This window comes from Parasteatoda tepidariorum, chromosome 10, assembly GCF_043381705.1.
Source record: "Parasteatoda tepidariorum isolate YZ-2023 chromosome 10, CAS_Ptep_4.0, whole genome shotgun sequence".
Lineage (NCBI taxonomy): Eukaryota > Metazoa > Arthropoda > Arachnida > Araneae > Theridiidae > Parasteatoda > Parasteatoda tepidariorum.
The window spans coordinates 68,249,222-68,302,932 of record NC_092213.1 but is presented as its reverse complement, the minus strand read 5'-3'; the positions used below and the strand labels follow the sequence as shown (position 1 = coordinate 68,302,932).

The following is a 53,711-nucleotide window of genomic DNA, read 5'->3' as shown; positions in this document are numbered from 1 at the left end:
AAACGCGATGCATATATTCTTGAGGGAATTGATTTACCATGTCTATTTTTAAATATTCCAATGGCGACGTTCTTATATGATGTTCAACTTGCTGTTTTGCGGGAAAAGACTTGTCTGTCCTCAACGGGGAATTTTTTTTTTTTTTTGAAAAACCAATGAATTTTTTCCCGCCTTGTTGAATGCATCTATCGCACCCATAGTATCCGCAATGGCCCTTTATGCATTTAATGTAGGCCCTTGCCGGAGCATCACAAGTGAAACATCTAATTTTCAAAGCCAGTTATTTGCCCTGAAATTCTATGCCTTCTTCCAAGAAGCATACTACTTCATCTATGAATTCGGAAGGAAAAAAAATGTTAATGGGAGGTTTCGATTCCCCGTAAAACAAAGCAACAGTAAAAGGCATTTGGTTGGAATCCTCTTGAATGCAAAATGGCAATAAGATAAGGTTGGAAGACAAGGAACATAGTTTATATGAAATATAATGAAGAAGCGAAAAGATATTTTAAAAAAGTATTTAATAAAAAGTAATAAACAGCGACAAATATGTTAAAGCGAAGCGTTCTATTTACGTATCAAATCTGTTGCCACCTTTAATTATTAAAAAGTTAAACTTTTCTCCGCTGTGATAAAATTTAACTTATGCGAACCTTACACAATGGCCTCAAGCTCATGTTTCTACTTGAATGCAGAGGAATTCCATCAACATGAAAATTTGAAGACAGCTGCTTAATTTCTTTTAAATCTAACGTTTGGATACGTGATTTGTCTTTTCTAGACCGAAGTTATAAAAATTTTCCGATCCGATTTTTCTGTTAAAATATTTCCCTTGGAGTTTTTAGAAGAGTTCTCGCATTGGAAGGTAAAGAAGGATGCCAAGTACGCAACTCCTTAAACAGTTTTTTTGAAGCTTCTCGAGGAATTGATGGAGAATCGAAGTACCATTTTTTTATAACGTCTCTAATATCCGATGGAACCTCTAACGGCCTTTAATCGCAATTAATTTCGTCAATGGAAGTATCAGACATTGTCGTATTAACCGATGAATCACTGGAACTATCAGAAATCAACTTTTGTGTCACGCTTTCCTGGCGGTTAAATGGGGTTGAAGGGTCCTCAAGTGAAACTTCCGATTTTTGTTCTAATTTCTTTTGGTGAGTTTTTTCTGTTTGAAATGCTGCATTCATTTTTTCAGCTAAAGCAATTTCCTTGTCCATGTCCTCTAAAGCCTTGGCTACCTTTCGTATTTCCTTCCTTTTTTTCTGATGATGGAATGTTTTAAGAATTTCAAATACGGAAATTCAATTTCTCCATTTAAGAAACTTGCTTTAGTAGCGTTTTTAATACAGTAAGAACTCGATTATCCGAGCTAATTGAGACCGCTAGTGCCTCGGATATCGGAAATCTCGGTTAATAGAAACCATGTATAAACCTTCGAACTTCTTGCGAATTTAACTACTTTTAAAATAAAAAACAATTGAACTTTTTTTAAATGATAAAAATAAACATATAAGAACTTTTGCTTCATAGGTTAAGAGATTTAAAAGGGAAATCAACTCTAGTACTATATTTTAAAAAGTAAAATGGAATTTCTTTTAAGTATACTTATTTTTGAAAATGCGTCTTTTGATATTTAACTAACACAAATCTCAAGAAAATATTGCATTTTTAACATTAATTTGTTAAATTTACATTCTGTTAAAAAAAGTCTATTACCTTTCGTTGCAAAAGTCCAGAATTTCTATCATGGGCTGCCCTATCGCGCCAATTTTTGAACAACAGGAGATCCATCGGTGTAGCATCGTTTCTTTGCTCCAAATATTATAGGGCAGTTGTCAGTGCTTGAACACCTTCACTATGACTTATAGTCGTGGAATCTTCAAAGACCTCGTCTTCAGTTTCAACGTCATTAATATCCGATGAAGGATTAACGGCTTATATGTTTTCTTCGTCATTGAGAATTTCAAAATTTGGATGTTGATTTTCAGTGTCTAGCCACTCGCAAATCTCCACTTCCAAAACTTCTTCACATCCTTTAATTCTATTGGTGTTCTCAAGAAGTTCCCCGTCTGTCGGTGTGTTTTCCGTCTGCTGGGATTCACCCTGTCTCCTCTTTTAAACAATTATTTTGTTGAATGACTTACGAATTGTAGCCGGATTCTCTAATTGCCATGCCTGGGCAACCATGCAGATAACGTCTTTCACATTAATTTTTTCTCTGCGCCTCATTAAGATTTTCTTCGCATTCAAGAATATGTGTGATGAGTCTCTTCGTTGTTTCAATTACCCCTTGATCCATTGGTTGTATTACCGATGTCACGTTTGGGAGAATAAAAATCGCTCGTATTTCTCCTGAAAGGAGCATTTCTCTTTCCCGTTCAAGTACTTGGATGGTTGCTTAGATGATCCAAGCTCAAAGCAAAACAAGTTTCCATCAATATCAATCAATCTTCGTCCAAGAAATTGGACCGTGTAAACAGACCTTCATACGCTTGCTACCTAAAAGTCTGTTATTATCCTTCACCTTCCTGTACACTATTGGTATTTTAAACAGTATATAAGAGATTTATCATGCTAAACATTTTTATCAAGTTTTATCCGCATATAAAAATACTTGCATTTACACTGTTTTAGAATTCTCATCATTTTTACTATACTTATTGATTGTGTAATTGTACTCTATTCTACCTTTTAATATGTTTTAAAACCGTGTGTCTGGAGCAGCATGTCCTCTCTGGACCTTGAGCCATTAAAACTTACATTCAATTCAATTCAATTCACCTTCCTGTAACTCGACAACAGTCCCTCTATTTTGTTGTAACTTTAGCAATAACTTATAGCAGAAAGTTTCTTATAAAACAAGTTGTAGGTGCGGTATGGCCAAAAATGGCTTTTGCGCCAATAATACTTAATTAACTAACTAACTAACAAATTATTTTGTTATCACACTGGATGTGAGTCAATTGATAGCCGTGTTTGGCCATAGCTGAAGCTATTTCAGTCCATATAATTCTTTTTTTTTATTGAATTTGAAACGCTCCAGCTTTTCCTTGTAGATAGTGAGCAAAAGCAGGGTAGCAGAATTGCTCCATGTGAACACAGTTTTTGCTTGTAACAGTTCGCTTGACACAGTTTCTTCTTCTGATAGGTTACCAGACTGTCCACACAATGGCTCTTCAGTGTTCGCCCAAGAGTCTGTAAAAAAATTTTAAAATTAATAACAAAACTATTTAAAAGTCTCAAAGATTTTAAGACTAGACTATAATTGATATATATAGGACAAAAACGTAATTATTTGTGATTAAAAAAAAGGCTCTGTATTGTAAAACCCCTGTCCTGTAGTATAATTCCTCTCACTACGTCCCGAACGAGCACACAAAGCTTAAACAAAGGCACCCTGTCACAAAAAGGTTAATTTGATTTTCACTACCACTACATGCACTGAATTTAAGAATATATATAAATGTTTGTCAGGCATACGATGTTGTGTATTAGATACAGTAAAATAAGAAATATAATTTCGTCTCAAATTATATTTCAACTATCTTTCTATTACCCCTCAGAAAAATTATCCTGGAAAAAAAGTAACTATTAGCAAGTGCAGTGTTGCCAGATCTTAACATTAAAAAGTAGCGGATTCGAACATTTTGTAGCCCAAAAAATAAAGGAATAAATAAAAAACATATGGAACTATATATATATATATTTATAAATATTAACAAATCAAATTTAACAAAATTAATACCACAGGATAAATAAAGTGTAAAGTTTGCCCTGTTTTGAGTGTTCTAATTTATTTGGCTATATTTCTGTAAAACAGCGCCGTCTGCTATATTTTGGGTAGCATCATAGCAAGCTTGCGGAGTCTCCCGAATTCATTTGTGGTTTGTTTTGCTGAAAGTGTTAAATTGAAAGAACGCGTAATATGAAAAACACTAATATTATAATAATATTGGATAGCGCGTTTTTTCAAGCTTTTTTATGTGTAAAAATCAGTCGGGAAAAGTAACCCCACTTTCCAATCTTCTATCAAAATTAATATCCTGGTTGTGAATCAAAATATGTTTTTTTTTTGCATAAGAAATATTATTTTTTCATAATCTTTTTTTAATACGTAGAAAGCTAGGTAGTTCTGTAGAAAAAGATACTATTAATAAAAATATATTTTTAAATTTTGTAATTAATTATTTAAAATAAAATAATTTTCAGCAATATTTAATTTAGAAAAGAAGGAAAAAATTGCAGAAATTTTTGAAATATTCGTCTTAACACATTAGCTTATTCTTTTGACTAAGTTAACCCACTAAAAATGCTAAATTATTGTAGTACAAGATATTAGAATTGCATAACCGAAAATATGTGATCTACCTCTTCATTTTCCTCTGTAGATGATTCCCCATGATAAATCGATGAATTAAATTTGAGCATTTTAGCTGATGGTATAAAATCATAGCAACATATATTTCTATCTTCAAACATCATTTTAACTCGAAGAATTCATGATAAAAGTTCAAGTCCCATCCTGTTACAAAGTTTGGTTTTTGTTGATGTTACTCTTGAAAACACTCTCTCAACTGTGGCATTGCTAATCGATAAACTATACATATTTAATCCAAACTGAGACAATTCCTTAAAAGCAAGATCACCACCTGCATTTTTAATTGTTGTGACCTTGCACCAGAAATCTATCCCATTTGTAGGAATGCCATCAGGAAAAAAATTGTCCCACTTTGTTAAGAGAAAGCGCCACTGATTTTACATCTCTACAATTTGGGATTTTTGCGGTAATAATTCTATTGGCAAATCGGAAAATAGTGAACATGTATGCGATAAGCAAATGTTCAGAGAGAAGTTTTCAATTTAACTTAAAATTTCCATATTTCCTGGAATGCTATTTTTCGTGCAACTGTAAATATATGGTAATTTATAAAAGTAATGAATTCACTAAAAAGCATTTAAAAGTACGATATCTTTTGGAAACTCATTGTCATTCACTACTATTTTCATTCAGCAGGTTTAATGACTCTAGATTTAATTTTTCTGAGTTTCAAAGCGAGTTACGTGATTTATTTTTCCAGAAGATAAACGATTAATAATAGTTGGAGTTAAAGATTTTTTCCCCATCATACTCTCTGTGATTTTTCCATATATATCTTAGCGATTTCACGAGTCTACGATTTGAAACATAGATAGACTCCATCAGCAAAACAAATCAAGAATGCAAAGTTAAAGCGTTTTCAACAACAACAAAAAATGTCCTTTTTAAAAAGGGTAAAGAAACTGCAAACTTTCAGAATCATTTATAATGGGAAGAGGAAAAATTGCAAAATACATATACATTTCTGTGAGGAAAAAAAGTAGTGCATTTTAAAGATTTGTAGCGTTAGAAAAATAATAAGTAGCCCAAAAGGTAGCGGGTAGCCCAAATTCGATTTTCAGTAGCAGGGACTTCTAAAAGTAACCCAATCCGCTACTTGTAGCCCAATCTGGATACACTGGGCAAGTGTGATGTTAATAAAACATAATTTAATGACTTTTCTTTTAAAAAAAATTAAAAATTTACTCGAAAAACTTATGATTATGAAACATCGAATAAATCGTGGAAATTATTTGCTACAATTACTGATGTGCTTGTACAAAAAAAATTTTTTTTTTCAGAATAACAAAATGCTGAAAGAATTTACCTTCAAGATCTAATGTAATTGGTAAAAACAATGCCAACAGAATCGATAATATAAAATAACAATTTCAAACATTAATATACAAAACGGTTTGATGATAATATCAATGCAGTTATATCAAATCAATATGCTTAATTCATTAAATAGTGTTTTTTTTTAAAAAAGAGTTTAATATTATTGTTTGGAACAAATTTAACATTCTAAGTAATTAATTTTCCTATAAAATTTTCATAAATCATACTTATTTATATATTTATCATTAACGTAAAGAATTCACAGAAGGAAACGAGCGAATAACACGTGCCTAAAAATTTCTTATTAATAAGAATGAAAAGAAATTAACTTACTAATTTCATTTAATAATTATATATACTAAAAAATACGTAAACACTTTTCAATAGAGTATCATACGTGTAGATATATACATTAATAAACATTGGAAGTTAATATTTATTATCTATTCCATGATCTATACTTAACTTTTAGTACGTAATTTACCTTATCATTAACATATAATTCTTTTATATAACGTACCAAAAGTAAGTGAATCATTAATTGATTCACTTTTTCTAGTGCAATTCTTCACATCGCCGCTTTGAAACTAAACCGTAGTAACTCAAGAAAATCGAAAGATGAGATATTTGGGTCATTTTGTGTAAAAAAAAGTACCCTTTTAGAGAAACACGTGTTATCTTCATAGTTCCATAAAATTAATTTAGAGAGCTGATAAATCGTTATCGCATTGGCGCGATTTGCAATCTTGGTTTTAGGGAATAGTGTAGCAGTGTGCCAGTTGCAACAAAACCTTAGAGGAGATAACGTCGCTTTGAAACTAAGCCGTGGTAACTCAAAAAAGCAAGTTTTTCAGGAGAGCGATTTTTTTCCTACACTGTTGTATGTCAAAATTTGAAATGAAACATGTAATATTCGGGAGAATATTTTGAAGAACATCGTTGTATTTTGAAATAATTCTCCACTTTTAATAAAAGTTTTAGAGAAAAGTGTTGCAACTCAAAATACCTTAACTTATTTCGAAATTACCACAAAATTAGAAATGCTACAAGAATCAAGCCTGGTTCATTAAAAATTTAACGAAACAGGCTTTTTTAAATGTAAACTATTTTGCAATAGTCACCATAGCCTCGAGTCAACCTGCGGTGGAAGTTCCTGAAAAGTTAGAAATCGCTCTCCTGAGAAACTTGCTTTTTTTGAGTTACCACCTTTTTGTTTCAAAGCGACGACATGTTCTCTTATTTTCTCTTCTCGGCCGAAAAGCTTGCAATTTCCACACTGATGGTAAAAATCCATTTCTCCAATACCACTGCCGGCCATTTTTAATTTGTTATCTCAACAAGCACACCTACTTTTAAACTAGTGCACTTCGTGCGACACTAACCAATTTCAGTTCGAATAAAAAAACCATCAGTTTCGCACTGGTTCAAAACTCGTTTCATTTTGGAACGACTGGAGTGGACCTAAACTCGCAGCCTTCGAACGAGCTAGGAAGAGGAAAGTGACGTCATTTTTCTACAGTGAACGAATATCTCTAATTTCAAAATTTTAGCAGACGGATTGTATTCGATCACTAGTTTCTACGAATTCATCAGTCAAATCGCTCGTGAATCCTATTCGAAATTGAAACAATGGCGGCCCTTTTAAGTTCCCCGCAGAATTTTTTGCGATAGGGAAGATGCCTTTAGTTTCAGTGATACCCTATTTATTAGATTCTTTCGGCTAGATAAATCTACAACAATTTATGTTGTTGAAAAGATTAAACATCTCTTGCCGCAAGAAGGTCTACCACCACACCTTAAAGTAAATAAACATTATTTCTCTTGAATTATAGCTATATTTTTCTTTAAATATAATACCTGTATCACATTTAATTAATTAAATTTATTCTAAACTATCAAATTATTAATTCTAAAGCAGACTATTGTGTTATTATTCTAACGACTGTTCCATAATTATTCTTTTGCTTGTTAATTCTAAGAATTTGTATCTTGATTTATTCAATTTTCAGCAACTTTTTTTTAGTTATTACCAATAAAAGTTATAATCTTACTTTTTCATTTATCAGAACTGCATCTAAATAATGCAAATTAGTTAATTGTGTACCAAGCTACTATGTCGTCATCCATCTTTTATTTCATTTGTAATGCTTAAAAATTCATGAATTTTATTTTCTTATTTTGATTCTAACGTAGAAGAAATATTTATGATAAACTATGATTAATTTAGGACATGGAAATTCTAGAAAGATCTGTATATTTTGCTGCATTATGGTTATTTCTAAGTTGAAATATCTATCAAAAATTTTTATGTTTTGTAAAATATTTTTAAATTGGGTAAAGAAATTGGGCTTTTCTTAAACACACACAATACATAATAACACAAAGAAAACAAGAAAATAATACGGAAAACAAAACATATAAGGATAATACATTGTTTAAGAATTCCCCTGATAATATAAGTTTTAAAAATTTATATTAAATTAGTTTTTTGTTGTGTATTATGGAAAACAAAGCATATTGTTGATAGAGAAGTATTTAATGTGGCTCATGAACAAAAGGGAATAAATGTATAAATAATAATGATGAAACAATGTCATATTAATTTTATTTTGTCAGTTGTAGATAAATTTTACTTTAAAGTTCAAAGTTTATTAAATTAAACTACAAAAAAATGTGTCATTTTATTATCATCTTTAAAATATAGTGTATAGTTTGAGAAATTTAAAAATCAAAAAATATCCTAGTATTGATTTTTAGCTAAATTTAGAATACTGATTTCTTTTCGGGTATTGATTGCTCTAAGGTTTAATGCTGCTGGTGGTTACCAGCAAACAGTGACGAATGACTTTTGTTTGGCTGTCAGTCAAGTAGCTGTCAGTCGTTGCCTTGCTGCTGTGAGCCAGGCATTGTGTGAAAGTTTCTTGAAAGGGGAAGTAAGATTTTCTGTGATGGAGATAGAGCAGCACGCACTGAAAAGAAACTTCTATCCAGCATTTGGAATACCGGGTGTGATCGGTGCTCTTGATTTCACCCATGTTGCAATCAAACAACCAATAGAGGATGGCTCCAACATCAGGAGCAATAGTTATTTTGATAGAAAACAACAGTTTTCAATAAATGTTCAACTGGTTGGTGAAAATAGTATTAGTACCAATTGATATAAGATTACATGTATCGAATTTTCATTTGCAAAGATTTTTCTTTTCATCATTCAGTAAAAATTTTTAATGAAGTAACTGTGGCAGTTTAATGACTTATAACCTTTCCTTGTTTGCACAAATAATATAATAATTGAAGAATTTTATCTAACAAAAAAATAACAAATGAAAGTGATGACTTAGCTGCAACGATAATAAATTCAAACATTTTATAAATGAATTTTAATTTAATATCTTTTAATATAGAATTATATTTTATAGAGAAGTTTTTTCTTTCATTTATTGCATTTCGTAGAAGAGTTAAAAAAATAAGTTTTATTATTATTATAATATTGTATTCATCTTATTAAATAGTTACAAAATAAATCAATTTCATTTTTACTGTATTAGGTTTTTCTAGATTTGTGATGACAAGCTCCTGATTAGGTCCATTAATGCCAAATTTCCTGGGAGTGTCCATGATGCTTTCATCTGGCAGCAAACTGTAATTAGAGATTTTCTGCAGCAAAAGTTTGAGACTGGAGCAAATAGTGGTTGTCTTCTTGGTAAGTAAATTATTATAATTAATTTTGCAGAAGCAAAATAACATTTTATAACGAATTATTTTTAACAGACGGTTCGAGACAAACTAAGTTTCCCTAAGTTTAAATTCCAAATGTAGTATTCTGAGAAAATATTTCTACTTTTACAAACATCGTGTGCGCATTCTTTTAATGTTAAATCATATATATTTTTTTTTTGTCAATAAATAATTGTTCAATTTATATTTATTTATAAAATTAATTAATTGAATATTATGTAAATAAAAATTAATTTGTGGCAATTTTTTTAATTAAATTACTATAAATTTGAGAATTGTGTTTACTTAATGCGTAACACATTAAAAGTTTTACGTAACTAAATTGTGTTATTTAAAATATGTCAATTGAAATTATTAAAAAAGTGAGTGATTTTGTCTCCATTATTCGTTTGAAATGAATATTCTGTGTTGAGCAATATAGGCTAAATATCAAATATTTGTATGCTGCATCTCTAATTTAGTAGCATCAATTGTTGAGCAGAATCTTGTATCTATGTACATTTTAAAAACTTCTTGAAAAGGTTTTTAGCAATTATTGCAATAACAGGACCCTATTTGCACTTATTCACAAAAGCAGAACCCTGGTTGAAAGAATGTGACTTAGCGCTTATAAATTTATTATGAATAGTTTATTCACAAATTATAAATAGTTTTCACAATTTTACAAAAACAGGACCTTTCACAAAATGTCTGGACAGACCCCTGGTCAAGCACGCACCATGCTCATTAAAGACTAAAATAGCTATGAATCATACTCCTGACATAAATCATACTTCTAGGTAGGCAATTTTCTTGTCTAGTAACAATCTTGTGTTTGAAAAAAAAAAAAAAAAGACTATGCTGTTAACTCTATGAAGGACTATGGTTTCAATTCTAACCACATATTTTGTGGCAATAATGTAAAAAAATCATTTAAATAAATCATTCTACTGGTTCCAAACTAAAATAATTTTATTGATTCTAGTGTTTTATTTTGAAAAAAATCTTAACCTCAAAGAAAGAGATATCTTTCTATATTTAACCTCAAAGAAAGAGATATCTTTCTATATTTTGATTTCTCGTTTATTTTTTTTTTCAAGCGATAGTGGCTATCCCTTGGAGCCCTGGCTTATAACTCCTTACCATGATCCAAATCCAAATAGTCATTCAACAGCTAGAAACTGTGTTGAACGGTGCCAATGGGTTATTGAAATCACTGTTTCGATGTCTTTAAGCACAGGGTGCTACACTTTGAACCCACAACAACAAGTAAAATCATCAACGCCTGTGCCATTTTGCACAATCTATGTGTTTAGAAAAATATAGCATATGACCAAAGTTTTGATGAGGAGAGGAAAGTGAAGATGAATTTGATATTACAATGCATCCACTATTTTCCTTGGGAAATACATCTCTGCGAAATGAAGGTTTGCGTGTAAGAGAGACCATAAAAAATTCTTTAATTTAAATCCCTATTTTTACTATGATTCTTTTTTAATTATATTTGTTTACTTTTTATCATATTTGTATCTTATGTATTTTCATCATTTGTTTATTTTGTATTAATGAATTCAATAGAAAATTTTTTTCAATTTTAGTATGTCTTTTTTCTTCTATGTAATTATTCTAACATAAATGAAATTACTTTTAGCTACCTTAATTTACGATAAATTTATTAATGAACTTCTGAACAAAATCCATAATGTAAAATGTATCATCAGCATTAATAATAATAAAACTTACGAAAGGTAAACAAAAGAGTGAATATCTTATTAGGGGAGCTAGCTTCTCCTTAAATAAGCTAGCACAATGAATAATGTAAAGTCAACGAATATTAAATTTCAAAGTATTGATATAAGGAAATACAATTTTGAGTGTGTGAAACAAAATGTAGTCTTAACAGATATATCATTCAAAATTTATCAACTTAATTATTTTTTCTTATATAATTCCTTGTTCAGTGTTCATGCCTTGTGATATGATAAAGTATATAACACTTAAAAAAATTTGTTTTTTTTTATTGGGTGAAGATTTTAATTCCAATCTACAATGGAACGCGCCCAAAATTGAGCTAACAAAATGATCATTCCCATCTATATCGCTGGGCCACCGACTACTCGAAATTCCCTTTTCCTTACATAGTAAGTCAGGTAAAAGCGTAAGTATGTGACATTAACTAATTTTATTGACGCTCCTTTTTCACTGATCGCTGAAGCAGCTATTGTTGTCATAGTTACAAGAGCCAAAATCCACTTCCAGTCTTATGATGCGGATTGTGGAGTGCCAAGAAGATAAAATTTCGATTGATTGGTTTCAGGCGTATTGAAAAAGAAAAACTAATGTTTACATGGGAACTGTAATTTCCAGCATGTTCAATTTTCAACAACCTCTCCTTGAACTAGCGGCGGTTGATTTCGCTATTCAGTTTGCTGTTTTCGCTGTTTCTTCTTTTCTAAAGACTGAAAAGTTTTACGATATAACAGGTAATAAGATTACCTATACAATGTTTTTGGTGCTAATACATTTACAATTTGCAAGAGCCTTGCTAGCTGCTTTACTTGATTTGTTCCACTCTGTTAAATTGAATTATCTGATTATAAAAACTACTTTGGCTTACTTCAAAGTGATAAAAAAAAATAGTGATTGAAATTTAGATCTTTTTAAATAGTGTTAATTTGAATTGGATCAGATCTACAAAAAATTTAATATTGCCAATTTGTGAGAATAAAATTCTTTAGTACACCTAGTGTTTTCACCTAGACATTTAATTTTTTCAACAAGTTTATAATTTTAATAAGTGTTTGCAAAAGGAATTTATCATTATTTTTTTTAATTTAGTGTATAGCCGGTGGTCGAGAGTAACATGTTACATGTAGCAAGTATTTTTGTAGATTTTTTTAAAGCAAAGACTTATAACTATCATTTCATATTTTATCAGTTTCTACAAAAAAAAAAAATTTAAATCTTATATAAAGCTGTAAGAAGAAATGTTTTGGTTAATGTAGTCTGTTTGTAATAGTAAAAATGTTTAATATAAATAATAAGATTTAAATCATTTAAAAAAGCTATTGTGTTTTTTGTAGAGTACATGTATATGGCAAAATTTTAGGTATAACCATGTACTTCTAATTTTGTTTGATGGAGTATTTTGGCTTTTGTACATATTTAGCTGCTGATTATCTATTTTAAAGCTTCATACATAAAGTTCTTATCGAAAAGTTACTGAAGTGTTATTAAAAGTATGCTTCACAGTGAAAGGAATTAAATTGATTCGTACTTAAAAAGGTTATAGTGTTTATGAACTATCATGATTGTCACCATTGCTTTCGTTAAGATGGATTTATTTAACAATAACCTTTTTCTCTTAACATATTTAGATAAACTTTTTTTCAAGATTAAATTATCTCTTATAATGTGAAATAACTATCACTGTCGGTAAAGTTTTTTTAAGTTAATGTATTTTTCCACGTGTCTGCATACCCTCCAACTTATGAGGATTTTGAAAATAATTCTTTCTAGTGGTAGCGAACCANTAATTCCAATCTACAATGGAACGCGCCCAAAATTGAGCTAACAAAATGATCATTCCCATCTATATCGCTGGGCCACCGACTACTCGAAATTCCCTTTTCCTTACATAGTAAGTCAGGTAAAAGCGTAAGTATGTGACATTAACTAATTTTATTGACGCTCCTTTTTCACTGATCGCTGAAGCAGCTATTGTTGTCATAGTTACAAGAGCCAAAATCCACTTCCAGTCTTATGATGCGGATTGTGGAGTGCCAAGAAGATAAAATTTCGATTGATTGGTTTCAGGCGTATTGAAAAAGAAAAACTAATGTTTACATGGGAACTGTAATTTCCAGCATGTTCAATTTTCAACAACCTCTTCTTGAACTAGCGGCGGTTGATTTCGCTATTCAGTTTGCTGTTTTCGCTGTTTCTTCTTTTCTAAAGACTGAAAAGTTTTACGATATAACAGGTAATAAGAGTATCTATACAATGTTTTTGGTGCTAATACATTTACAATTTGCAAGAGCCTGGCAAGCTGCTTTATTTGATTTGATCCACTCTGCTAAATTGAATTATCTGATTATAAAAACTACATTGGCTTACTTCCACGTGAAAGTGATAAAAAAAAAAATAGTGATTGAAATTTGAGATCTTTTAAATATTTTTAAATAGTGTTTGAATTGGATCAGATCTACAAAAAATTTAATATTGCCAATTTGTGAGAATAAAATTCTTTAGTACACCTAGTGTTTTCACCTAGACATTTAATTTCTTCAACAAGTTTATAATTTTAATAAGTGTTTGCAAAAGGAATTTATCATTATTTTTTTAAATTTAGTGTATAGCCGGTGGTCGAGAGTAACGTGTTACATGTAGCAAGTATTGTTGTAGATTTTTTTAAAGCAAAGAATTATAACTATCATTTCATACTTTATCAGTTTCTACAAAAAAAAATTTTAATCTTATATAAAGCTGTAAGAACAAATGTTTTTGTTAATGTAGTCTGTTTGTAATAGTTAAAATGTTTAATATAAATAATAAGATTTAAATCATTTAAAAAAGCTATTGTGTTTTTTGTAGAGTACATGTATATGGCAAAATTTTATGTATAACCATGTACTTCTAATTTTGTTTGATGGAGTATTTTGGCTTTTGTACACATTTAGCTGCTGATTATCTATTTTAAAGCTTCATACATAAAGTTCTTATCGAAAAATTACTGAAGTGTTATTAAAAGTATGCTTCACAGTGAAAGGAATTAAATTGATTCATACTTAAAAAGGTTATAGTGTTTATGAACTATCATGATTGTCACCATCGCTTTCGTTAAGATGGATTTATTTAACAACAATAACCTTTTTCTCTAAACATATTTAGATAAACTTTTTTTCAAGATTAAATTATCTCTTATAATGTGAAATAACTATCACTGTCGGTAAAGTTTTTTTAAGTTAATATATTTTTCCACATGTTTGCATACCCTCCAACTTATGAGGATTNTATTTTTTGCGTCCCAATTTTTCGATTTTATTAAAATGTTTCGATATCAAAGATTAAAAAGTCGGGAAATTTATAAACTTTCTTCAAAAATTTACGCGTCTCGTGGGACGCGTAGCGATCATTTTTTTGCGTCCGATTTCAATTTTTTGTGTATTTTACGCGCTATAGCGCGTAAATGTCTTCCATGATGCTAAAATAAATTTTTTTTAAATATTAAGACATTCATTTTGCTACCGTCTGAAAAGAAGATTTCTGAAACTATGGAAATTCTGTAGCAGTTGGAGGGTATGTGTCTGTAGCACAAGGGTTACGTCGATTGGGCTTTTTTATTTGAAATGAGCAAAACTGTAGATGAGAAAATGTAACGAGAAAAAAACTCAGTTTATGAAGAAAAGAGTCTATTCCTAGCGTTTCAATTATTTATAACACTAGTGAGCTGTTATGTATGATTAAAGTGATTATGATAAAATTATTAACACAAGATAGGTTAGTAGTTATTAATTGACTTTTGGATTGATCTTAATATTTTAAACTTACTTAACTGCCATAATGTTATACTTCCCCCCTTTTTTTAAAAATTCTCATCATTAATTATTCTTTAGGAAGCGTAACGTTTGTCATATTATCTCATCTCTGCCATACATGGGTACCAGAAAGATCTTTGAGACAGATGATTCAAGCTGGAATGATTTCTACATGGGCTGTGAGGTAAAGTTATTAAATATCTCTCTAAAGAGACCATAGGAATTTATATTTTTTTCTCTTTAAATTTATTGTTTAAATGAATGAATCTATAGTTTGTGATTCTGCTAAACTCCAGAAACTGTGTCCTTAGACCCAGGGCAGTCGAATTTGCAATTCCTTATTTAAAGCACAATGTAGGGTCATTAACCTTCATTCTGCTATTCGTAACAAAGATACGTTCATTGCTTTAAGGACAAATATATATAACAAAGGATGTGGTCCATTACCCCCCCTCTTGTTGTGATCGTTGTTGCTATACACTGTATGGTGAACATGCAGCGGAAGTAACATTAGCTATTCACTGCCTTAGCTGCATCAGACAGTGTGTCCTTTCCCCTCAAAAGATAGGCAAAAAAAAAACAGTAAAGAATTAAGGCAAAGGAAGCTTTTTAGGTTATATATAGGTGAGAAGGGGGCTAGTGTGGACAATTTTTACATTTTTGGCAAAAACATATTACTAATTACTTTTTTTAAGACTTCTAGTATTTTTTTTACATTAATTTGTACTTTTGCACATATTTTAGATGATATATTAAAACATTTGGTAGTATAGTTCTTTAATAATGTATTTTTTAAAAATGGTTGTTTTTGTCCACACTAGCCCCATGTCATGGGGCTAGTGTGGACAAGCTATGGGGCTAGTGTGGACAAATTAAAATATTGATTAAGCAATGTAATTCAATTTATAATATTGAATTTAAAAACAAAGAAATCAATTTTAACCTAAACAGAACAATCCCTAATAAATATAAACCTTAATAAAGCATATTTTTATCAATGGTAAGCCTATGATTATAATTTTTAATTGAGAATTTTTTCTTGATAAAGAAAATATTTCAGAAACAAATCAACATACTGAAAAGCTATTTTTTAAATTTTATTTATTTGAAAATGATTGTAGATTTGAAATTTTTCTTCTACTTTACAATATAATTTGACAAATCAACATTAAAAGTTATTTGTGAAGCAGTTCGAAGTGTACGACCAGCTTTGTCCGGCATTGGTAGTTGGGCTACAATTTCATGTCAGGAAATTTGTGAAACTTTTTTTACAGCAGGGAAAAAGAAAGATTCACTTAGCTTAGAAGAACTCTTTTGTCCCTCTTTTTTTCTGAGGAATTGTATATCAAAATCCTCTGATCCGTATAACGCTTCAACTCTTCCAACATAGTGAAGAACATTATTTTTTTTAGGACCAACACAAAGTTATTAATGCCTATTAGATCTGTGTCTGTAATAGGTTTTAATATGGTTTCCTCAAACTCTGATGATCGATCTTGTCTTGATACAGAGCTTTCTGAATCAGAAGAGGTAGACAGATTTTTTTTTGTCATTTTGCTCTCCTTAGAGAAAAGAATTTTTCTTTTTTTTCTTTCGCCTTTTCCTTCTTTAATAAGCTTATTTTTTTCCATTTCTTCTATCCTTCTTTTCTCAGGTGTACTTGTATACACTCTTGATTTTCCTTTCCTTAGCAAGTTTTTCTTTTTCCTTGGGGCAGCTTTAGGAAGTGGTCGTACAGATTCAGGAGTAGTTGGTTGTAGTAGCACAGTTTGACCATCTTCTAATTCATTTTCTTGTAGATCTTCATTTATCACACTATGCTCTGCAGCATTTGCATTGCTTCCCGGGTTTTCACGGTCAGTAACGTAACTGCAAAAAAAATCCTCCTCTCCAAATGCCAGTCTGTTTAATGGGAAAATGCCAGATTTTTTAAATCCTGACATTATGTTAGTTGGCGTAAAGGATCTGTAATATGCTTTGGCTGCTAATGAAGGAATATTATAGATTGATACTGTTTTACCAGGATTATTCAGCAACCAGTCATTAAATGCGACTTTGCATGCCGCTTTAAACGCACCATAAACTGCAACATCTAACGGTTGTAGCCGATGAGAGCAGTGTGGCGGAAAAGAAAGCAATATGATACCATTTTCTTTTGCATATGTAATAGCTTGAATTGAAATATGGGAATTATGGTTATCAATTAATAACAGAATTGGGTTCTCAATATCAGATTTCGTGTGTTCTTTTATATGATGCAAAACAGTTGGAAATAACTCTTTTGTCATCCATCCACTTTTCGTAGCCAAACCTAGACTTCCAGTCGGAGCATCACTTAGAAAATAGTCCTTATACTTCACTCGGGGGAAAATAAAAACAGGAGGAATGGAATTGCCAGTTGCAGATACAATGCCACAAAAAGAAACTAATTCTCCACGTTCTCCAGACACAGCTTGTCCAACTTGTTTCTTTCCAGTTTGTGCAATTACTTTAGGACTTTGCAATACTGTTGTAATTCCTGTTTCATCTGTATTGAGAATACGGTCAGGTTTGAATTTATATTTCTCCATAACAGCATAAAGATTGTCAAAAAATTCATCCACATTCTTTTTATTAAATGATGTTGCTCTGGATAGACTGGTATTTTCTGGTTTACGTAAGGAAAGTCCAGGATGCCTCTTCATAAAAGCTTGCATCCAATCAATGCCAGCACATTCCTTCACATTCCAACTGCTTGGCATTGCTTTACCAAGCTTTTCAGCATATTGAAATGCCAGTGCTCTTGCCTGTAAAAATGTCAATCCATAATGGATTTTCGAAGAAGTCAAAAAATATTCACTGANTTATTACAGGATGCAACACTTTGGTTTGCAGCCATTTTGCAAAACATTCATTCATAGGACAATAATATAAATTATATATTTCTACAACTAAAATATAAGATAAGTAAACACAATATAAATTATTGGCTTTGGTTAGTATTTATAAAATTAAGAGAGTAAAAAATATGAAATATTTACTTTTGAGGTTGATCTTAAACTTTCCAGCTTCACAAGAAAAATTCAGTAGCCATATTCCTGCACTTTCTGTTCTGATTTATGCTACACTAAAGCCATCTATTGGTGAAAAAAGAAATCTGAAGAATTGTTTAATTGCTGAGTGTCCCATTCATCCCCCATCTCCCCTACATATGGGCAATTATCTGGGAAGGTGTGATTTTGCACTTCTAATTTTTCAACTTTGCACAAAGGGTGCAGTTTGGCATTTTTTAACAAGACAATATATGTATTTTTCTAAAAATACTAAAATCCATGAAACATCTTCATTTATTTTGGCATTAATGAGGTTTAAATATGTAAATTTGTCAGAAAGTGTCATTACCATCCTATGTTGAAAATGATGTAAAAATTCCATAAATACAGTTTTTGTAAATTTGTTGAAGGTTTCTAATCGGACATTAGCAATAATCAAAAGAAAAACACCAAAATAAATCATTCTAGATTCAATTTTTTTAAAATAAAATTTTAAATGGTTAGCGTATTGTAATTTTTTTGTATTATGGAGTGCTTACTGTTTATTTTTGACAAGTAAAGTTTTTCAGCCTAATTATGTTTTCAACTGAAATTACCATTAAATCTAAGTACCTTAAAAACATATATTTAAATATTNTAATTATCCACTTAATTTATTAAGAAATAATTGAAAAATTTTTTTTATGGTCATGTCACTGTTTATATGGAATTGCCCTAATGACTGTGAAATGGGAGGAAGGATGGTACATAGTATGTACCATCCTACATACTATGTATCCTACTGCATACTATGTTTAGAATATATTTTAGCAAGTATAATAGAATTAATACAGAATGCTGGTTGTGTAAATTTAATTATTTTTATTAAATACAGATTCAAAAATTCTGTCAATATGCTTCTTTTCTGAAAAAAAGAAATGTCTACGGGAATATGAGGATCTTTAATAAGGCACAAAATCTCTTCCGTGGCTATTTGGTGCTTGTCTTCTGTAGGCCAGCAAAAATGGCTTTTTGTTTTCAAACGAGACATACAGTTTATTTCCAGGACATTTTTTTTGCACCGATTCCACAACACCTGCACATTAAAGTCTTGATCACTTTTATATATAATACATAACATTTAAAAGCAAACAATTCAAAACATACTACGACATGCTTAATAAAAAATAGTTTACATACCTGGGAACCATTGATCATCAAAAATGACAGCAACCCATTGTCCTACAGGTACTTGTGATGGGAATCTCTTAGAAACTCCATCTCTTTTTATTAGTTTTTTGGAAGGGCCCGAGATATTTGAATTCCTTCTCCCCTGGAGTCTTTCAATTGACCATAAATATGGCTCAACCAAAAAATGGGAACATGGTTCACACTTGCTTTCCTCCCATACAAGTTGGTGCAATAACATTGTATTTTTTACAGCTTTTAGCCAATTAGGTACAATGCTTTCAACTCTATGAATGTTTGCTTCTTTCACTTCTATTACTGTTACTTTAACCTTTTCTTTTCGGAAAACATTTAAAAATTGTTCCGTTGTTGTGATGTCTTCTCCATGTGCAACTGCCTGGTCAGCATAGTGTTTTATGAAACCCCCAATGCCATCTGCAGGTGATTTACCGTGACCAGCTTCACTAAAATTCCATGTTGCCTTTTTAAATCCTAATGTAATAGCAAAATGAGCAAACAGAAAAAAATTTGTCTTGTTTCTGTATTGTGTAGTGGGACCATCACTTTGAAAATGAATTATATTGACATGAGGGAAAAGTTGTTTTACTTCTTTTATCATTGTACAAATATGTGTCCATTCCGCACATTCATCATGTCGTAGGGATCCACTTATTGTCGCAAAAGAATGACGTTTTTTGTCTCATTCACTACTTTTACAGTAGAGTACAGCTGTGTGAATAGTTATTTGGCTTTTGCTTGCTCCAAAATTAGCAGATTTAATTTCTGTGTGATATTTACATTCATAATTTTCAGAAAAATCAATTATTAAAATTTCATTTTCCGCAAGATTGTTTTGCAAGTTTTTCATTGCCCTAAACTGGTGGAATACATTGTAGCAGGGCTTTAGAAATTGAGGCAAATTAGTTTGCATTTCAGCAAACATCTCATTGACTTTGCAATTAATTTTATTCTTGGATGTAATTTGAACTGTAATTTCTTTACCTTCATTGTTCACTCTTTTTTCTTTATTTGTTACCCATTTGTAGTAAAAACTTTCATCCTCTATTTTTTCATCATTTACTACAATAATGGCTTTGTCTTTGCATGTTATGCAATCACGGTACATACATTCTTTTGACATTACATCACAAACAAGTGAATATAATCAATGGTGGGTGTCTTTCACCACTGGCATTGACACTAGCCATCACTGGAACGGACTCTCTTCCTGACTTTGGAGTCAATCGAGCGATAGGTTTCCCCTTCTCGCAAACAGCTTTTCCTCTTGAGGGATCCATAAACATAGCTGTTTCATCCAATTTTTAAATATGCAATGGGGAAGAGTTCAGATCCAGATCACCAAACTCCCTTTCAAGTAAGTCATAAAACTCATACATGATAAAAGGATTTGAAGTTGCTAGCACACGTGACTTTTCCAAACTTCTGGGCTTCTTGTTACTTAGATTATGTCTTACAAGAAATGCAGACAACCACTCATCCCCAGGTTTCCACTCATCCACATTGTTTTTATATTGACAATATCTTTTCAAATAATTTGATGAGTCGGACGTACCTTCTATGGGAAATGAATTCTGCAACCACCAGTTTAATTTCAGCTCTGGACAGTGGAAAACCCCATTTTACCATACATTTTAAGCAAACAGATAGTTCATTTTCTTCCTTCTCGGTGCTCAAAGGTGCTCCTACTGATTTCTTCACAACTTTATTTTTCAAATTTTGCTAGTGGGTTTGAAGAGTAGAAAATGGAATACCTTCCTTGGCTGCTGCTCTAATACTCAAATTTTCAATTTTCAAAACTGCTTCATCAAACTTGTTCTTAAACAATTTGGCATCCTTTTTCCTTTTATAGTTTCTTGGCATTATGGTATAATATTTTTAATAATATTGAATAGAAAAACTAATAACAACTATCTAATATCACATGGAATAAATCCAGTGAAAAATGAGCATGTGAGAAATTGGTCTTAACATTAATAGAACATGAGAAACAGTTAATGTAGAAATAATGGTTACAGTTAAAGTGTAATATAAAGTTACAGTTTAAGTATAATACAATATTACAGTAAAACATAACAGTTAGAGAAATTGCATATATTATCCTGACAAAAATAAATAAAAAAAAGCAACTAAAATATCACTGACCAAGAATTACCCCAGTAAACTGGGGGATAAATCAGTATACTTCTGAAATTAATCTTAAAAATGATTAAGAAAAAATATATGTAAGTATGAAAACTTAGACTATTTGCTGTTATAAAACAGCACCAACACAATTGGTCTGGCTAACACACACACTGATATGGATCCTAAAAAAAATCATTATTTTCTTAGACCATCTTTTTTAAAGATGTTTTTATAGTAGTGTGAAAAGTATTTTTTTCTCTCTAATTTGCTGCATACTTTGATTGTTTTTGAACTTGATAGAAGAAAATAGAATATATAAGGATGAGTTAACATAATTTAGTTGTTTTGTGAAAACATTTTTTAATGCTGAAAAGTCAGTGACCATTATTTACCCCAAAAAAAGAGTGACCCCGAATTCCCCAGAACGATTATCTCAAGTCCAGCAAATCTAGCAGGCATTGCCATCAAAGAACAAGCAAGATTTGTGAAACTTTCATCTATTACATATTTTTTAAAACTGGACCACCATGTAGTAGCTAGGGAGTTGTCAAAATTTGACTGGAAAAATAAATTTCAGGAAATGGGACCGATTTGTTTTGCAAAGCTATGACATAAGGTACAAAATCTGGGTTAATATTGGCGAGTAAAATTCTGACACTTTCTTCTTGAGCACATGATGATTTCAATCCCAAATACTTTGGACGCAGCATATAAGCTAGCAAATGATAATCAGTAACTGCCTGTTTAAACCTGTATGTCACTCCTTTTTTTATAAACAGCCATAAGATTACTTAACTTAATTCATTTTTCAGTTTACTTAAACAAAATGTCATTAAACAGTAACTAAAACTAATATCGAAGTTTTTTTAGTTTCTGCCAGTTTTTACCGGTTGTAACCAACCGGCCAAAAGCCAACCCTGGCTATTATGTTTGCTCTTTAGAGTATAAGGGCTTTAATTTAAGTTTTTTAAAAGTTTCACTAGCTCATTGTATATATACAATCCTCTGATTATGACAAGAGAATAGATGTTCAAACTTTGGAAGGTAATTAAGACAAATTTTCAAACAATTAAGTCACTGTTACTGGAAGAATTCTCTGAAGAAATTTCTATAAACATTTTATTCTGGTGATTTTTCATTTTTATATGAAATAATAACCTTTTATGGCAAATTAATTTTCTTAAAATTTTTTTTCATTTTGTTATTAGATGATTGATAAAATTTGATATTACCGTAACATATTAGTTATAATTTATTTAACTGTTTAAGTTGCACATCTAAAGCCACATTAAAAGATTTAAAAAAATTTCCCATGTCTTGCTTTAGATTTGTTTTAAAAGAAATAAAATTTATTTGACCAATTTCCATTATTTCCTAAATTTTTAAAGTTAATAACCACTTGAATATATTCTTTTTTATGTTATTGCAGGTTGGGTACTTTTCTTTTTATTAGAGTACTGAAGAGTGGGAAAGATCGTCGATTTGATAAAGTGAGAGAAAATCCACTTCGATTTTTCGTTCTTTGGACAATGCAAGGTGATATGTCAATTATATTTTAGTTCTTCTACTTGTTTAAAATGGGTTTTGTTGCTCTCAAAAAATATTTTCAGCTTCATAATTTATTGAAAAAAGGATATGCATAAATTAAAAAATGTTAATAAATTTTTACTCATTTTCATTGTTTTTTTTTCAAACTAAGTTTTATGCAGAAATTACTAAAAAAATCTGTTCATTGTATAATTGCTTGTTTTAACTCCTTATATTTGTTTATTGCCTTAATTTATAGTACATCATATTGTAACCAACTTATTAATTATGCAAAGTAAACATCTTAAAATTCTTAATTGAATATTCAACAGAAAAAACATTTTCATGTTATTTCTATTTTGTACATTTTACGTTAATTAGATTGGTTGAATTTTTTATGCTTTTATTCATGTCATAGTTGACGTCTTCTTTGGTCACATGCAAAAGGTGTCCTATGCAAGATAATCTGTAATGGTCATCCAAAGCAGAACTCACTTTAATTCTATTTTTAGTTACAATATGTCTTAATTACCAGCATCTATTTCCCTCCTCCCTCTCCTCCTTATAACCAGTGTTGAACAGCTGACCCAATTCTGAGTATACTGCTATCGATGTAGTTTAACTCTGTAGCTTTGTATTCTTGAACCCCTCTCAAAAGACGAGAGAACTCCTAGATAAAGCATTGGGACAGACTAGCCTTTGTGGAGGTCATTTTGATGGAACTAACCTGCATTTGCATTACATGTTAGGAAAACTAACACGGTTTGAATGACGGCAAAAGGATTCTAATCCATGATCCGTCTGCCACTAAAGATATTTTAATTCAGTATCAACCAACCTCCGCTGTGATTCGAACCTTGGTTACTTTATTGGTAGGAGACTGCTCTATCCTCTGAGGCACCAGCTTCTTAAGTTATTGGTAATATTAAAACAATTGTTATAAATGTCTTTAATTCAGGATGTATAAGAGGAAGATTATTGTCATTCTATCTACAAATATATTTATGAAAGCATGTCATCTCAATTCTAACGCCTGTACAAAAAAAGGAACACAATATTCAGAAAAAATTACATAACCGATTTTGAAAAAAAAAAATTATTTTTGAGTAATGTTTTCATTTTTGTTAAAATTTTAAAGGGCTAAAACCAAAATTTAATGTGGGTTTTTTTATCATCAGTATATACGAGAAAGTCAAGCGTTTCCACAATTTTCCCATCCAATCATCAAGATTTCTTTCATGTGCTATGATTGTTTCAGAAAATATCTCTAATGATTTAGTGCTAGCAGAAATCTGCAATTCCAACCCCATTGTTACAGATCTCAAGAAATATCATCCGAAATCAGTATTTAAAGAAGTTTTAAAACCCCTTCTTTGTTAAATTAAGCTATTGTTATTGTCAGATTCCCCCCCCCCCTGAATGCTGGCCATGCACTCCAGCTGTTTATGGACAGCTGTGTAACTTGTATATGCACCATTTTTTGTTTTCTTGAATGATTTTTAAATAAGCATTATAGCAAGGTCTGTGTGTGTCAATTTTTTTAAATTAAAAAATTAAGGCACATCATCACTGCAGGGGTGAAAGTTTCAAAAATTGTCAAGACTGAAAATTTCAAAATCAGAAGTGGGCGTGTCCCGCCCAATATTTTTTAAGAAAACAAAAAATTATATATGAATTCTTTTCATAAAAATTGTGAACAAACTTTTTAATAAAAATTAAAATACACAAAATGCAAATAAGGCTTATAAAAATTCCATATTTATTTTAGCAAACCTACAGTTCAGGGGTATAAACAAAAAATGCAAAGTAATTGGTTATTGCAAGCAAAAATTACCCCAGCTTTTAATTTTTTTCAAACATTTAATTTTCTAAGAAAATAAAGTGGAAAGAAGGAAAAAATAATTTCGGAATAATTTCATTTTAAGGAAAAGAATAATACTTAGCTAAGTTAATACTTTGTTAATAAATAACAAAATGTTAATACAGTAGACGGCGCTTAATGTGATCACATCGGGACGAACATGATTTGATAACAATAACCGATTGGTTACAATACAGTAAACGTAAAAAAATTTAAACTAAAAAATTATTTTTTTACATATGTATTAAAATAAAAAAATTTTTAAATTAGGAGTTGTTGCTGTAAAACTCTACAGTATTTAATAGAAATTAATGTACACTAAAGAAAAAGAATTAGTTAGTATACTTACATATTTAATGATGAACTGCAGAAAACAATACAAAAGGCTAATTATTAACTGAAAAAGAAATCATCAATTGTCGATTGTTTAGCATTCTTTCAAAGCAAGTCATTTACGAATCGCTCATAATCATAATGTTTATGAACGTGTTCCGCTTCGGCTTTGTTTTGCACACCTAGCCGTAAGATTCGAAGTGCCTCTTTCATCTGAGCAGGCGTCAGAATTTTGTCCTCGATAGCAATAAAAACATATATTTGCAATAAAAACATATATTTTGCACTATTATTGAACAACACATTGACAATTCTATTTTTCCTTTCTTTATTCACTGTTGATAATTTTTGGAGGCTTAAAATTTTTTGAATACTAAAAATCTCTTTTATTTCATCAACAGAAAGATTGAGACGTGAAAAAATTTCTTTCAAGGCTTCAACATTTTTTTCCTTATCACTTAAAAAACTAAAATAAAAAACTTTCAAAGCATCAGTAAGTTTATACAGTCGTTCACAAACATAAAAAATTTGTATAAATCTATTATCAATGGGCTTTATAATCTGAAGACCATTTTGATATTTCAATAGATCTTGAATTTCAGAAAATAAACTTTTATCTTTAGGGGAATCTTGTATATCATAATGTATATCACTTGCTACTCCTTCCAAATAATTTTCAAAATGAGAAAAAAGCTTTTTAGCTACATTATTTATAATATGCACAGTGTCACCATGAATGTCCAATAAATTTGGATTAGCAGCTCTAATTAAAGTTTCAACACCAGCTTTACAGCCACATATTGTATTACAGTTGTCTAACAGCACAATGACAACTTGATTTATCTGTAGCCCATTATCTAATAAAAGTTTACTTACCTTGCTGAATATGTTCTTTGATGTGCTTAAATTTTCTTTACCAGTTTTTGCTCCTCATCATAAAATCGAACAAATACATTGATTACTTTATCCATAGCATTGCTAGTTCCTTCATCAACGTTTAAAGAAAATAATTTTCCTTTCAAGTTATCAACAAGTTCCTCTCTTAAACATTTAGCTGTACCGTGAGTTGTAACGTACGTAGCATGAGTATGCGAAAACTTGAAAGGGCACTTTTATCTGTAGCCAAAAATTTTGCCAAATTTACAATATCTGGAGCAATAGAGAAAGGAAGCATTTTCTCACATAGAAATGCAGTGACAACAGCTTTCTGGTCTGCAACAGGATCCAATATTAAAGGTTTAGCTAATACTGACTCAACAGCTAGCAAAGTATGAACATATTTTTGAGCCCGTACCAATTTCTGATGCTCAATATCTTTAAAATGATGAAAAAGAACTTTCTTTCCGTTGTTGGTCTAATTAATTTTTTTATTGCATAGAGAACAAAAGCAATAACCTGGCTGTTCAATTTTTTTACACCAATTTATTTTATTATTTTGCGCATCACTCTCTTCTAACCACGCAAATCTCCACTTTTTATTCCTACATCGTTAACTTTTAAAGCATCATTGTCATCCATAAATTCCATTACAGCATTTAATAACTCACACTGTAACTAGTAGACACATGAGATAGAAAAATAATCCCACAAAGTTTGCAAGTCGCCATTTCACTTTACTTCTCTTCTAACCAATACCAATTTTTTTTCCTAAAAAAATTAAAATAAAAATGGAAATTTATTCGCGCAAGCATAGAACTTACTGATCGACCTTAAACAAGAAGGTGAAGTCACATGTTGCAGTGACGTTTTAACCTACACACCTTCGCGCATTAGAGAAAACCGGTTCTCTCCTCTGACGTTAACCTACATACGAAACCGGGGGAAAGAAAGAAAGAATGAATCGGTCGTTTGGGACTTTTCCCACTGAATCCGTCAAAAGACGGAAATTAGTCAAAATACGGAAAACTTTTATCACTGTGTGCACAACCTTAAAAGTTTTTGATTTTTCACTCTTTGCTGAATCATTTAAATTAATACAATTGGCATCTGTTTCAGTTGCTATTGCTTCTAGAATGAGCTAATGACTTTTTATGCCCTCTTAGTATTTCGAAATGGATGCTTATGCATCTTCTTTCCACCCATGAAAAACCAGTTTTTATTGTATTTCATGCATAGTTAGCACTATAAAATTTCTCTGCCATTTGTTCTGCTATGCATCAGCTATTTAAATTTTTGTAACCAAATATGGTTACATTTTTTATGATGTGTTTGTTGTCTCAAAGTGGGGTTTCACATCATTTTTTTGTTGTTGCAATCTATTGAAGAAATGCTACATCTAGCATTGCATTTGCTTTGTTAAGTGTACTGCATAAATCTAATAAAATTAATACAGTTCATTAAAAACTTCCACACTTGTATAACGTAATTTGCAAAGCAAAAGTTCAAATAATTATGTTAAATTTAAATTATATTATATTTTTGAAATTGGTTTTAATGCAATATAACAAAATAAGAGGGGGGAAAATCTCCATAGTTAACAGTTATGCATAATCCTCTTAACTCCAAATGGAATGCATCGTCAATCAAAACTTTAATCGCTCTCTGACATAAACAAACTAACAGGCAAAAACTAAAATTTTAAAAACTACATCCTTTGAGTGAATTAAAAATAGAAGACTGGTTTCTTTTCTTATTTGTTCCAAATATTCATATCTGAAAGAGGAAGGCAAGGGACCTAGGGTGAGCATGGATTTGTTCTGCAACTGGTCGAAAGTCTCCCCCTCCCCCCATTTGTATTGTCCATTCTTTTGAGCAAATCTGGACTTAAATTTAGTAGGCCAAATATTAAAAAATCAATAACATTGCTGCATTTTTCAGTGAAAAACAGTTGTTTGTTTATGGATAATAGTATGATCTATCACCAACTCAAACTCATTTAAAATCCCACATAGTTTAAATCAGCCAATGGGGTTTTTCACAATTGCCACCCAAACTACCGAAACAAAGTTAGTCACATCTTGTTGACATTTTTTAATCTCATTTTATTTATTCATGATCATTTTTGCTAATATTTAGAAATTTCTTTTTCAGGTGTTTGGGTTTTTATTACTCTTTTACCTTCAATTTTGCTTTTAAGTCGGCCAGATTTTGTACCATTATCACATAGAGATTACTTTGGATTTGCATTATGGATGCTTGGATTTGGGATAGAAGTCACTGCAGACTTTCAGAAATCAGTATTTTGCAATATACCAGAAAATAAAGTATGTTCTTTAAAACATTTTACATAAAATAATTCTAATTATTTGAAAAAAAAGTTTTTGTATATTAAATAGAAAGAACTAAGTAGAAAGGAACTAAAGTTTCAATTTTTCAATAACAATTTGTACAATACTTATATATGTGTTGCGAATTTCTAAAGAAAAATCAGCCTAATTTTTTTTTTTCATTTGAAGAGGTAAGAAAATATCAAATTAAGAGATGGGATAACTTGTGCCAAAATGTGAAGTTATGCAAAATTCTAAATGAAGTGATCTTACATTATTTTAGAAAATTTGAAACTGATTTTTTTCCCCAATTTTGTCACCATTTTTTGTAAATGTTTTTCATGGCCAACCTTTTTTGATGCAATTTTATTAGCACTTTTTATATCACATACCAAAAAAGGAATATTTCAATCTTATTAAGTTAAAAGTTTACTTGTATTACAGCCATTTTTTTTAACAATCTCGAGTATACATTTCTAAATAAAAATATGACTGATCTATATCAAATCTAATACCCCAGGCAACAGTTTTGTTACGGTTCTCTATGAAAATAGCCTAACATCTTGTACATGAGCATTTAAACTTTTCTCTGACAAAAATATAAAAAGCTTAACTACATCTCTCCAATACCCATTGAACCCAGAAACTATTACAGTAACATTTATACATCATTCCGGTATTAATTTCAATTATAAGTTTCCAGATTCTCAGGGTTGGATCACTTGGAATGGTATTAACCTATTAAAGCCAGTCTGTCTGAAGTGTCTCAACTGGTTAAGACCACCTAAAAGTGCCGGTTTTCTGCCCAAATTAACTTTTTCTCGCACTTCAACAAATCATTGTACTAAATAATTTTTTTTTTCCCCGATTTTGTCCACACATTCGATATTCATTAACAAATCTTTGTTTTATCAAGACTTATTATTACTGAGGAATTTTGCCATGCCATTTTTAATTTTTCAATGTATGCCTTTGAAATTGAGATTTGCTATGATTTCTCAATATTTGCTGAAGGCTTTACAGCATCTTCTGTCAAACCTAGCAAGAGTTTTTAGTTGTGAATGTTGGCAAAATTCTTCACTGATTAAAATAAACGATTTAAAAAAAGTGCCTTCTAGCAAAAAATTTCTTTAACAGATTATTATCACTTCTTTATTTTGTTATATGTACTGGTTATGAAACACAGAATTTTAAATTTTTTTTTTTCAGGGGAAGTTTATAAACACTGGACTTTGGTCTATTTCTCGACATCCTAATTATCTAGGAGAAATCTTACTTTGGTTTGGACTCTACTTTTCGGCCAGTACTACTTTCAGAGGAAAGGAAATGTTATGTGTTCTTTGCCCTATATTTGATATGGTTCTCATTACTCGAATCAGTGGTATACCTTTGTTAGAAAAATATGGCATGCAGAAATGGGGTAAAGATCCTGCTTATGTTGAATATGTTAAAAATACTGCTCTAATCATTCCACTGTTGTGGTGAAGCTTCTTGATTAAAAGAATACAGAAAGTTTTAAATGTTGTATAAAATTAAAGATTATTTTGTTCTGAAATATAAATCTGTTTCAGATAATGCAATAGAAAATTTTTTGCATATTTGGAGTTGCAGAAAATTGTTTTTTGTTTTGTACATAGTTGCCAACTTTTCTATTTCATACTGTTGTTATAATCATGTTAATCAACGTTAGTATTGGAAAATTATGACTCATTGGGAGTTGAAGGGGAAGAGATTGTTTTGTACACATTTGACATTTCTTCTATTTCGGTCATATAAAATTTATCTAAATATTAGCAAGATTTATGCAGTAATATTTATTTCTTGATTTAATAAATTCAATTTGCAATTATTTTAACTACCACAGCATGTATTCAAACCTATGCATAAAGTCATTTAATCTAAAATGTTTTAAAATTCTAGGTAGAATTAAAAAAAAAAACTAGTTACTTTACTAAGACTACGTATTTTACAAAAGTGTTACTGGAAAGCAAAGCAAGTTGGCAACTATGTTTATCAAACAGTTGTCTTTTCCATTTGATTTTTATTATTTTGTATTATTATTAAGGGCATACTGTGAAACATTGATAAGCCATAATTGCTAAGAATGACATACGACGAGTAAATGTCTTTCAAATATTAAAAGGAGTGTGTAAAATATCATATTGCTACCTGAATCAGATATCAATAACTCCTTTGAATTTTAGTCATCTTCCTTCTTTTTTTTTGTTTTCCTTTTTTTTCTTCCTAATTAGTTCGCATCATGCAGAATAGCCATCAATGGTGTTTATGCCAATAACTTTAAACTAAGTAGTTTTTTTTTTTCCACAGCTATTTTGTAATAACATTAAATCTTATGAAGTGTCTACATTTGTCTTTTCTTAGTATAACTGCTACAGAATTTTCTATATAGAAAATAAACTAGGTCAATATTTATACCTTTGATTTTTGGAAAGATCTTTTATTTTCAAATTTTTAAAAAGTGTTCCTTTAATACTTTTTCAATGCTAAATTAAATGTACAGTCAAACCTCGTTAATTCGACACTCTCGGGACCTCTGAAAAGTGAAGGGAGTGACGAATGAACCGGAGTTGCATTGTTTTTCAAAAAATTGAGAAAATATCCATCAATTAACAATTATTACATGCAGTAGCGAAATTTCAATTTTTTAAAATAAAAAAAAAAGGTTAAAGAATTTGCATTAAGACAATTCAATTAAAACATAGCATGAGTAGAAAAACAAACAGTATGGCTTGTCTTAAGTATGTAAATACTTACTTTTATTTATTTAGGAATGAAAAAACCATCAATACGGATTTGTTTGGTATGGGGATTACTTAACATAATTCTTTTTTTGAGTTTGTACACAGAGTTCAAATCTTCCTCCGTGACAGATATTGAAGAAAAATATTTTCTTAGAACTTTAATGCACTGCAGAGCTTAATTTTTGGAAGATTTCCGAGGCGGTTAGTTCTGGAGATGTCACGAGATTTTGGTCAATTCCAAGGTATGTTTCTTCATCTATCACATCTTTGTTGCGTTCTTTAAGTTGCCTGAGCAATTCAGATAAAGGGACTTCATCATCATTAATATCTTCTGACGAGCTTGGACTTTCAACAAATCCAGCATGCCTTAAGCAGTTTTTGATGATTTTATCGGTCACATCAGCCCAACTCCTGTGGATGTAATTTATGCCATCTAAGAGATTTAGTTTCCATTCTCTGCCTTCATCAATGGCTTTAATCCAGTCTCTTACAAGATGTTTCCGATAGTGTCTCTTGAAGCTGGAAAGAAATGATTCCTTGATCAAGGGGCTGTAAAACTGAAGTGGCATTGGGCGGCATGTAAACTAACTCCACTGATTAAAGGTTTCTTACCTCAGTATGCGCTGTGCAATTGTCCACAACAAACGCCACTTTACGACTTGTTGCATGGAATTTCTTCTCAAACTCTTTCAGAGTTTTTTCCCAAACATTGGAGGTCATCCAAGATTTTGAGTTTGCTTCCAATGACACACTCAAAGACTTCACATTTTTGAAGCACCTTGGTTTTGGACTTTTGCCTATGACCAGAGGCTTAAGTTTCTCGGAACCATCCGTGTTTGCTCCTAACAGAACGGTAACTCATTGTTTGATTTTCTTCCCATCTGAGCAGTCCTCTGATTGAAAAGTCAAAGTCTTGTCAGGCACAAGTCGAAAAAAGAGACCTGTCTCATCAAGGTTGAATACATCACAAGGGTTATAACGCTGGAGAACATCTTTTAAGAGTCCATTTTTCCATTCTTCAACTGGACGCATATCAACGGCCTCTGCTTCTCCACACATCTTTTTGAGGGAAAGTCCATGTCTCTCTTTTTGAACCTTTCAAACCAGCCGTTGCTCGCCGAGAACTCCGAGACACCCAGTTCGTTTTCAAATTGCAAAGCTTTGTCTTACAAGATAAGTCCTAAAATTGGAATGTTTTGGGCTTGGGCCATTCTAAGCCATTTAACAAGGGCATTTTCAACGTCTTCGAAGGTCTAAACACGCATTCTCTTCTTGCCATCCTGAACAGGCAAAGAACTTTCAATTTTATCCTTTAAGGACCAAATGGCAATGAACGTTGTGTGGGGGACTCCTTTCCGTTTCGCAAAAGCAGCCTTAGACATTTCAGATTGCTCAAATTCTCTTATCATTTGGAGCTTTTCATCCAATGACCAAGATTTTTATCCAAGTTTACTCGCCATGGCACTGAACTAGAGACTCGAGACACCACCGCACCCCTACGCTGTACTAAGTTTTGCAGGAGACTGAAAAAGCGATTCCAAGGTGCTCATTTTCTGCCACCTCTTCCCGTCCCCACCATTACCCCCTCGTAAGGCCAGAGATAAGGAGCATTATTGCAACTCTTTCTGCAAGAGGTGGTAGAAGGAGGGGTGAGATGACAAAAGGACAGGGGAAAAACGCTTCCAGTGTCCGAATTCCAAGAACCAGTTGCCTAGTGCGAATGGCAAAATTAGCCAAGTGGAAATTTCCGCAAAAGTTGACTGGAGAAAAGCAATTTCCCACATTCTTTAAAGTGTAATTTTATCCGGAGTTCATAATTTCCCCATGACGTAGTAAACGGAGTTTGTTAACACTGAATATAATGCAAATCTATCGGGACTTGAAAAAAAACGCCGAAATAACCGGAGTGACGAATTAAGCAAGTGTCAAATTATCAAGGTCTGACTGTAATTGAATTTGTGGCAAACCTGAAGTATAACTTATTTGTGCAAGTTGAAATTTTTAACTTTAATATTTGCTCTTTTAAGGAGCCTGATAAGGGAATGTGTTTTATTAGGTCTAACTATGAATAAATGTTATATATTGAGTTTTGCTGTTATTTTGAAGTTCATATCCTAGAGAAATTTAAAGGGAAAAAAAATTACCTCTAGAAAAAATAGAACCCATTTAATTTTTTTGAAAAATGTGGTTTTGCTGTTTAAACAATTTTTAGACTGATCAGAAATAAATTATGGTTTTTCATTGTTCACAACAATAAGCCCTTCAAACAATTCAATTATTATTAAATTTTTTTTTGTGATATACTTTTTTTTTGTATTATGCAAGGTAGTATTTTTTTTGTTGCTATTTTTGAATATGTTTAAAGATTGTCAGATGATCTAAGGAATAAATTTGAAGAAGTTGTAACCCTTAAAAGAGACCAGAAAATATGACATTTGATTAATCAGAAGATGGAGCTAAAATTATTTCATCATTAGCTGTGAGCTTTTTATGTTGTAACTTGTATTGTAGAAATATTCAAACTGATCTCAATAATGAATCGTATAGATTTTCGAGAATCTACATCAAAAAAGTTGACGAATTTGATGTTTGTGACATATCAAACTTTTACAATATTATCTTTAGCGATGTGTTCTGCTCTATGATTCTTATTGTTGCTTGTTTCTATTGTATTGTAACCTTATTTCTTTTTCCCAAATTATTTATTTCATCAATATTTAATAATTATACTCTATTGAGTAATTATTCTATGTTGAAATTATAAGATAAATGTAGCTTAAATGTTACTTTAGAAAGAAATAACTAAAGATAACCACTATTTATATCAATGAAATATGTTTTTTCCCTATACCTGAGAAAAGTTTAGTGATAAAAAAATTTTGACATCCTAGTACAAGCTTGGTGAAAATATTACTAGCTTGATGAAAATATTGCTCATCGTAAAATACTTGTCTTGAAGAGTAAAAATAGAACAAAAGTGGATATAGTTCTTCTCGAGGAGTTGATGAAAGAGGAGCTGCATAAGTGATTTCATGAAATGTCTTGTTTTGACAAAAGTCTAAAATTGGCAGGGGCCCAGGTGTGTTGAGAGTGTAAGTTAGAGGTTTTTCGGGATTCTCCCGTTGCCTGAGTCGCAGAACAATTCTTAATTGCACAGCTGATATTTTGCTTTATTTCACTACAGGCAATAGAATATGGGTAGGGTGGCTAAAACAATGACTATCCTGCCTTAATTAGCAGTCAAATATTCATTGTTAGAAATATTGCACTGGCAATAGAGCCGATTGGAGTATCCCAAAATTTGGATTGTGCCTGAGAGTTAACAAGGTAGGCAGCCTTGTTATGAATCCTAATGGTTGCATCAATATTACTTACTAGAGAACTGGTATCGAAATAAATCTCAAAGAATGCTTTGCTGTTGAAGCCTCAGCTACAATCTCCACTATCAGACTGTAAGCTATCAATGCAATTATCAAGCCAATCATTTGGATTAAGGTGTGGATGAACTCGAGGGTGTATGCCTTAAGAACTGCTGGGATATTATCAGATTTCAGTCATTTGTACCAATTGAGAATTAATAAATTAGAGGCAGTCTGGGAAGAAATGAGAATATGAGTCCATAATTAACATCATAGGCTTGTATGGGAAGCACATATGCGCCCTTAGGCCACAGAGGTGATTTTCGCTGGACACTCATATGTCCATAGCAGTAAAGGATTAAAAAAAACTGTTTAAATTAAATAATAATTTGATTATTCATTTACTATAAAATTTCAATATCTTTTGTCCTTAGTATAACTGAAAGTTTAGTTTTGTAAAAAGATTAATGTTCTTTTAGTCGGCTACAGAAAGTAATCGAAGGAACTTTTATCTGTCTGTCTTAAATATAATAACATTAAACCTGTATGTAATCCACAATCTTTTTAATGAAGAAATTTAAAGGAATTGGATTTTAAATAAGTAGACCTACAGTTTCTGTGTTGTTTATGAATGTGCATATTTTTAGTTAATTCTATTTAAATATTTGTTTTATATTTGAATCATGAGTTTAATGATGTTTAATTTTCAAGTAATGTGAAATTAGCTTTTATTTTGCAGAGTTTATTCTAATTTTTTCTCTAAATTTTAAAATACATTATTGTGTATGTGAGTTAGTTTTCTTTGAGTACAATTGTGTATATTATTAAATACAAGTATATATCTAGTCAGATACACATGCAAGAAGTAATGTATGTACGTTAATTTGTTTGAAGGATTTTTTGCAGAAGTTAATTTTTGAGTTATAAGTGATGACAATGATTAATAAAATAAATTTTGTATAATAGAATGGAAATTAAATGTAATTTTTGTTACTTTTCATAAATAGACTTAGATTTATCTGTCTTTTATTTCTGCATCTTTATGTGTGTTTTTAATTTCTCAATTCATTTTCAAGCATGTATGGAAGATTTTATAAATTTATTTATGAGTACCTGTGGGTAAAAGCCAAATTAAGAGTCCTAATAAAATTGATATTTTAAAGTTTTCTCTTTGTTTTCCTTCTCAAGTTTTTTTTTTTAATTTCATTGACAATAATTAAATTAAGAATAAATATGTAGTATGTACTGAATCATTTAATTTGTTTTAAAACTACTGCTTGGTTCAGCATATCATTTTTTAGATCCTATGTCATTGATTCCCTCCTTCAATTCACTAAAACAATTTTTTCCTCAGGGGGTTTGCCATCTTTAGGTAAACACGGGTCTCACGAACCCGAGGTGCCCCAGTGATCTTCTTTTTGCATCAAACATAAAGTTTATAATAACCTTTGAGTAGCATACATCTTTTTCTTGTTTTTTTTTTCTAGCATTACCAAAATGATGAAAGTTGTTTTCTCAACACAAGACTTATTCAATTCTGATGTGCTAAATATTTTTTTCCATGGCAAAATTTTCAATTTTAATAATTACCTTGCAATAAAAAGAAAACATACAATGAACAATACTTGGCAGATAGTATCGCCAAACGATAAATTTCTTGATCTTTAAATTAAAAAGGCTGTTTCTTTAAAATGCTTGCGTAATAAATTTTTATGTTTTCAATAATAACTTATCAATACTAGAGTGCCTTCAGTGAACAGGAGTGGGGTGAATCGAGGTCAAAAGCAAAACTGCGCAAGCGCATAATAGGATCGGGTTACCAGAAAATAGGTATTAAATCATGGGCTTCCATGTTTGGCAGTGTAGTTCTCGAATTAGTTTGTTTGTTAGGGAATGGGATGGAAAATGTTTTTTTCTTTTCCTAATAGATCATTTCATTAAAACAACGTAATATCTTTACAGTTTTTAACTGGCAATTGATTGACTTTTAAAAAATTGCTTAAAAAATTGTTTTCTACGTTGAAATTAATATTTCAACAAAATTCTATCCTGAAATATTAATATCATAAATTTATAATTTTATTTTTCAGTAATTAAACAAAAAAAAAAATAATTTTTTTGAGAAATATATTTAAAGCTTGTTTTTTACTTAAAAATACAATATATTCATATAAATGAATAAATAGACATAGAATTATTGTTTTAGTATAAATTAATTTATTTTGTTGTGCATGGGCAAGTAGTTTAAAATTTTAATATTAAGAGAGTATGTAATTTAACAAATAATTATTTCTTTTCTCGAGGAGAACATAAATTGCCCTCATTTATAACAGTGAATTTTAAGTATATGATATTAAGAATGTTCATTCTATTTTGAATTGTCAAAGATACATTTTGAAAAAGGATTTTAAACATTATATGGATATTTACTATTGTAAAAATTTAAATTCATACCATACTTTTTTTGAAAATGAAACAAAAATCTATAAAAATTAAATAATTATTTATTTTTAATTGAAAATTACAAAACTTTAATTTTATGTACACAATATTTGTCAAGACTGTTAGTTAATAATATTTTTACAAGCACATATGTATATAAAATTTAAAACAATTCATAAAAATGCTTTATATCTGCAACAACAAAATTTAAAGTTTGTTAATTGTTTTAATGATAGATAATAGGAAAAAATAAGTTAAAGAAATCTCATTCTTAGGATGTATACATTTATTCTTTTGTTTGGAATAAAATAATAAAACGGAAATAAAGAAAACAAATTTCCCAATCATGAATTGATATCACTTGAAAATTAAAATTTTATTGTGATGATAATATATGTAGCAGTCTCTCGGAAACCTGCACAGCTCAGGACAAAAGACAATGAGCAAATTTATTCAAATCCATTGCGATAATTTTCTATTTTTAACATAATAGAACTATAGTACTAAATATTCAATACATTAATAAATTTGTTTCTTTCTGTCAGAGCATTTAAGTAATGAATGTAAAAGAATAAGAACAGTTGCTAATGTTTAAATACACAAAACTAGGTTTAAAGAATTTTTTTAAAAATTCAAAAATTATTTTTTTTAACATGAATATTTTTTACAACTTAAACCAAAAGTTTAGCTTTAAGCAAAGCAGTTTTAAGAGTATGTTATGTATCAGGGAGTTAATTGCATATATGCGTGAACCCACTGGAAACAGGTAGCTTAATTAAAGTCAGACATATTTGCATTAAAAAACCATTGCATTAAATTTTTTTTATCCTAGATACTATGTAGCCAGCAATGTTGTAGAGGCAACACTAAGAATGGTTTTGGCTCCCTTGTTCCAATCTTTTGGAAGAATTATTTTATTTGGGGACTTTGATTTGTTTTGGAATATTTCTATAATTCCAGGCAAAAATTCTCCTTCATCAATATCATAGCTACCCCCACATTTTTTAAAAAACTTTGCATTGCAACACAAATTAATTTTAAATGGTTTCTAAATTGTAATGCTGTTGGAATTACTTGTTTAGATCTGATTAAACTAAAAAAAAATTTCATCATAATCTTGACTAAATCTGGATGTTAATATGAATTTAAACTTTTTCTCACCAAGTAAAAAACTTTGTAGTTGCAGCATAGATGTAGTGGTGATAATGATGCCTGTTTGAATAGGTTTCCACATAATTTTATTTTTGAATTTTTAAGTTTTGGAAAAGTGCTATTTCAGCAAAAAAGGCTATTGTTTTAAAGTATTGAACATTATCAAATTTACTGATGGCCATTATTGGATGCCTGGAAGTCATAAGTGAAAACCATTTATGAATAAGTTGAATAAACCAGGCTGTAGCTTTCAAACAGGGATCATTTTCCTCACTAGCAAAAAAGTTGAGGGCTGCATTAACATCCTAACTAAAAACATTACCTGCTTTTGACACTTTCATTTTATCAAAATGCTTATTGTCCAGATGGGCAAATGTTAATTTTGGAGTTAAAGAAAGCTCCATATCTTTCTGATAGTTAAGATTTTTTTTTAAGTGAACTGCTTCAACTTTATTAGACGAGGTTATATTTACTTAAATAATAAATGTTTTGTTCTCCCAGATTTTATTTTAAGAGTGATGACTTGACATTTTTAAGGAGATGAGGAACATCTGGTATAAATGTAATGATTTGTGAGGAATCGTGTGGGTTTTGCAGCTAGTATTTTTTCCACACGATATGGCATATTTTGACCACATTGATCTGTTTCCAGATCCCATATCTGAAGTTATATTAACAATTTGCAAACCTACTTCGTGACATTTTTTTATTATACCATCAATTAGTTGCCTTAGCTCACTCCCACAAGATGAACCATTAGTAAAATAATAGCCTACAACCTGTTTCCAGCGAGTACCAACACCACCCAAAATGAAAACAAGAGCATGATTTGCCCTTCCAGTTTGAGAAGGAAAAGTAACATCACCGAAGTATGTTCCTGTTAAGGCATCAAATTCTGTACTTTCGGTGATAAACATTTCATTAAGTGCAAGATTGCATATTTTATCCTGGGAGGAGTGAAAATTCACGACCTTAATTTTCAACAAATCAAAAACTTCCTCATAGATTCCGGGGCAGAATTTTAAATTTTGCAACCTTCTGTGCAAAGTCCTTATTGAAGGAAAAGGCAAATTTAGAGACAATATGTGGTTGTATCCACTTGTACCACAAGAAAATTTTAGCCCAAGGGCTACTTCGATGATTTTATTTGACCATCTTAATCCGCCCATGGATTTCTTTTTTAAAGCAACCAATTGATCATCATTAAAGATGGCATTAGAAACTTTACTTTTGAGGTCTCTTTTGTCGACTCGTTTTTGTTCATAGACCGCTTGTGACTTTTTCCTTAATATTATTTGCAAGTTAGTGTTTAGTCGCTTTAGTGTAGCAACACCTTTTTTTAGCTGTTCTTGAGGGCACAAACAACTTCAACATCACTCTCCCTCTCCAAGCAACTCCCTCTTTTTACAACTCTTTCTTGAGCGTATGAAAAGATAGTAGGGATAGCAGTTTTCTTCAATTTTTTTGCATCAAAATCAGACCATTGATCAGCATCAAAGTGCACCGGTTAAAAAATAATTAAAAATTTAAACGATAAAATAAAATATACTGAATATTGTCGCCTCATATTTTCTGTTTTAGATTTGGAAGAATTTATTTTCTTTTTATTAACTAAACCTGATAAACATGGTTTTAAAATTCTCATAATAATTATTATTATAACAATTTTAAGCACTATAAAGATTTCTTATAGCTAGCCAGTAAAATTAAAATAGTAATAGCAAATTCAAAACATTTTAGAAAATACATATTACATTGCAAGAAGAAAAAAAAATTTAGGAGACATCTCCAGAGAAATAGATGTCACATATTTTAAGGATGCACATTTTAACGTTAATAAAATAGTAAAAAGATTAAAAACCGGTGCACACGTAACTTTATATTCTTCAATAAAAGAAACGAAGGAAATAAAAATATGACCACCGAAGCCGACGTCTTCAGGGGGTACCGGCCTCGGTAGCCATTAAAAACAAAACCATTTCTAATTGAGGGAGAAGCAAATGCTTAAAATATCTCCCTCAGTACCCCGATGGTTTTGTATAGAGGTCCAGGAAGAACAAGATACATTCAAAATAATTAAGAAAAGAAACTCAATCAAAATCATCAGAAAAATAAAAACTCACTACGTCACAGGTCAAGCATCAACCTCAAAAGCAAGTAGAAGAAAAGAAAACACAAAAAACAACGCCCCCTATTATAATGCCCCTTCTGCGCATTATAATAGGAGGCGTTGTTTTTTCAGTTTCATTTTGAAAATTTTTCTTCATAATTAGAACTAACCAATTTTTGTACAACAATGTAAGAGTGAAGCACTGCATTTATCACAAACTCTGTCGGATACAATAACCCACCTCGATCACAAATTTTGATGAGGTTGAATTCAGTTACACAATCCATTTCTTTATCTCGAACCAAAAGATCCCTGTACATAGTACAAGTAGTATGCTTTAGTGCTGCTTGAGCACAATAGCCCGCTAAATATACTATGACAGGCATTGATGTTTAAAAAGTAGTCATCAATTGGTTCTTTTTCAGATGAACTGACTTCTTTCTCATCAAAAAAGGTGATACTTATATCATCTTTATGATGAGAAGACAGTCTAAGTTGTTGAAAATATATTTTTCATCACAAGTAAGAGGCTCACACTTAGTTTTACGTATGCGTTTACCTTTGAAAGGGGTTTTTACATTAACAATGTCCCACCAAGTAGATATAATGTGAATGTATTGACTCATTTCTTTACAGTCAAGTAAATTGTGCTTTGAACCAAGTTCTCGCAACGCAATAGCAGTGTTAGCATTGAAAATTTTCAACAGTAACTTTATATTCTGGCGTTCAAGATTGGATGGCCACAAAGCTTTTCTTGTCAAACCATATCCATATTTTAATAGATTGTTTGATTCCAACTCGTATAGTTTACGAATTGAGCCAAAGCTAGCAGTTTGTACCTTTTCGGTATCAGAATCAAAGTGGGGGCAATACATATATTGCCCATTTTTTTGATTGATCCAGTTATTACGAAGGCACTTAACCTCATGTACTGAATCAATTACATAAGAAAGAGGGTGTGGATTATCAAAAGGGTGAGGATAAACATAACTCAGTTTTGAAGGACCGCAGAAAAGCGACATAGCTCTACGATTAATAGCGTTATTATCGGTCGTTACAGCAAAAATTCTGTAACCAATATGTTCTAGACCAATAATAACTCTATTAATCAGAGCATGCAAATTTTCTGCAGTTATAGTAACGACAGGCACAATATGAGCAACAATTTTAAATGAACTAAGTTTACTTTGAATCATAAAGGTATGAGCACTAGTTGCTAGACCTTAACTATCGTGTGACATACCCAGTGGCGACGCAAGGGAGGGGTTTAGGGGTTTAAACACCCCCCTTGAGCTCAGACAAAATGGCAAAAATAAAAATTTTAGTAAAAATTATGCGAGCTATTATTTTTTAAGACAATATATTTTTATGTGCCTTATGCCTACTTTTTTTTCACATGGTATTTCTCAGAATACAGAAAAAACATTTACTATAATAGGGTTGTACTTTTGAAACCAAAATCACGTGATATATATATATTTGCTGTTCTTGGATCTTTAGGATGTCAAAAAGCAAGAATTTAACAATTTTTAATTACTTTGAGAAAAAATCACGACCTGAAATTAGTGAGGTGACAGCATCTAGTACCAATGTAAGTTTTTCTGTTGTACAGAGATGTGATACTTCCGTTGAAGAAAACGTTTCTAGCATAACAAAATCTGATGAATGTTAAAGTGGCCCTCAAAGTGTTACTACATTGTACTTTTTTTCAGAAAATATTACATTATGTTCTTAAACTTAAAAAATCAAATCAAAATTTAACTAAACAATGTTGTTTAAATAAAAAGTCAAAATTATCTAGCTGTCTAAATTAGGGAAATAATAATGCTTTATTACAAACTCGAATTTCTCTTAGTAGTTTCAGAAAATTATGTACACCCCCCTTGAAAAAATTCTGCGTACGCCACTGGACATACCTACCATGTTCCCACCTTTGTAATCAAGGTAGGGTTGAATGTGGATTTCATCAAGCATCAGAGAAACATATCGTTGCTCTTTTTGCAGAGATGAAATCATTTGCTTTGCATACATTAAAAACATCGAATCACATTGCTCATGTTGTGGCGTCGTGTGCAACTTAGCACTAATTTTGCGTAAAGTACTTGGATCAGGTAAGGTTAAAGTACCAGACTGACGCAAGAATTTGTACGCTTGGGGGGAAACGTAAAATAACAAGCAAGAGAGGATTAGAGGATTAGAAGAATACCTAAACCTCTCAGGCTTACACATTAAAAAATTCAACTGCTCTAAAATAAAATCAAGGGAAACCTTATGTTTATCCTCAACAATATCCTTCAAAGAAGTCAACAAAGATTCAACAATTTCCAAATAATAAGTAATTGGATCTTTCGAATCAATTTGCTGCTTCTCAAGACGTTCCAATGTATCAAAAATGTCATTTATTTGGCCAACAGCTATAGGTAATTTTTTACCATCATGTCTTAGCAGTTTCTGGCCTTTAAAACTAACATGCATACATAAATTATCATAAACAGTAACAACATATAAAACATTTGGTACATCTTCATCAGAAAAGTTCAAAAAGTTCACCTGTTTTTCCCCGTTGAAAAGGGCATGCCAGTTTTTTGGCAGAACTTCATCACCTAGCAGCATTTTCAGCTTTGACAGTGAGTCGAAACTATTATTCTCAGCATACAAACATGCCGCTTCTTCACTGGCTTTTAATGCCTCAGCTAGTTGTAGTTCTACAATTTTTTGCTTTTTTGATGAAGGACTCTCTCTTGAAGAACTAGCTGAGGACAGATATGAAGGGCAATTTTGGAATAGGCAGGGGACTGACTCTTTTTCCAGCACAGGCCGATACAGCGTGTAAGAAATATGTCTCCCCGTCCTTTCATCAAAGTGAGAGGCCTCTCTTCTTATATCTTCAGCACGAAAATGTTTTTCACATACCTATAATTAATAACACACAATGAATATTCACAATATAATATAATTGAATTTCTGTTTTTTTCTTTTTTCGTTTCCAAATTTTAATTGTTTTGTATTTCGATTATTATTATTAGTTTTTTTTTTGGTATTTATAATCAGAAGATTTCTTCAGTTGATCACAAGGCGGTTTTTTACTTATTTATCGTTTCAAAAATAACACTTTTGATGTTTGGTAGCTTTTTTATGTTTAATGATGTCTATTTGTTTACTAGATGTAACTATAATTAATTCATATCAAATAAGTGCCTATTAATAAACGGAAAGTTAAATAACACTTTGTTCCGTTGCTTTTTTTTAATGTTCAATTAGATCAATTCTTTTACTGCATGCAACTATAATTAATTTATAACAAATAAATGCTTATTAATAAAATGAAATGAAATTAATTAATGAATGAAATTAGAATAATGAAAATCAAAAAAAAAAATTCTTTCCCCAAAAATATGTTACAAAATATATTTCCTAGTTAACTGATTCTTAAATATATTTTCTAAAGTTTTGGTTCATAAAAACAAAGTTCTGCTAAATGTAATCAACAATCTCCAAAATAAGTGTTCGTTAAGTAATTTATTCACGAAAATTTTCTTTATTCAAAATACTTTTTTTAAAAGTATTTTAGCAGCACACTAGAAGAACTATAAGTTAATAATGACACCAAACCTTGATATAGAATTAGAAACTAATATTTTTATCACCGAACATTGGTACATTTAGAAATTCTTCAATATTAAAATTCTTCTCAGGCATATTTAAATTTAAAATTCTAATAGCTAAATATAAACAAATGTAACTTCTATCAGCATTCTTCAGATAAACACATATGGTATTTTTTTANTCCAATGTATCAAAAATGTCATTTATTTGGCCAACAGCTATAGGTAATTTTTTACCATCATGTCTTAGCAGTTTCTGGCCTTTAAATCTAACATGCATACATAAATTATCATAAACAGTAACAACATATAAAACATTTGGTACATCTTCATCAGAAAAGTTCACCTGTTTTTCCTCGTTGAAAAGGGCATGAAAGTTTTTTGGCAGAACTTTGTCACCTAGCAGCATTTTCAGCTTTGACAGTGAGTCGAAACTATTATTCTCAGCATACAAACATGCCGCCTCTTCTCTGGCTATTAATGCCTCAGCTAGTTGTAGTTCTTCAATTTTCTGCTTTTTTGCTGAAGGACTCTCTCTTGAAGAACTAGCTGAGGACAGATACGAAGGGCAATTTTGGAATATGCAGGGGACTGCCTCTCTCAGGCCGATCCAGCGTGTACGAGATATGTCTTCCAGTCCTTTCATCAAAGTGGGAGGAAGCACGAAAATGTTTTTCACATACCTATAATTAATAACACACAATGAATATTCACAATATAATATAATTGAATTTCTGTCGTTTTTTTTGTCGTTTCTAAATTTTAATTGTTTTGTATTTCGATTATTATTATTAGTTTTTTTTTCTCAATGAGATCAATTATTTTACTACATGCAACTATGGTTAATTTATATCAAATAAATGCTTATTAATAAAATGAAAACTAAATTTCCCTGAATTAATAAAAGATATTATGTATATATTAAGATTATGTATATATTAAGATATTATGTATATTTCTCAAATTATTATTAGCAGTCGTTGCAGCACTTAAATAATTTATCGCTCGAAAAAAAAAACAAAGGAAAAAAATTAAAATCAACATGTGAATAAGGATGAGAATGATGTTAGTATAATCCCTTTCATTGAGAAAAATAAAAGTATTAAATAATAAGAAATTATATGAAAATTGACATTTAAATTTAAAAATTATCAAAGACTTACTCTTGAGTGAGCAGTTATTTTGTAGTTTTTCCTTGGAATTTTCCGCAACCACAATTGCTGCAATTCTGCATCTTGAGGGAACCGAAACACAGAAACTTTATGGTTTTCATCATAGTTCCCTCGACACATGGGGACGCAGCACACATAAACCATGCTGGCTGCCTGAAAAATAAATAGACATTAAGACTTATGGCTGTAACTAAAATATTTATTAATACCTTAATGTCCAATTAGAATAATGAAAATCAAAAAAGAAAAATTTATTTCCCAAAAAAATATGTTACAAAATATATTTCCTAGTTAACTGATTCTTTAATAAATTTTCTAAAGTTTTGGTTCATAAAAACAAAATTCTGCTAAATGTACTCAACAATCTCTAAAATAAGTGTTCGTTAAGTAAAAATTACGTTAAGTAATAATTCACTAAATTTTTTTTTATTCAAAATACTTTTTTTAAAAGTATTTTAGCAGCACACTAGAGGAACAATAAGTTAACAATGACACCAAACCTTGATATAGAATTAGAAACTAATATTTTTATCCCCGAACATTGGTACATTTAGAAATTCTTCAATATTAAAATTCTTCTCAGGCATATTGAATATAAAATACAATCGAATGCTTTTGTAATTTTATATTTGAATACTAAATTATGTTATTTTATAATTCAAATGGAAATAGATCAAATAACACATATAAATACATTAGAGACTCAAATAATGTCTCACAACATAACACTGCAAGTTAAATTATATACGTGCTTTCAATCCGATTTCAAACTTAATTTACAACATATTACAGAAAAATCTATTGAAATCAAACATAACACATTAATAAAAAAAATAGTAACTTTTACTTACTTTGATATCTCTTTAAATGTTCGATAAAAAATGAAATTTTGCTGCAACATTCACGTGTTTAATGGAGCTTTAAATGGCGTTTCTACGTTAAAGCTACAGACGCTATTGCCTTCTCTTCGTGACGTCACGGAGTTGAAATCGTTGAGCCAGCAGGCCTTGACCTTCTAGTAGGTTATGTTTTGGCACGCATGTTTGACAAGAGAGCTACTTGATGTGCTTGATTCTTTTGCATGTTTGTTGCAAATCCTACAGAATTGACTAAGCACTTCTATGTCCAAAACTTTTCCCGTGTCCACAGAAAGAACAGCTGCACATCCATTTAGAGAGGAATATCCTCGTTCCTGCCATGTTACACCACATCTATTTTTATGAGTGGAAATCAACTTAGAAGCTTGTAACATTGAAGATTGTGCTGCTGTATATGCAGCCTCTGGCAGTTTTATCTCTTGCACCCTGTATGAAGTTTTGGTCATGAATGGAACATCAAGTGTGCTGAACAGTTTGTGTGCTGCTGAAAATCCTTTACCAATAATTCTCATTCCTAATACAACAAGAAGATTGAGTGTGCTCCCATTGCCAACACTTCCACTTAAAGTGAATCCCTTCACGAAAGAACAGTCCTTGCATTTCAGAGAGAAGTTTGATTGGAGTCTTCAATCAACAACAGTCCTTGCTTCAAACAATATGGGCAAGGAAGTAGTTTAGCAATTATAGAACACCATAAATTTTTCATAAAAATAACTAAGTAGCTTAACAAAGTAAATTCAACCATCTAAGTAAGTAGAAACAGCACCAATTCATCCGGACTCGGCTGGCTAGGTCAGGCCCACACCTCCAGGTGAGGGCTAAAGTCGAAATCGAATGCTGATCAACGGCGAGCTCTTTTTATACTCGTTGAGTGCAGGCGCGCTCCGTTCGGGAAAGCTGATTTGCATTTGGCTGGTCGGCTTCTTCCAGCCGCGTTGCATTTTAATGAAGGAAGCTTCTGTGATGACGCCACAGTAGCATGAATATTGACATCAAGACTTGAATATCAAAAATTCTATTACCAGAAAGGGTTTCAAAATCTTAATTTAAGGAAATATCAGTCAACCCTTTTCCAATTTTAGATGAACTGGCACTTTGTGTAGGATCAGTTACATTCCCTTTAGTGTCACCTATAACAAGGGCAGTGGACTGATTTCCAGTAAACTTTCGCTTCTTCTGACGAAACTTTCGTCCCTTCGTGTTCGAAACTTTTCGTGCAATAAAACAATTTATTAAAAAAATAGAAGTAAAGCAAAAATTTAATTTAAAACGAAACAACTTATGTAACAAATATGGAGTAATAAAAGCGAATCGAATAGCGTGCGTCAATTTGAAAAAGATGTAAACAAACATAAATTTGGATTAGATAAATGAATTTTTTCATGAAATATTACTTGAGGTTTCAAAGTAGCATTTTAAAAAAGAACGGGAACTGCAAAAGCTGAGTAAATATTTAGAAAACTAAGATGATAAAATTTTAGTTTCAATTTTTGCAGAGTTGCTTATTTCTAATATTTTTTTTTTCATTTACAATTTCTATGCATTATTTCAAGAGGGAAGGGTTTATGGGAGGGAGATCTTTAATATTTTTCCCCGAAACTTAGTTTCAGTGTAAAGTTTATTTATGTATTAACTGATGAAAGTTTTGAATTCTTCCAGTAACACTCCACTCTTGTTGCGGATGGCACTGGACATTTTCTATGAGCCCAGAAAAGGAATGCAATGGTATGTTTGCATCCACCTGTGCTTGCAGCACAACCATCACATTGAATTGATATTATGTTTTCAACCATCTCAATACAAACTAATACGCTTTGCTTAAATGCTCTAGCGTGATTCGTCCCTTGAAAGTGCAGGCAGTCTGATCTCGTTTAACCTGTACATATCCACTTCATTCTCTATATGACTCTCTGCTGATCTGAGATGAAAAGAAATGTTTTGAAAAATAATTTGAAATGATAAATATTAATGGTTAAGTCTATAAAAAAATTATAAAGTAAATTTCAAAAAAAGTTTTAACGAATATACCTAGATGTTTTTTCAGCATATTGCCAGCAACAAATTCAATCGAAACTTTGCTGATGCATTTTCTTATGCTATTGAAATTTGAAAAGTCACAATGCTCTTTTATCTTAGTAACAGATTCATTAGTGATAACTTTATAAATGTATCTTAATAAGCCTTTTTCTTCAGTCACCAGACAAAAAAAGTAACATTATAACAAACCAAAAGTTAGCAAATCATTTATCGATTCGCTTCCTGTAAAGCAGTTCTTTACACGTGCTCTCATTTGTGCGATAATCTTAACAGAAGCAAATTTTTCTGCTAGTAAATTTAAAAATTCATTATCAAAATCAGCATCTTCATATGAAACCAAATCCTCTTCTGTGATATTTTGGGGGATATTCTTGACAATTTTAACAGAAGGCCATGCAATTCTTCTAAACATGGATAAAGCAAAACTGCTTAAATGCTGCAGATATCATCCATATCCTTCTGAAAGAGTAAATTTACTTAATTTCTGTGAGAACTGGTAAAACGAATGTTGCTTATAATTTATTACCAGGATCAGAATACATTGCTGAGAGTTCTCTTGCATAGTATCTATCACAGTTTGATGAAACCATTTTGAACTCTAAAGCATCCCATTTCTGCATTATTCTCTTCAAGCTGCTGTTTCTTGCCAGTCTGCTTGAGAATTTTTAAAGGCTTGTCTCCATCATTGATAAGTTTGAACAATTCCATACAGAAGTCGCACCGCAATGTTAATCAGTGAAGCCAGTTGTATCTTTCTCTCAGTAAGTAATCAATATTACTTGGAATCATGCGAGCACACCAGGTGCAGAGAATGCAAAAAGATTTTAACAGAATTATCCTGTTTCATAAGGCTGAACAACGAGTTGTTAACTCTACATAAATTGGATGCCCCGACAGTTACAGTAGTTACGCACTGTTCCATTTTAATTTTATTCTCACGAGAAATTTTTACTGTGTCATAAAGGACTTCAGCAGTAATTACTGTTACATGCATTAACCCTAGGTATTGGCATACAACTCTGTTCTCTTCTGAGTTGCAATACCTATTGCATTACCATAAATGCTTTTCACTGGAAACATCTGTGGATTCATTGATTATTATGGCAAACATTTCTTCATAGATTTTCTCCATGCAAAAGTGCAGGATCAATAACTCTTCTTATTATGGCAGATAATTTTGTTCTGTGCGGTTTGTCTTTTAAGTTGATGTTAAACGAAGAAATAGAACTTGGTGATGGAAATTCATTTTTCGAAAGTTCTGTTAGTTGATCCCCACTACGTACGCTCGTAAGACAGGCAACAAATGCAGCTAGCTTTATTTCAAATTAAGTAATTGCAGTCTTTTGAAAAAATATTGCAGGCAACTTTTGCTGAGTTGGTACAGTTATGGTACCAGCATTTCTTACATGTTTTTGGTAGATGCTTGGTCACTGAGGTTATTCGTTGGGCTTTCAGCTGCACTTTGCCAAAAGCCTTTTCAGGGGCATCTCTGACCACCTGAATCCACTTACAAAATTCTTTATCGGTTAGCCAGGATTTTTGAAAGTTTTTATTATACTTTGCGCATTTACCTATAATGTTAACCCGTACAAACAGGACGCCTAATTATTTCCGTTCGAATTTTTTTTTTACATTTTTCATATCTGTGTTAGTATCTGGAAGCATTTTGTGTAAATATATGCATTTATCACAGTCATATCTAAAAAATGGGGGGGGGAGCCTGTGCCACCACTTTTACTCTCGATTTCATACAGACTCTACAAATGCTCAATGAGAAGTGATCAATAAAACCCATGTTTTTGTTGTAGTCTCATACGGCATAGGGGCACCGTACATCAAGCTTTTCCCCACTCTTTCCCTTATGTTTTATGATCACTGTATCTGTACAGCTAGGTAAACACGATAATAAAGTTACGCACCTCTTGTCCTTCCATTTTATGCAACTAATGTCCTCATTACTGACGCGTAGTCAAATTCACTTCTCTTTAGACTTTTGCCTTCTACTATATAATTTAGGTAAATATTTCCTCTTCATATTTACAGTTCCACATAAAAATTTATGAACTTCTAAAAATTGAAACAACTTGTATGAAGAGAAGTAATTATCCATGTATGAAATGTAGTTTTTCCCGTCAAATGCGTGAGTAATTTCTCGCACCACCCTTTCACCTAAATTTCTTTCTATTTCATTTTTTTTCCAGTATGTATTTGGAATTGGGATCCATATTTATAGCCTCTTTTTATAGGTTTTCTTCAGCATATAACGTTTCAAAGAACTGCGACCTTTGAATTTTACGATGGTTTCATCGATTGCCTGTTTTCTAGAAGGTCGAAGTCGAAGCACGATAAGAAATTTTTAGGAAAAATAAGTAATTAAAGATCGAATTTTATATAATTTATCAAACTCTCTATTTAACGACATTAGATTGGAAATGAAGTAGGGGATATGATTCTTTCCAGATTGGGTAGCTTATAGATTGCTTTGGAAAACAGTGTGCTCCATCAGTTGCATTGAAAATTAAGTAAGAAAAACAAATTGATTAAATAATCAAAATCAATTTTTATTACTAAGCATCTGTTTATCTCCCATTTTTACTTTTCCCCCTGCAAAAGTATAAATTCATCTGATAACTCATTCCCCGAGTTAACACAATCACTGCATTTAATTTAAGATAAGAAGGTTGAGTTACATATCAGATTAAATTCACGTGATAGACTTAATTCTGAGCGAAGAACAAATTGAAACTTAATGTGAGCATTTATCTGCTGAAAGATTAGCACAGAAATAGTTTGACATTAATTGCTGCTATCGTCATATGTTGTTGAAATTACAACAACATTTGGCATTGATTTGATGAACTACTCAATTCCGTTTGCAACTTTTGGCAATTTATCCCTATTTACAATTGGTTGAGGCGCCAAAATATTTGCATTGCGCATGCTTTTCCAGCCATTCTGTTTTCTCTGATAGTTCCACAGGAACAAAATGCTGTTTCTTTCAGTATGACAAACAATTCGTAACTAGTAAAAAAAATTATTTAAGAAAAACCCCACATGATTTGCTGGATTCGAAATAATTGATAGCATTTCTACCACCATTTTACTTCCAAGAGGAAGGGTTTGATTAGATCTTTTTTGCCCCTAGTAAAAAAAATAAATTAAAACAATACCCATTTTTACCACACATTACTCATAGTTCATACCGAAATCTTATTGGTTTAGAGTTTAGAATGTGCTTCAAAGAATTATGTCCGAAATATCAAACCATGATTTTCGATGTCTGCAATTTGGGATATTCGAGGTGTTAGTTCTACCGGCAAATCTGAAAATGGTGGACGTGTGTGCGATAGTCTAATGTTAGAAGAAAAGTTTTCAATTTTACTTAAATTTTCCTGGAACGCGATTTATCAGTTCTTTGGAAGCTCTTTTCAAAAACTGGTAGCAACGTTGTTTTACGCAACGTGAGAAATCTTAACAGAAGCCAATTTTTCTGCTTGTAAGTTTCAACATTCATTGTCAAAATCAGCATCTTCATATGAAACCAAATCCTCTTCTGTGATATTTTGGGGAATTTTAACAGAAGGTCACGCAATTCTTCACAGATAAAGCAAAACTGCTTAAATCCTGAAGATACCAGCCATATCCTTCTGAAAAAGTAAATTTACTTTTTCAATTTCTTTGAGAACTGGTAAAAGAAATGTTGCATATAATTTATTAACAGGATCAGAATGCATTGCTGAGAGTTCTCTTGCATAGTATCTATCACAGTTTGATGAAACCATTTTGAACTCTAAAGCATCCCATTTCTGCATTATTCTCTTCAAGCTGCCATTTCTTGCCAGTCAGCTTGAGAGTTTTTAAAGGCTTCTCTCCATCATTGATAAGTTTGAACAATTCCATATAGCAGTTGCACCGCAATGCTGATCGGTGAAACCAGTTGTATGTTTCTCTAAATAAGTATTCAATATTACTTGGCAATTCCTCAGAAGCATACGAGCACACCAGATAAAGAGAATGACCGACAAAAAGATTTTATCAGAATTATCCTGTTTCTTAAGGGTGAACAGCAAGTAGTTGTTCACACAAATTGGATGCCCCGTCAGTTACAGTAGTTTATTGTGTCATAAAGGACTTCAGCAGTAATTACTGTTACATGCATTAATCCAAGGTATTGGAATACAACTCTGTTCTCTTCTGAATTTTAATACCTAATGCGTAAGCATTGATGCTTTACGCAGGAAACACCTGAGGATAAATCGATTATTAAGGAAAATATTTCGTCCTTTTCATCAATTTGTTCATGCATTTTGTTCTGTGTAGTTTGTCTTTTAAATTAATGCTAGGCGAAGTTCTGTTAATTGATCTGCACTACGTATGCTTGTATGACAAGCAACAAATGCAGCTAGCTTTATTTCAAATTAAGTAATTGCAGTCTTTTGAAAAAGTATTGCAGGCAACTTTTGCTGAGTTGGTACAGTTATGGTATCAGCATTTCTTACTTGTTTTTGGTAGATGCTTGGTCACTGAGGTTATTCGATGGGCTCTCAGCTGCATTTTGCCAAAAGCCTTTTCAGGGGCATCTTTGACCACCTGAATCCACTTACAAAATTCTTTATCGGTTAGCCAGGATTTTTGAAAGTTTTTATTATACTTTGCCCGTTTAAACACAATATTAATCCGTATGAAAAAGGGACATAATTATTTCCATTCGAAATGTTTTTTCATTTTTCATATCTGTATTAGTATCTGGAAGCATTTTGTATAAAAATTTATGGGATTATCACCGCCATATTTAGAAAATGAGAAGAAGAAAAAAAAGCAAGTGCCACCACTTTTTACTCTCGATTTCATACAGACTCTTCAAATGCTGAAAGTGATAAATAAAACCCATGTTTTTGTTGTAGTGTCATACGGCTTGGGGACACTGTACATCAAGCTTTTCCCCACTTTTTTCCTTACGTTTTATAATCAATTACGTTTTATATTCTGTACAATTCAATTTGGTAAGCGCTTGAATAAGATTACGCACCTCTTGTCCTTCCATTTTATGCAACTAATTTCCTCAAAACTCACTGCCCAGTCAAATTCACCTCTCTTTATACTTTTTTCTTCTACCAATTTAAGTAAATTTTTTTGTCTTCCTATTCACAGTTCCACATGAAACTTTATATTCTTCTTGAATGAAGAGAAGTAATTATCCATGTATGAAATGTAGTTTTTCCTGTCAAATGCTTGAGTAAGGTCTCGCACCACCCTTTCACCTAAATTTCTTTCTATTTCATTTTTTCCCAGTATGTATTTTGGAATTGGAATGCAAACTTTAATTAATCACATTGCATCCATATTTTATAACTCTTTTTATAGGTTTTTTCGACCTATAATGTTTCAAAGAACTGCGACGTTTGAATTTTACCATAGTGTCATAAATTGCCTGTTTTCTGATAGGTCAAAGCACGTTAAGCAACTACGTATAGGACATACTCGACTGACTCATCTTCACTTGCTGTTCGGAGAACCACCTCCTCGATGCGATACTTGTAACGTTTCACTTTCAATTCATCATATTTTAATCGCTTGCCCATGTTTTAACCAACAACGCCTTACCTTCTTTGGAAGCACGATTTTATATATAAAAGACTTGTTAGATAAAAATCACCATCCTAACATCTTTGCATTTTTACGCGCTATTGGAATTTTAAGTTGTATATAATTGTTTTATACTATTTAGTGTTTTAGTAAATTTACCGTTTTATTGATTTGCATTTGATTAGTAAATTTACCGTTTTATTGACATGCAGTTTTATTGATTTTAATGTATGTAACTTTACAACATTGTTTTAGAATTTTCACTATATCTGATTTTATACGTGTGCTTTACTTAACCTCTTAATCTGTTTTAAAACCGTGTGTTTGGCGCAGTATGTCCGTTTTTGGACCTTGTGCCACTAAACCCCACATTCAATCAATCAATCAA

At 31.2% G+C, this 53,711-nt stretch overlaps 3 protein-coding genes across 4 annotated transcripts; 1 reads left to right on the top strand and 2 right to left on the bottom strand.

Moving 5' to 3' along the window:
- The first annotated feature begins 11,366 nt into the window (after positions 1-11,366).
- Positions 11,367-35,507, top strand: LOC107456476 (uncharacterized). Of its 2 annotated transcripts, none has more exons than XM_043052736.2 (5): positions 11,367-11,895; positions 15,028-15,133; positions 22,723-22,829; positions 28,045-28,217; positions 29,430-35,507. In XM_043052736.2, the coding sequence occupies exons 1-5, from the start codon at positions 11,760-11,762 to the stop codon at positions 29,703-29,705; spliced, it is 798 nt and encodes a 265-aa protein (XP_042908670.1). In that variant the 5' UTR covers positions 11,367-11,759; the 3' UTR covers positions 29,706-35,507. The 2 variants fall into 2 exon arrangements, with proteins under 2 accessions (XP_042908670.1, XP_015929834.1); XM_016074348.2 differs by lacking the exon at positions 11,367-11,895 and adding an exon at positions 12,952-13,394.
- On the bottom strand, positions 18,768-21,366 carry LOC139426779 (uncharacterized). Its single transcript, XM_071186725.1, has 2 exons — positions 19,161-21,366; positions 18,768-19,056 (listed from the first exon to the last, which is right to left on the bottom strand). The coding sequence occupies exons 1-2, from the start codon at positions 19,765-19,767 to the stop codon at positions 18,923-18,925; spliced, it is 741 nt and encodes a 246-aa protein (XP_071042826.1). The 5' UTR covers positions 19,768-21,366; the 3' UTR covers positions 18,768-18,922.
- On the bottom strand, positions 31,141-32,041 carry LOC139426886 (tigger transposable element-derived protein 4-like). Its single transcript, XM_071187012.1, has 3 exons — positions 31,924-32,041; positions 31,595-31,824; positions 31,141-31,539 (listed from the first exon to the last, which is right to left on the bottom strand). Exons 1-3 carry the CDS (start codon positions 32,039-32,041, stop codon positions 31,141-31,143), a joined length of 747 nt encoding a protein of 248 aa, XP_071043113.1.
- Positions 35,508-53,711: the final 18,204 nt, after the last annotated feature.

Excerpts from the sequence above, each read along its gene's own strand:
- LOC139426886 (XM_071187012.1), bottom strand. The coding sequence starts at position 32,041 with ATGTGTGGAGAAGCAGAGGCCGTTGATATGCGTCCAGTTGAAGAATGG. Across the intron at positions 31,825-31,923 it reads ATTCAACCTTGATGAGACAG|GAGCAAACACGGATGGTTCC; the intron begins GTCTCTTTTTTC and ends CCGTTCTGTTAG. Across the intron at positions 31,540-31,594 it reads ATTGCACAGCGCATACTGAG|TTTTACAGCCCCTTGATCAA; the intron begins GTAAGAAACCTT and ends ATGCCACTTCAG.
- LOC107456476 (XM_043052736.2), top strand. The coding sequence starts at position 11,760 with ATGGGAACTGTAATTTCCAGCATGTTCAATTTTCAACAACCTCTCCTT. Across the intron at positions 11,896-15,027 it reads AAAGTTTTACGATATAACAG|GAAGCGTAACGTTTGTCATA; the intron begins GTAATAAGATTA and ends ATTATTCTTTAG. Across the intron at positions 15,134-22,722 it reads ATTTCTACATGGGCTGTGAG|GTTGGGTACTTTTCTTTTTA; the intron begins GTAAAGTTATTA and ends ATGTTATTGCAG.
- LOC139426779 (XM_071186725.1), bottom strand. The coding sequence starts at position 19,767 with ATGATAAAAGAAGTAAAACAACTTTTCCCTCATGTCAATATAATTCAT. Across the intron at positions 19,057-19,160 it reads TGATGATCAATGGTTCCCAG|GTGTTGTGGAATCGGTGCAA; the intron begins GTATGTAAACTA and ends TTTAATGTGCAG.